At 40.5% G+C, this 72,089-nt stretch overlaps 1 protein-coding gene across 1 annotated transcript; it reads left to right on the top strand.

Moving 5' to 3' along the window:
- The first annotated feature begins 40,271 nt into the window (after positions 1-40,271).
- On the top strand, positions 40,272-69,194 carry LOC129145541 (G-protein coupled receptor 176-like). Its single transcript, XM_054693907.1, has 3 exons — positions 40,272-40,279; positions 42,052-42,069; positions 68,830-69,194. Exons 1-3 carry the CDS (start codon positions 40,272-40,274, stop codon positions 69,170-69,172), a joined length of 369 nt encoding a protein of 122 aa, XP_054549882.1. The 3' UTR covers positions 69,173-69,194.
- The last annotated feature ends 2,895 nt before the right edge of the window (positions 69,195-72,089 follow it).

Genomic DNA, 72,089 nt, shown 5'->3' with positions numbered 1-72,089 from the left:
TGACACCAAACAATTTTATTCTGCACCAATTCTCAATTGTGTGAAGGTAAGAAAACCCATGTAGTTCAGAACTTTCCCTCTTTTTGATATAGGGAAGGTTGAGGGGCACCCCAAGACCCTAAACCTGCCTGCTCTATGCCTGCTCTTAGTAGGTTCTGCAACCCACTGCTTTACGACAAAACATGCTCTAGTGTGTATGAGAAAACACACTAGTCCTTTAATGGAAAGGGACTTTAATATAATTAGTGTGAGATATAGAGAAGAGAAGGCAAAGCATATAGTTTCCAAATCAAGCACCCAAAATTCCCCATCCCCTTGTTGGTAAATATGCAGCCAAACAAGTTTGGCCCAAAGCAAGGCCATTGAGTCCCAATACCTTCTGACAAATCTAAGGCACCTTCTGGTTGTGACATATAGGAAAGGTACAGATTGGCCAGGCAAGTTTGGGATGAAAGGAGCAAAATTGAAATCAAGATGTAATTTTTCATGGTCAGACTCTCCGTGGGTCTCCCAACCACCTTTGTTCTAATTGTCTTCATCCATGTCCCTCAAGTTCCTGATCCCATTTCAAGGCGGAGAAGCTAGCACAGCTTCCTCAGGTATCTGTCTTCCATTGAACACTCTAAAGGCTGTGTCCACTAACTGGGAAATAGACATTTCCATGGCATCATCAAATTTTTATTATTTTATTTTATATATTTTTACATCATTTTTCATTTTTTGTACAATGTATGCATTTACATCTTGGTTATATCCCCCATACAATTCCCACCACCCTTATTTTGACCCTACTCCTCTCCCTCTACCCCATTGTGTGTCTCTGGTTTATAGTTGTATATTGATTTTGATTTTTACTTTATTATAATTAGTCTTTTTCTCCTTATATAGCAGGAGCACAAAATAGCATAAAAACACATTAACCATTCTAGAATTCTCCATAATTTCAGGATATCTATCTGGGACTGCAAGATGACTGCATTATTCTTTCTAATAATTCTGAAGGATCTTCATTGGCCCTTTGTTGAATCTCCACGATCTTCATGAAAATTTTCTGTTTGGGGATCCCTTGCCTCCATGTTATACTACAAATGCAAAATCTACTTCCTCAGGTCCTGCAAGCCAGGAAACTTGACATGTCTAGCATTCTAGCTTTTCTAATAAGTGCCTGGATGATGTTAGTGCTTCAGATCCTGTCTGTGGGCTACTGTTTGAATAGTAAAGATACCAGAACTGAGCTGCCTCTGTGGCGGGAGCCAGGAACAACAATGGTGTTCTCTCCTTCTGCTCTACCACAAGCCAGTTGTGGCTGTGGCTCCTCAGAGCCCAGCAACTGCCCTTTTATGTGTACTTCCTGAATTGTGGACTGGACCAATCATGTGTGATCTATTATCTGATTGTTGCAAAATGGGTCAATCAGACACAGGTTTGAAAAATTATCCAATCAGTCTTGTGGATATAAGCCTTGGTTGGAGGGAGCTGAGAAACAGGCTGTTTTAGCATCCAATGAAAGAAGGTGAAGACTCTGTTCCTGGCCTCTAAAGAAAGAAGGACCACAAAATGAAAGAAGAAAGAAGAAAAGGAGCATCCAGCAGCCAACCTCCAAGGAGGGAAGAGAAGCCAAAGACGTCTGTCAGAGCCAGGACCTCTGATCCTGCATCTCCATTATCTGAAAGGAGCACCAAGGCCCTGGTCCTGGTATCTCAAAGAGTTGTTTGTGGTTGGTGTAGCCCAACAACTCACATAGAGCTGTTAACACTTGGTGTCTCTGACATAATCTCTGGGGAACCAGTAGTGACCATCGCTATTAGCCAGTGCTGTCCAGCACTCTGGTGACCTGTGGTGAGCATCACTACTGGCCAGTGGTGATCATCACTATTGGCTGGTGTTTTCCAGCTCTGTTGATAGGTGGCCAGTACTGTGCTTTTACTTCTGGTGGATTCTATCTGGGTGAGAGAAGCAGCTACTTGTGGCTGCAACAAGCTCTTTGTTTTCCCTCTTTGTAAAATAAATCCCATGGCTGTTTGCTCCTGGAGCCTGAGGTCTCTTGCAATTGTGTGCACTGGTGAGAACCCACAAACAGTAATCTATCCTTTTATTGGGCACTGTCCTTTGATTAGCTATTGTACGGGTATTTTATTGCTATAGCCCTTGGCTTTTGTTTTTGGCCGTTTGGCCTTTTGGGGCTTTTTGGCAGCCTCATGTCTTGAATTTGGGCAGGTGGGTGGCATTCTGTCCTCTCCCACCTGCCCAAACATCCATGTTTGTTTACCCTGTTACAAACCCCAGAAGGTAGTGCTTCCCCTTGTGATACCACAAAGCATGTTCCTGGGGTACCCATAAGTGTACCCTCTGATCCTGAGGTGAAAAGACAGTTTGAGCCTTCAATTTACTAAGGACATCATGGCATAAGAGTGGAATAGGACAATCCACCATATAAAGGAATCTATGTTGCAAGTTTTGGTGTCCAATTGGCACCTAATGGTTATAGCAAGGCTTTTTTTGGGTGACTTTCTCATAACTCCAATGATGGGTACAATTTCCTTAATGACCCAAGCTAATTTTAAATTTAGAACTGAATAGGTTGCTCAGGTATCAACCAAAAAAAAAATCTATGAAATGATCCCCACATTAAGTGTCACCCAGTTCTCCAAGGGGGTTATTGCAATTGACCTTCTTCGCATTAAGGGAAACCTCCTTTTCTCATTTGAACCATCCTTCATTTTGCCCTTTCTCTTCCTTCCGTGGTCCTTCACTTCTATTTTGCCTACTTTCCATTTACAGTTTTTATATGATTCTCCATTCTGTGCTTTCTTGGAACTCTTTTCCTTTCTATATTTTCGTATTTCTTCCCTTTGCTTTTTCTAACAAAGAACATATGTTTTTCCAATGGTCTTCTCTTTACAATATGCACATTAATCTCTCTTTAGAGGTTCTCTTATTGTCCCTTATCTTTTTCTTCAGAACCCTGTCCTGTACTCTCATCCCACAAATACCTTTGCAGGCCTAAGCCTAGGTCTCCTTTCCTCTCTTCAATTGTAGACTTTGAAAGCTATGCCCACTAACTGGGAAGTAGTCATTTCTACAGCACCTCCAATCTTATTTAACTTCCTCCTTATATCTGGAGTACTCTGGGCAATAAATGTTGTATTACCATTCTACCATTTTTTGAAGTATCATTTTTTACATCTGTATATCTGCTGTACACCTGCATAATTTGTTCTGAAACCTCAGGGGGAACTTCATTCACCTTTTGATTTACCTCTAGGATTTTACCAAAGCTTTTGTTTTGGGATTCCCTGCCTTAGCCCTACTAACAGCCACTTCTGGTAGTGCTTCAACATTTCATGTCTCCATTATTAGGATCACAGTTAGGTCTACCAAACTAGGTGGACCAATTAGGTTTACCAGCCTCCTTCAATTCTGGGTTACCTATATCCTCTGAGTAGAGGCAACCTGCTACTTGCCTAGTCTTCCCAAGACCCTCCTTCATTCATTACATGTAAGTATTGTGTTTAACATATTGTATGTCTGCCCAACCTGGCCAACAAGAGTCAAAAATTGAGGCAAACAAATCTGTCATCTTTAGGCGGTTCTGGTGGTATGAAGGGACAGAGTTTTTCAAATTGAAGAGATCCTCTGGGGTAAAAGGGTTTAAGTCCAATAATATCCAGATGGCTGACCATATTCATTGAATTCCCCCATTGGGAATTAATGAAGAGGGAACTGTCCTACCCCAGACCAAATTGGGTACCTCTCCTAGCATAAGAAAGAGCAATACTTTCCTAGTATTGCTGGGAGTGGGGGCAGTGAGGCTTGTGGAGTTTTCACAGCCTCCTCAGGAGGTGCACTGTCCACAAGGGAAGGAGTTTTCACTGGTGGAGTCAAGGTTTCCATTGAGTGGTTGTTCTCTTCTTTCTGTAACTCTCTACTACTATTATCAGGAAAGGATTGCCCCCTTTCATCTAGCCATCAAATGGACTTCCACTTTCCCCAAATCCGGTTTCTGGAGGGCAACCTGTATATTCTCTTGCAATTTCTATGTCTGTTCTTGCATTTTTGAAAAAGAATATTCACCTTCTTTTGCACAAAATAGCATTTGCACTACCATACCTGAGAGGAACTCCAGAAACAAAAATCCAAAATTCATACTTGTAACTGAGCTCCAACTATACACATATGAACTCCAATAGTATAAGTGATACTTTGTTGAGACTGGCCTTATATCTTGTCAGGTGTGTTGCAATTTTTTTGTGCTTTAATATGACCAATGCTAGGAGAGGACCCCTGGGATCATCAACCATGGGTGTCTTAATCCTTTCGTGGTCACCAACTGAAAGAGGGGCAGTCAGGTGGGAGAATGGGATATGCCAGAATGGCCACCTGCCTGCTCTGGCTCAAAGATACAAGAGTCACCAAAAACCACAGAAGGCCTAAAGGTCAAAAACCAAAACCAAGGCTATTGCAACAAAATACCCATACAATAGGGGCCTGTGGGATATTGCCTATCAAAGAACAATGCCTGATAAGAAGACAGGTCACTGTCAGTGGATTTTCATCCTCCCACATGATTTCAAGAAACCTCAGGTTCTAAGAACAAAAGCCATGGGGTTTATTTTACTAACAGGGCAAACAAAGAGCTTGCTGTAGCCACAAGTTGCTGCTTCTTGGCCCAGATAGTGTCCACCAGAAGAGCAAGCAGAGTACTGGTCACCTGTCAACAGGGCTGGATGACACTGGCCGGTAGTGATGGTCACCAGCAGTCACCAGGAGAGATGAACAGCACTGACCAGTAGTGATGATCACCACTAGTCACCTAGTGACTGGACAGCACTGTCAACCATAATAGTCACTACTGCAGAGGTGGTGTCAGAGACACCAAGTGTTAACAGCTCTTTGTGAGTTGTTGGACTCTACCAATAACAAACAGCTCTTTAAGACACCAGGCCCAGAAACTTTGGTGCTCCTTTCAGGTGATGTCAGAAATAGGACAGAAGGGCCTCCCCAGTGGCACAGCAGTTAAGCGCTGGGTTGCAAAGCTGCCGGCAGCCTCTGCAGCGTCAGTTCGCTCCCTGGCCTCTGGGCGAGGGTCCCACATGGTGTGCAGACCTCTCCTGCCGCCCGCTGCTCCACTCAGCAGTGTGCTTCCTCAGTCTGCCTGTTCTGCTCCCTGCTCTTGCTCTGGTGAATTCTCTCACCCTCCCATGCTTCTGACTATACACAGTACTTGTATAAATAAATAAATATTTAAAAGAAAAAAAATGCTTGAAAGAAATAGGACAGAAGGTCCAGTTTCTGATAGTGGTCTTGGCTTCTCTTCCTCCCTCAGAGGTCTGCTCCTGGATGTTTCTTCTTTCAGCGTTGGTTTTTGTTCCTTCTTCTTTCTTCTATCTTTGGAGGCCAGGAATGGAGTTTTCCCCTTCTTTCTCCAGATGCTGGAACAGCCTGTCTCTCAGCTCCTTCTGACCCTGGCTTATATCCTCTTTCAGGGTGCCACAGCCATACGTCTGATTGGACAATTTTTCAATCCTTTGGCTGATTAGATCATTTAGCACCAATCAGCTATTAACTCTCACCTGATTGGTCCTCTCCACCATCAGGAAATTACACATCAAAGGGCAGTTTCTGGTCTCTGGGCACCCACAGCCACAACTCAGTGGTGTTGGAGCAGAGGAGTGAGACCATCACTGCTGCTGCCAGCTCCTGTCGCTCAGGCGGCTCGGTTTAGGTATCTGTAAGACTGCATTCCTGTGTTAGATTCACCTACTTTGCACACAAGAACTGGTTTACAGGCCAGAAGTGTAGAGTGGGGAAAGGAACAGGCAGATCTACTGAAATACACTGCTGAGGGGAGCAGCGGGCCAGACAGGAGAGGTCTACTGCACCATGTGTGTCACCTCCCTGGCCAGTGATAGAACTCGTGTTGCACTGACTGTGGATAGCTTCATAGTGCTGCATCTTAACCCCTTGAGCCACTAGGAAGGCCCATTTTGCATGTAATTTTGAAAGAATAATGTACTCACTCATAGTGGCTGTGATAAATTCTTTATTTCCTTAGATTAACAGTCTTTGAGAGATAAAGATAGAATCTTTTTGAAAAAAAAATCAACTGTATCAGGCAGAATAAGGGCCCCCTGATTATGTGCACACCCCAACACCAAGAAATTTTGAATATTATTTTTATAGTAATGGAGGATCAAGCATATGAAATAAAATTGCTAATCTTAAAACAAGAAGATAAGAACATTCCAGATAAGCACAGAACCATCCCAGCAGTGTGGATTTTCTCTAGGTGACCATTAATGGTTTCTAGAGGAAAGATTTCCATCCAAAGGAAGTGATGACAAGAAATATGAGGCATATTGAAGTGTGGGAGACTTGGTAACTGAGAAAGAACGGGGAAGCTGTTCAGCATTAGGCCCAAGGCATGCCCAGGCATGTTCAGCCATGCTCAGTCACATCATATTCTGGACACCAGCCAAAACAAAGTTTGGCTGGATTGAAACTCAGGCAATCATTGATCAATTAACTATCTTGGTGTTGTTGGATGAGATGTTGGGTTATATGAGGGAGGTCCTTGGGTTACCTTTGGAAAAGTTTCATCAGAGTTCCCCTTTCAGCAGCCCATGGTGAGTTTACACAGGAAATGAAGAAGTTTTCACAGACACAGGCAGGCAAACATTTTAAATGGACAGGTTTATTAGGAAAATTGTTACTGGAAAATAAGGGGTACTAAAACTGGCCAAGGACAGTGTTCAAATCAGCCACTATTTGAGTTCTTCAACCCTAGGCACAATTACAAGACCACTCAGCAATCATGAGGTTTATTTAACAAACAGGAGGAAATAGAGTCACTATAGCCACAAACGGCTGATTTTCTCACCACAAATAATGTCCATGGTTCAGAAGTCCTAAACAAAATGGTGTTTAAGATGGCTCTCCAGATCTTGAACTTGTTTGCATAAAAATGTTTATAGTAATCTCTGATTATCCTTTGAGTTTCTGATGTATTATAATTTCTCCTCTTTTATTTATGATCCTATTGATTTGAGTTTTCTCCCTTTTTTATCTTTGTCTCACCAAAAGTTGTATATTTTGTTTCTGATTTCACTGATTTTTGGATTGTCTTATTTCTATTTAATTTATTTCTCATTGAATTTTTATAATATCCTTTCTTCTATTGTTTTTTTTTGTTGTTGTTGTTGTTGTTGTTCAATATTGGAGATTAGGTTGACTTTTTGTGTACTATCTTGTTTCTTGACGTGGGTCTGTATTGGTGCATACTCTTAATACTGCTTTTCCTGTGTCCCAAACATTCTGGAAAGTTGCATCCTCATTGTCATTCATCTCAAGGCATTTATAAATTTCTTCTTTGATTTCCTCATTAATCCAGTGGTCTTTCAGTAGCGTGTTCTACAATGTTCATATAATGGGGGGGGATGTTCATTGCTATCTTTTCATAGTTGATTTCTAGTTTGATACCTTTATGGTCAGAGAAGATAGTATAATTTTGATCTTCATGTATTTGTTGATATTTGTCTTGGGTCCCAGTATGTGGTCTACCTTGGAGAATGCTACCTGTGCACTTGAGAAAATGTGTATTCATATTTTTTGGGGTGCAGTGTCTTAAAGATGGCTGTTTGGCCCATGTGGTCTAGATCTTTTCTTAGGGCTATTGTATCCTTGCTTATTTTTGTCTTGTGTGTGGGTGTAGTTACAAGGCTCTTTTCAAGTTAGACAAAAGCCGGATGCTTGATTGTCCTGGGGCAATAGTTGTTCAATCTGAGGTATGGCTGGGAATGCCCAGGAGGGCATTGATTGATATGCTTTGTGCCCTAGGGGATGATCAGAGGAACACCTTGTTAGTAAGATTGTTGTCATCAGTGGGGATTGGAGTATAACAGCCCGAAAGCCCAAAATTCACTATTTGACCCACCCCTTTCTCTGTCAATAAAAAGGCCAGGACCTTGCTCTTGAGCAGCATCTTGCATCCTACAGCCTGTTCAACCACTGCTGTTTCTTTTCCTTATCAGTGCTGTGTTGCTAATGCAATACTTGTTGATCTGACACTTGGTGAGAGGTGGGTGTTGAGTCTCCTACTTCACATGTATTTTCTCTAATGTCTGTTTTCAGAGGTGATAGTAAATGTCTAATATATTTTGGTGCTCCTTCATTTGGTGATTATATGTTAATGAGTTATGTCTTCCTGGAGTATTTTCCCCTTGATTATTATGTAGTATCCATCAGTGTCTCTTGTCACCTTTGTTAGTGTGAAGTCAATTTTTTTTATTCATTTAATTTATATATTTTTACATTGTTGTTCATTTTTGCACAGTGTTTGATTTCTCCTCTCAGGTGTTGTCCCCATAAAATTACCACTACCAAGACACTGTGAACCATCTCCATAGATTCTTGTGCTCTTCACTCCTGTTTTGATCTCTCTCTCTTCCCCTCCTTGCTGAATGTCTCTGATTTTTAGTTTGGCTGCTTGGTTTGTCTTTTTCTTCTGATCCCTTTGTGGTTCCCATGTTCCTCCTACAAATGTAACCATATAATATTTTAAATTTTCCTTCTGACTTATTTCACTGAGCACATCCCCTTCCACTTTCATCCGTGTTACTACAAATAGCATGGTTTTACTTTTTTTTTTAAGATTTATTTATTTATTTATTTATTTATTTATTTATTTATTTATTTATTTATGCAAGCACTGGGTACAGTCAGAAGCACTGGAGGATGAGAGAATTCACCAGAGCCAGAGCGGGGAACAGAACAGGCAGATCCACTGAAATACACTGCTGAGGGGAGCAGAGGCATGGCAGGAGCAGTCTGTGTGCCATGCGGGACCCTTGCCAGCGACCGGGGATCAACCTGGTGCTGCAGAGGCTGCGGGCAGCTTTGCAGCCCAGCACTCAACCGCTGTGCCACCGATTTTATCTTTTTAATTGCTAAATGCTATTCCATTGTGTATATATACCACATTTTGTTGAGCCACCCATCTGTTTTGGGCTATTTAGGTCAGCCTTCAATGGGAAAGCTGACATCAGAAATACACCTCTGTACATACATATATGAATGTGTTTGTCTGTTTGAAAAAAAAATGTATTCAAAACATATATATGCATACAACTTTTGCACTTAAATGTCTTCTATGTCTTTTATTTATTTATTACTTCTGTTATTTTTTTATTGATGCAACATCTGTTTATAACGTTCTGCATATGTTTCAGAGGCATACGTTCACATTTATTCATATATATGTAGCCATACCACACCCCCATCAAGGTTCCCATAGTTCTATACCATATTCCATTGGGTAGCATCCCCTATTTGCTACCCACACCCACTCTCCCTCTCTAGCTATTTCTAGGTTTTGTTTTGGTTTAGATTTGTTTCTTTGTTTTCTTTCTGTACATTCCACAAATGTGTAAAATCATCTGTTATTTGTCTTTCACCTTTTGACTTATTTCAATTCACATAATCTCATTCAATGCCATCTGTTTTTTTCCCACATATATCAAAATGTCATCATTTATTGTAACTAAGTAGTATTCCGTTGAGTATTATACCACATCTTCTTTATCCTCTCATCTGTCATTGGGCATATATTGTTTCTCATTATTTGGCTATTGGAAATAGTGCTGCAATGAACATAAATATGCATATATCCCTTCAAATTAGTGTTTTAAAATTCTTTGTGTAAGCACCTAGGAGTGGAATTGTTGGATCATATGGTAGAGTCACTTAAAATATTTTGAGAACTCTCCATATTGTTTTCTACAGGGGCTGGCCGGTCTACTTTCCAACCAACAGGGATGACACTTTTCTCCCCACATCCTTGCATCTCTGGCATAAACCCCACTTGGTCATGATATATGAACATTTTAATTTATAATTTGTTTTGTTAACATTTATTTATTGAGGATTTTTTTAAGATTTATTTATTTATTTGTTTGTTTATTTATTTATTTATTTATACAAGCACTGGGTATAGTCAGAAGCACGGGAGGGTAAGAGAATTCACCAGAGCTAGAGCGGGGAGCAGAGCAGGCAGAAGGACCGAAGTACAGTGCTGAGGGGAGCAGCGGGCGGCAGGAGAGGTCTGCACGCCATGTGGGACCCTCCTCTCATGGCCGGGGAGCAGCCAGGGATTGAACCGGCACTGCAGAGGCTGCGGGCAGCTTCACAACCCAGCGCTCAACCGCTGTGCCACCAGGGAGGCCCTTATTGAGGATTTTAATTCCATTTTCATTGGTCTAAATACATTTTTATCTTCTGATGTGTGTTCATTCATTCAGTATAACTGTTTGTCATTCATCCAAGTTGTGCAAATAATTCACTCCATTGTATTGCTGATTCGGGATGTCCTGAAATTTGTTTATCATTTGATATATTGATGTTTGTGTGGGCTGTTTCCAGTTTCTTAATGTTATAATTATTGAGGTTATATTGATTTATATCACTGTATATGTCTTTGGATTTCAGATGACACCTCTAAAATTGCAAGATATTTCACCATCCTCATTACCAAAGCCCCAGGAATACTCCCTTATACCTCCATCTCCCCTTTGCTCCCACCCAACAACATACCCCTTCTGGTAGCCTCACTCAGTCCAATGTGCTCTTCCTTCTTCTATTTTTCCCCACCCCACTGTCCCTCTCCTATTCTTCTGGCTAACTCAGATCTATGGTCAACTTTCAAAGTTTGTAATTGTCTGACCTTATGTTTAGTTTTTCTGTATTCCACATATAAGAGAAACCACCTGGTATTTATCTTTCTCCTTTCAACTTATTTCGATCAATATAATCCATTCCAGTTCCATCCATGGAGCTGGATGCAAAAATCATGTGTTTACCTTTTTTGATCACTGTGTAGTATGGTGTGGTGTGTGTGTGTGTGTTGGGTAAATGGTTTTCAGGCTTTTCTGCCCTCCCACCATTAGGATTGCCCTGACTGATGGGGCACCTGCTGCAGTTGTTACATTGTTATAAGCTGTGTTGTTTACCTCTGTGGGCCTTGGCTCAGTATTGAGATATTCAGCAAAAGAAGTAGAGGCAGAAGAGGCAGGAGAGAAGCGGAAGTGGCAGGAGAGAGGAGAAGGGGAGAAAGAATGCCAGAAAAGCCTAGAGTAAAGACTTTCCAGGGGCTGGGAGGCCTTTTGGCCTCCTGGCACCCCATCACCCCTGCCTGCTGTGTAACTTGTTGCTGCACTAAATGTAAGAGCTCAATAAAAGCCTGAGAAAGCCACTGAGGGCTCCAGGACTCTCCTTTACCCGGGTCTGCTCGGATCAGAGAAAGCCTGCTCTGTCCCTGTCGTGCCCCTACAGTGTATGTGTGTGTGTGTGTATGTCATTTGGGTATTGTGTGTGTACAGTGTATGTGTGAAAAAAAGGGGTGATAAATTTATTTTTCATGATCTCACTGACTTGATATTTACAGAAAAATGAGCAAATCAAGATCTCTATGAACATATGCAGACAGGTAAAGGAGTGTCCAGGAGCCCTTGGTGGCTTTTTCGGGTTTTATTGGCATTTTATCAGTCAGGTACATGGCAGGCAGGGTGCCGGGTGGGCCAGGAGGCTGGCAGGCCTCCCAGCCCCCGGCGAATCTTCACTCTTTCTGGTCTCTCCAGAGTTCTCCCATAGTCTCTGCTTCTCTGCTGGTTCTGCTCTCATTCTGTTGCTCGCTTCTGCTCTTTCTCTCTGCTGGTTCTCTTCCTCTGGTGTCCTGTGATGCCCTACTTACAGGCCCAGTTTACAACAGAAAAATATACAAGATACATGAGAAATAAAAACATTCTATGTATTATTAAAAACAAAATTTTTAGAATCAGAAAAATGAGGTTTGGATTTTTTAATAGTTATTTATGCATATAAGAACTGGGGTACAGGCCATAGATGTGGGAAGTGAGAGGATTCACCAGAGACAGAGTGGGGAACAGAACAGGCAAATGGACTGAAATACACTGCTGAGGGGACCAGCGGGCAAGACAGGAGATGTGTGCTGTGCCATGTGGGTAGCTCCCTGATGGGCTGGGGATTGAACTTGTGCTGCAGAGGCTGCAGATAGCTCACAGTGCTGTCCTTAACTCCTTGCACCACCAGGGAGGTCCTCTCTGCAATATTTTCTTTGGATTCAACACAGTATATTTAACATTTCACTTATTCCTCACAACATCCATATTAAGTATGGTTTATTATTCTAAATTAGCTTCAAAAATAAGGAAATAATTCTCAGGTGGATTACATTTTTTTTTAAATTGGATAGCAAAGATCAGCATTATTATGTATCTTACTGAGTTATATACAGACAGAATCATGCATATTTACTTTTAATTTTTATGGCTGCTTTAATTTAGAAAATTGTATATTTTACATATATATGGCTTATTGTATATTACCATGCTCCAGTAAATAGGTTAGAAACACAATTTTAGTGTGCATGACACAGGTCAAGAGCACACATAGCTGAGTCATATAACTGTTATTATGGAAGAAAACAAAGTGCCATGTGTGGTAGAGGAAGAGTGAGATTAAATTATGGAAACTCACTTGTGCTAAACTCATAGTTTTTAAACTATTTCATCCTACATGTATAAATAGAGTAAAATGACATTAATTTTTATAGAGAGTACATTGCTTACAGCATCTCACATCATCAATGAGCTATCAAAATTCAGTTTAGACCTCAGACTTGTAACTATCTAAACAAAGCTCACAACAGTTCCCAACACACATTCCCATTCAATAATAAGATCATTGGTTGATTCAGGAAAGCTCATTATGCAACAATAACTAACTGATACTCTAGCCAAACAGCATTAACAGCAATTGTAATGGTCTGTTGCCTTTTATTTTTCTCCTGTGCTCTTGTTAGCAGGGAGGTTGACACCCTGGGACCCCTAAACCTGCCTTCTCTAAATGGGTTCAGCTATCTGCTGCATGAAAAAAAAAAGTACTGTTAATGTTTGAGACCTTCAATAGAAAAAAAAAAAAAGCTTTAATAAAAGTAGTATGCAGTAGAGAGGAGAAAAGATATAATTAAAATAGTATCCCCATGAAACACAAAGTTACCCATCCTCTTGTGACTAAATGTTCAGCCAAACTGGGTTGGCCCAAAGCGGGGCCACTGAGGCCTGAACTCCTGCCACAATTCTCAGTCATCTCCTGGTGGGGACCCATAGGAGAGGGGCAGATGCAGGCAGTCAAGTCTGGTAGGAACAGAGAAAAATCAAAAAATGTCAAGATAAAGGCTGCCACTGTCAGCCTCCCCAAGGTTTTCTCACCCACACCTCTCCTCTATTTCTCCTTCCATTTCCCTATTATAGGAACAGTGCTAAGAAGCAAGCACAACTTCTACTTCACACATCTCTCTGATCCATGTGCCTCTTCCAGGTCTTTTCTCCTTCTTTCCTTCTTCTTGCAGCTCATTTCCTCCCTTCCTGGGGCGGGGCAAGGAACCTGCAGCCTACCTTTTCTATGGAGATCACACTATTAACATTTTGATTCTGGAGACATCATTGATAATTATTCTTTCATTGAAGTACTTTAGGTATCTGTGTGAACAAGTGGCTCTACTGACTTTCCATTCCATAATCTTGGGGAGAATGAAACGAAATGACTGCTTCTGCAGAAACAAAGGTGCTCTTTATTACAGGATGGACAGGGATCAGCTCTCTTCCATCACTTCAGATGATGAAGACTGGACAGCTTCCTGAGCATGGAGAAGGTAAGTAGGGGTGACCTCTGTATTGTTTTTTGCTGCCTTTTAAGTGGTTATCATAAAATTTAGACATGAGTATGTCTTTTGTTTAGAGAAGTAAAACTCACAATTTTAGTCAGAATGTAATTTTTCAAACAAAAATGGAATATGATTCAGAAAAATACACCAATCATCATTTATTCTAATGTATACATATCTGCCCCACCCCATTTCACAACAAACGAGTTTTTATATTTCAGTAAACAGAGGTCCAGCATAATAACACAGTAATAAAATATGTGATTTATAATTTTGTTTCATCAAATTTAAGCCTATTTCTGACTTTGGACCATATTAGGTCAATCTTTTTACTCAAATTTTCTTTCCATGTAAATTCTACTGGGTGATATATTTTTGGGAATCAATGTTTGCCAGTTATTATGGTTGTTGTGTAGAAACAAACAGCAGACCAGCTATAAAACACAGCTGCAGGTTAGAGTCTACATTCTCAATAAGATTAGTTAAAGTTCTGAAGTTGAAAAGAGACTTGGGATAAAACTGTGGCTTCTGATTTTTCTTTGCAATACAGTCATATGCATAACCTTAATTGCCAAGTATAGTTTATTAAATATTTGTAATACAGATGATAACATTTTTAAAAAAGGAAATCTGAAGAAAATTATTTGGAATAATATGTAATCTGATTATCAATCATTCCTAAGAAAGCTGTGTTGTCCCATGAAAAAAAAAATGGGTAATTCTAAATACTTCTGAACCAAGATGGGAAAAACCTTAAGAAAGTAGGAAAATGGGCAAAAGAGAAAGTGTCTATGTATCAGAAGCCATGATAACATCAGATATTTATTGTATAGAGAAATTGAGATCAATGAAATTAACACTGTGGAAATTAATAGAAGATTAAGTACTGCTTCCACAATATAATCAAAGAATAACAATTTTAGACTCAAAATTTCAGCCCTACATTCTTGGCCATGTTAAACCCAGAAAATGGACCCTTTCATAGCTATTACCCCAAAGAATCTCTTCAGAGCTCCCTTTATGCCTTTGTTCCTCAAGCTATAGATGAAGGTGTTCAGCATGGGTGTGACCATGGTGTACAACACTGAGGATATTGCATTTGAGTGTGAAATCTGGGGATCAGGAGTTCTAAGGTAAACTCCCACAACTGTGCAATGAAACAAGGAGACAATGGAGAGTTGAGATGCACAGGTGGAAAAATGAGGGGATCCCACATTTGGAGGAAACTATCTTAGAGTAAGAGTAAAGGATCACATTGAGGGTTATATCACCCAGCAGCACCAATGAAATATATATCAATATGTCATTAAAAAAGGTGTCATTGTGTGCACTGGGGATGGGGGCGAGAGAAGAGGAGGGATTACGGTCAAAATAAGGGGGATGGGAATTGTATGTGGAATATAACCAAGATGAAAATGCATACATTGTGCAAAAATAAAAAATGATGTAAAATATATATAAAATAAAAATAAAACAAAAATAAATTTAAAAAAAAATAAAAATAAAAAAGGTGTCAGAACATGCATGGTGTATATCACCTGATTGTGTTCACAGAAAAAATTGGGGAATCTCCATGTTTGTGCAGAAGGATAGTCACATCACCATCAAGTCATGCAACAAGGGACCCAAAATGCCAGGGACCCAGCATACCAGAGCCAGGATCCCACAGAGCAGGTGGTTCATCATGACTGTGTAGTGCAGTGGGTAGTGGATGGGATGAGGTGGTCATAGTCCATTGCAGGCAGAATGAAGTCATCCAGATATGTAAAGTGCAGGAAAAAATAAACCTGTGTGAGGCAGCCAGCATAGACAATGACTTTGCTCTGCATCTGAATGTTCCACAGCATCTTGGGGATGGTGGTGGAGATGAAGCAGATGTCCACAAAGTATAGATTCAAGAGGAAGAAGTATATGGCCGTGTGTAGGTGGGGGTCAGAGCAGATGACCAGGATGATAAGAAGGTTTCCCAACAAAGTGGTCAAGTACATGAAAAGGAAAAGCACGAATGTGAGCAGCTGCAACTCTGCTTCCTCTGACAATCCCAGAAGGAGAAATCCTGGAATATGTGGATAATTGCTTGTACCATGTGTTGGTGGTGATGGCTAGAAATGAAAAGAGAAAACAATTTTCACATATCGTACTTTACTAAGAGAGTGAAATGGTACAATTTATATTTTGCAGTCAAGAAATGTGTTTCTTATAAAATCTTTTATTCATTCTATGACCCCTTACATCTCTGATGAAGACTCCTGTCCCACATTCAGTTTTTACCAAGAGATCATGTTTGACAATTTTCATGTCTTTATGTCTTTGAAGAATATATGTGAGTACTGACCATCTTCAAGGCAGAGATTACAGGGTGCTGAGGAAAAACATCCTTGTAACATTAAATGGTGAAAGAATACAATAAAAATATATAAAGATTTTTATACCATGTCAGATAGTGATAGGTGCTACCATAGTTTAAAAAAAAACAACAACAAAGAAAGGTATAAGAAAAATGGAGGGTGTGTTGTTTTTACTGGAGGTTCAGGTGTAATCAAGGTGATGTTTGAACAGAGACCTGAAGAAACACTGAGCAAGAGTCAGGAGGTTACCAAGGGAAGAGATGTGTTTTCCCTGAAAGGGATAATGTCAGTGCTAAGTCCCTAAAAAGATCACTTGTTTCATTTCTAAAGATCTCAAAGAAAGTCAGGGGAATGAAAAAGGAAGAGTGATGAGAACTCATGTCAGAGAATGTGGAGGATTCTGGCAGCACCACTATTCTACTGACATGAAGGCCCAGGGGTTCCCTCATTTGCTGTTGAAACTTTTGCTTTATTAATTTTGCTCCAAGGTATTCTTTGAATAGAGCTGGAGCCTCATCAGTATTACTGTATAAAATATGAATATTTAACACCTGTATTTTATGGGTCACAGTTTGGCGTGGGACTCATGCCCCCCAAATATACACACATATACCCATATACACACACCCCCACACACAAATATACCCATATCAACACACACACACACACTTACCCATACAAAAACAAATATACATGTATACACACCCACTCATACACATATACCCATACACACCCACGTACACCCACATACAGAAATACACATATACTTCTTATACATGTACACACCCATACACATACACAAAAAATACACACACAGATGCACACATACACACACATACCCATATACACACATGCACCCACACCCACACAAACACATACACACATACACCTACTTATATACATACACACTTATTCTCACATACACACACAGACAGAAACACACACGTACACATTCATATACATATACATAACCATACACACAATACCCATATATACACACATACACACAAATACACCCACTCATACACATACACACACATTCCCACATGCACACACATAGAAACACACATATATGCCCATATACATATGCATACCCATGCACACAATACCCATATATATACATACATGCACACAAATACACACATGCACATCAACAAACAACCCCATACACACAGACATACACATACACCACAAACAAGGCATACTATAAAGACATCCTGTTACTAGCATGGTTTTCTCACCCTCTTACACATTTGTTTTGAAAGGAATAATAGAAGGCAATGTCAATATCAAAGTATTTTCACCCTAAAGAATATACAAATGGAACCCAAATTTCAGTTGTTGAGCCACCATGGACATGAAAAATTGGGGTTCCACTTTAATGTAACCATTTGTGTGTTGTATTTATAGAAAAAAACTGCATACATAGAAACTGAAGGAAAAAAAAATACATAGCAGTGGGGGTGGGAGGGCAGAAGAGCTAATCAGCTCAGATGGTCCCTAGAGACTGTGATGAGGAGAAATCTTCCAGTGCCAGTTGCAGCCCCTGATCCCAAGTCACTAACAATCAGCAAAACCAGGTATTCCCAAGGAAAAGGACAATATTTTTACAATGTCAAGATATCTTAGTTTGAACATCCCATATGAAAACTAACTAAATTTGGTGAATAAACACTAAAGTTATAACACACCATACTTGCTCAAATGTGTAATATACCTTACAGAAAGATTGTGAACTGTGAAATGATAAAACACTTTTCTAAATGATTTTTTTTGTAAGCAACTCCATTTATTTGAGCAAATGGCTTGTAAAAAAAAATCATTGGTGAACAATACAAAAGTCAATACATTTTAAGGCCATTTTAGAATAGGGACGTTCTCCTCAACAAAGACTGCTTGAAACTGGGAGAGGGCTGCCCCCACAGCCAGAGGTGATCTTGGAAGACCCCCCCATGCCAGGCCCCTTCTGGCCTGCAGTCGGAGCTCAGAGGGGGAGCGGCAGCCACAGCTGGGACAGACCACTAGTGCAGGAAAGCGCACTTCTTAATGGCCATTTTTGAATAGGGACCTTTGCATCAATAGAAACTGCTTGAACCTGGGAGAGGGCTGCACCAGCAGCCAGAGGTGAGCTGAAGGCCCCCACAAGCCAGTTTCCACTGGCAAGGAGTTGGAGCCCATAGGAGGATCCAGAAATTTGGAGCCCAGTGAGAAATCTAGCCACCTAACCTCCAGGGAAGTCTGTGGGACTTCAAGACACACCTTTGGAATTAAACTAACACAAAAGGAGGAGATACTCTGTGACAGCGACTATTAACATATTCATAGTACCATTGCCCTACGGGACCCCTGGCATAACAGTATTTGACTCGATTGGACCACCAGTTTCCAACATCCCAGAAAGAGCACACCAAAAAGATGCTGGCCAGTACTAGCAACATAATGTCTCAACTCATAGGACAAATTAGAAAGCAAGCAGCAGGGAGAAGAAATACTAAAAGCAACCAAGAAATCCCCAGGGAGAAGACATACCACAAAATAAAAATCATCCACCAGACTGCAACTACAATGACTTGGAAGAACTTCTGAGCCTTCCAGAAAAAAATTTATAATTGCCATGATTAAAAAACTGACTAAGGAAAAAAACAATAAGGGAAAAATAATCAATGATCAGAAGAATGAAATGAGTCCCTAAAGAGAGAAATAAAAGAAATGCAGGAGATCAAAGAATTAATGGAGGCACTAAAGAACTCTGGGAAAAGCAGTGAAAGCAGAATAGATGAAAAATAGATGAAATGGAAGAATGAATAAGTACTCTCAAAGACACAGAAAAAAAAAAAAGAACCAAAACAGAATAGGAAAGAGAGGTACCAAAAAAAAAAGAATGAAGAAAGACTTTGGGAACTATCTGACTCCATGAAGAAAGGAAATATAAGAGTGATAGGAATTCCAGAAGGAGAGGAGAGAGACATAGGGACAGAGAAAATATTCAAGGAAATATTTGAAGAGAACTTCCCAAACATGAAGAAGGAGCTGAAAATAGACATACAAGAAGCAAGAAGAACACAAAATTTCCATGATGAAAGGAAAAATACAGCAAAACACATAATAGTAAAGCTCCCAAGAACACAAGACAAGGTAAAAATAATGAAGATGGCAAAAGGGAAGAAACAGATAACATACGAAGGAAAACCAATCAGGCTGACATCAGACTTTTCCAAAGAAACACTATGGAGAAGGAGAGAGTAGAGGGACATAATCAACAGACTCCATGACAACAAATGCCAACCAAGAATACTCTATCCTGCAACATTTTCCTTTCTCTCTATGAAGAAAGAATAAGGACCATGCCAGATAAACAGAAAATCGAGAATTTCATTAAGACTAAACCCCCACTTCAAAAAATACCACATGGAGTCCTAAAGCCAGAATTAACAGAGGGATGAATAAGAATGAAAACGAGACAAAAAAAATTACTAAAAAAAAATAAATAAATAAAACCAGAGAAAAGTCAAACAAAATGGCAAATATAGACACTAACACATCAATATTGACCCTAAATATAAAGGGACTAAACTCTTCAATAAAAAGACACAGAGTTGCAGGCTGAATTAAGAAACAAAACCCTTTTGCTGTCTCCAGGAAACTCACCTAACCACAAAAGATAAAAATATACTGAAAGTAAAAGGATGGAAAACAATCATACAAGGAAATGGAACAAAAAAGAAGGCAAGAACAGCTGTACTTATATCAGATAAAATAGATTTCAAAATGAGAAAGGTAAAAAGAGACCCAGCAGTCACTACACTATGATCAAGGGGACAATACTTCAAGAAGAAATGACACTCATTAACATATACTCACCAAATGAAGGAGCACCAAATTATATCAGACAACTATTATCATCTCTGAAAACAGACATCAGAGAAAACACATATGTAGTAGGAGACTTCAACACACCACTAGCAACAATGGATAGATAAATGAGAAAAAAAATGAGCAAGGACACTAAAGCTCTAAATAAGGATCTAGATCTCATGGGCTTAACAGCCAATTATAGAACACTAAACCCAAAAAATCTGAGTACACATTTTTCTCAAGCACACACGGATCATCCTCCAGGATCGATCACATACTGGGACACAAGACAAATATCAACAGATACACCAAGATTAATCATACCAACCATCTTCTCTGACCATGAAGGAATCAAACTAGAAATAAACCATAAAAAGAAGGCAAGGAAGTCTCCTACCTCACGGACATTGGAACTCACACTACTAGAAGACCACTGGATTAAAGAGGAAAACAAAGAAGAAATTAAAAAATACTTTGGGTTGAATAACAAGGAGGACACCAATTTCCTAAATGTATCGGGCAGAGCAAAAGCAGTAATAAGAGGAAAATAAATAGCAATAGAGTCTCACATCAAGAAACAAGAAAGAACTCAAAGAAACAACCTAATTTCAAAATTCAAAGAACTAGAAAAAGCACAACAACAAAACCCCAAAACCAGTAGAAAAAAAGAAATAATAAAAATCAAAGGGTTGGAAAACAACCCTGCAAATAAATGAACCAAAAGAGATTGCAAGAACAGCTATACTTATATCAGGTGTAGACTTCAAATTAAAAAAAGATAAAAAGAGACAGAGACGGACACTACATTATGATCAATGGGACAATACATCAGGAAGATATACCATTCATCAACATATACTCACCAAATGAAAGGGCACTAAAATATATTAGACAATTATTATCAGCTTTGAAAACAGACATTAAAGAAAATACATATATAGTGGGAGATTTCAACACCCCACTCTCGCCAATGAACAGATCAATGAGACAAAAAACAACAAAGATACTAGAACCCTAAATAAAGGCATAGAACCCATGGACTTAACAGATATCTCTAGGACACTACACCCCAAAAATTCCAAGTACACATGCATGGATCATTCTCCAGAATCGATCACATACTGGGCCAAAAGACAAACATCAACAGATACATGAAGATCAAAATCATTCTAACTATCTTCTTCAACCATAAAGGCATCAAGCTAGAAATAAATCATGAAAAGAAAACAAGGAATCCTCCCATTTCATGGAGATTGAAATCCACACTCCTGGAAGACCACTGCACTAATGAGGCGATCAAAGAAGAAATTAAAAAATATTTGAGTTGAACAACAATGAGGGCACCACTTTCCAGAATGTATGGGATGTAGCAAAAGCAGTAATAAGAGGAAAATATTAGCAATACAGGCTCACATCAACAAACAAGAAATAACTCAAAGAAACAACATAATCTCACATCTCAAAGAGCTAGAAAAAGAACAACAAAAATATCCCTAAAGCCAGTAGAAGAAAGGAAATAATAAAAATCAAAGCAGAAATAAACAAATTGGAAATTAAAAAACACGATCCAAAAGATCAATGAAACCAAAAGTTGGTTCTTTGAAAAAAATAAACAAAGTAGACAAACCTCTATCCAGGTTCACAAAGAAAAAAATGGAGAAAACACATATCTATAGGATTACAAATGAAAGAGGAGAAATCACAACTGACTCAGTAGAAATCAAAAGCATAATCAGAGATTGCTATGAACACTTACATACAAACAAATTCAGCAATCAGCAACCTAGAAGAGATAGACAAATTCATAGAATGATATAATCATCCAAAGCTGGACAAAGAAGAAATAGAACAATTAAACAGACCAATTACAAGCAGCAAAATTGAGGCAGTAATCAAAGCACCCCCAAAAAACAAAAGCCCAGACAGCTTCACAAATGATTTCTGCCAAACACTCAATAGTGAATTAGTTCTTATCCAACACAAATCTTTCAAAAAATTGAAAAAGAAGGAATACTACCAAATATGTTCTACGAAGCCAACATTACAGTAATACCAAAACCAAAGACAGCACAGAAAAAGAAAATTACAGGCCAATCTCCCTAATGAACACTGATGCAAAAATCCTCAACAAAATCCTTGCCAACAGAATTCAACAATGCATCAAAGGGAGAATAAACCATGATCAAGTGGGATTCATTCCAGGGGCACAGGGATGGTTCAACATACAAAAATTGATAAGTATAATACAACACATTAACAAAAATATAAAAACCATATGATCATATCAAAAGATGCTGAAGAAGCATTTGACAAAGTCCAACATCCATTTATGATGAAGACCTTTTAAATTCTAGGGATAGAAGGAACTTAACTTAACATGATAAAAGCCAAATACGACAAAACCACTGCTAACATTATTATCAATGGAGAAAAGCTGAAGGCCTTTCCTTTAAGATCAGGAACAAGACAAGGATGTCCTCCTCCCTCACCACTGCTCTTCTATAGAATACTGGAGATCCTAGCCAGGGCAATAAGACAAGAGAAAGACATACAAGGAATCCAGATAGGGAAAGAAGAAGTAAAACTATCACTATTTGCAGACAATATGATAATGTACAAAGAGAACCCTAAAAACTCCACAGAAAAACTACTCAAAATAATCAACCAGTTCAGTAAAGTAGCAGAATACATAATCAAAATCCAAAAATCAGTAGCCTTCTTATACACAAACAGTCGATCGGAAGAAGTAATCAAAAAAAAAAAAAAAAGAAGAAGAAGAAGAAGAAACATCCCTTTCATAATTGAAAACAAAAAAATCAAATACTTGGGAATAAACCTAACAAAGGAGGTGAAAGACCTATACAAAGAAAATTATAAAACACTGTTAAAAAAATTGAAGAAGACACAAAGAAATGGAAAACATCCCCTGCTCATGGATTGGATGAATCAACATTATTAAAATGGCCATTCTCCCAAAAGCAATATACAGATTCAATGCTATTCCAATAAAAACAAAGAGGAAATGACAGTCTTCAAAGAAATAGAACAAATACTGATGAAATACATATGGAACCACAAAAAACTATGAATAGCCAAAGTGCCTACTTATGAAAACAAAGAAGAAAGAAGGTATCATACTTCCAAACTTCAAATTCTACTACAAAGCCATAATAATTAAAACAGTTTGGTATTGGAACAAAAACAGGCACTGGCCAATGCAACCAAATAGAGAGCCCAGATATAAAACTGCATTTATATGAACAACTAATCTTTGACAAAGGAGCAAAGAATATGCAATGGAACATGGACAGTTTGTTCAATAAATGGTGCTGGGAAAACTGGACCTTCACAAGCAAAAAAAATGAAACTAGACCACTACCTCTCATCATGTACAAAAATCAACTCAAAATGGATAAAAGAACTGGACATAAACCTGAAACCATAAAATATATAGAAGAAAATATAGCGAAAACACTACAAGACATACATCTCAAAAACATCTTTAAAGACTCATTACCCAATGCAGCGATAGTGAAAGCAAAGATAAACACCTGGGATTAGATTAAACTGAAAAGCTTCTGCACAGAAAAAGAGACATTAACCAAAACTGAGAGACACCCCACTTATTGGGAAAAAATCGTTGCACTCCATCCGACTGATAAGGGACTGATCACAATGATATACAAAGAACACACACAGCTTAACAAAAACAAAATAAACAATCCAAGTCAAGAAATGGACAGAAGAACTCAAAAGACATTTCTCCAAAGAGAAAATGCAAATTGCCAACGGGCATATGAAAAAATGTTCAACATCCCTTATAATCAGGGAAATGCAAATCAAAACCACACTGAGATACCTTACACCAGTAAGAATGGCACATATCAAAAATCAGGCTACAACAAATGTTGGTGAGGATGCAGTGAAAAAGGAACTCTTTTACATTGCTAGTGGGAGTGCAAACTGGTCCAACCATTGTGGAAAGCTGTCTGGAGGTTCCTCAGTCTACTAAAAATGGAGCAACCATATGATCTGGCAATTGTACTACTAGGGATCACAAAAACAGTGATTCAAAAGAGGACCTGTGGGATGGGAGGCGGAGCAACATGGCGGCGAGGAGACACTGCGAGTAAGATCTCCCATTAAAAAAAAAGTTAATAGGGAGGAAAAGTGGCAGGTCCCAGTGAGAACTGGGACACGGAAGATAAACGGACGACTCCAGCAAACTACCCAAAGAAGAAAGTTGCCATAAAAGAGGACTAGAAGGGAGGAAAGCACAGAACCCTGCTCCCCTCCCCCACCCACAAAGTGGGCACTCTCCGACCAACAGAAAGGAAGAAAAAAAACAAACTAAAACGACCATCAAGAACAAACTACTCATGAAGCGGGACTGTGAGTGGAAAGGAACTATATCAGCCACCACACCCCATGAACTGGAGGTGTGGAGAACCCTGCAGGATTCGCCACGGCAGTGAGCGAAAGGCTCCAGGCTCCATTAGACAACAGCAGAGACTCTGGATACCCGCACACAGCCCCGGGCCGGCCGGTAAACTTGCACGGAAAAGCTGCGCGCTGGAAAAGCAAACACGGATCAGGATCGCGGCTGCCCAGGTCCCCACGCCTGTGACCTAGGCTTGGGGGGAGACGCGCGGGGACCCTCACTGAGGTGAAAGCCCCTCACTGAGTAATCAGGAACCAGGCACCCAGGCACGGGAGCTGGGTGCAAAAGACTCCATTTTTGCGGTCACTGAACTGGGCTACAGCCTGCGTCCTGGACCTGACGGCTTTGGAACTGAGACCCGGGGCACGAAATTTGGGGTGTGGGTTCTCCACGACGGTGGGGCACAAGGCAGACACAGCACCCCAAAGCCATTGAGGTTTACCCTACCATTCCTGCTCTGTTCCCTGTCCCACTGGGTGGAAAAATCAGCTCCCCAAGGGCTCTAGGAGAGATCTCTGGCGCCACCTACCGACTTGAAAGCAGCAGGAGCCAGTGTATAGCTGGGAAGTTAGCCCACACCAGGCCCCTTCCCACCAGTAGTCTAAGCCCACAGGGGGAGCAGGCACCCATGGCCAGGGCAGACCAGGCACGCAGAAGAGTGTGCCTAAGACCAGATATGCAGGGAGTGCGCCCCGCATCACCATTATAGAACAGGGACATTTCTTCAGTAAAGACTGCCAGCAGAAGGCTCCTTCAGGAGCCAGAGATGAGCAGGGAAGCTTGCCCATGCCAGGCCCCTTCTGGCCTGCAGTCCAAACCCAGAGGGGGAGCGGGAACCCACCGCTGGGGCAGACCAAGCACACAGGGGAGTGTGTCCCCACATCGGCATTTTAGAACAGGGACCTTTCTTCAGTAAAGTCTGCTTGAAACAGACAGATGGCTCCTGGAGGAGCCAGAGGGGAGCGGAGAAGCTCACCCAAGATGCCGGCCAGTCCCAGCAACACAGTGTCCCAATGTATACTAAATTAGAAAACAGACAGTAGGGAGTAGAAGAAACACACGCAACCTAACAACTCCTAGGAAAAAAGCACACCACAAAAAGAAAACCACCCCCCAGATTGCAACGACAGTAACTTGGAAGAACTTCTGAGCCTTCCAGAAAGAGAATTTAAAATTGCCGTGATTAAAAAAATGACAGAACTCATAAAGGAAAACAATGATCAGAAGAAGAAAATTGAGTCCCTAAAGAGGGAAAACAATGGTCAGAAGAATGAAATTGAGTCCCTAAAGAGGGACGCAAAAGAAACGCAGGAGATCAAAGAATTAATGGAGGAACTAAAGAACTCTGGGAAAAGCAATAAAAGCAGAATAGATGAAATGGAAGAACGAATAAGTACTCTTGAAGACACAGAAATAAAAAGAACCAAAACAGAAAAGGAAAGAGAAGTACGAAGGAAAAAAAAACGAAGAAAGATGTTGGGAACTATCTGACTCCATGAGGAAAAGAAATATAAGAGTTATAGGAATACCAGAAGGAGAGGAGAGAGATGTAGGAACAGAGAAAATATTCAAAGAGATAATTGAAGAGAACTTCCCAAATGTGAAGAAGGAGCTGAAAATTGATATACAAGAAGAAAGAAGAACACCAAACTTCCACGACAATGGGAAAAATACAGCAAGACACATAATAGTGAAGCTCCCAAGAATCCAGGACAAGGGAAAAATAATGAAGCTGACAAGAGGGAAGAAACAGGTAACATTCAAAGGAAAACCAATCAGACTGACATCAGACTTCTCTGAAGAAACACTACGGGCAAGGAGAGAGTGGAGGGACATAGTCAACAGACTCAAAGAAAACAGATACCAACCAAGAATACTCTATCCCTCAAAGCTCTCCTTCCTCTATGAAGAAAGAATAAGGACCTTCCCAGACAAACAGAAACTCTGGAATTTCATGACGACTAAACCCCCACTCCAAAAAATACTACAAGGAATCCTAAAGCCAGAACCTAAGAGGGATGAATAACAACGAAAGAAGGCCAAAAAAAAAAAAGTTATTAAAAGAAAAAATAAATTAATTCAAAGGAAAGACAAACACAATGGCAAATACAGATGCTAAGATATCAATATTAACTCTAAATGTAAATGGACTAAACTCTTCAATAAAAAGACACAGAGTTGCAGCCTGGATTAAGAAACAAAACCCAACCTTTTGCTGTCTCCAGGAAACACATTTAGCTACAAAAGATAAAAATCGACTCAAAGTTAAAGGTTGGAAAACAATCCTACAGGCAAATGGACCAAAAAAGAAAGCAGGAACAGCTATACTTATATCAGATAAAACAGATTTCAAACTCAAAAATATAAAAAGAGACCCCAACGGTCACTACATTATGATCAAGGGGACAATACTTCAAGAAGAAATAATACTCATTAACATATACTCACCAAACGAAGGAGCACCAAAATATATCAGACCAGGAAAATGAATAAGTATAAGAAAGTGAAAATCAAAATCAACAAAAAACTATGAACCAGAGACACTCTTGGGGGGGTGGCTGGAGGGAGGGGAGGGATTGGGGTCAAAATGGGGGGGTTGAAATTGTATGGGCATATAAAAATAAAATTTATTATAAAAAAATATATATCAGACAACTGTTGTCATCTCTGAAATCAGACATCAGAGAAAACACATACGTAGTGGGAGACTTCAACACACCACTATCAACAATGGATAGATCAACAAGACAAAAAATAAGCAAAGAAACTAAAGCTCTAAACAAGGACCTAGAGCATTTGGGCTTAACAGACATCTATAGAACACTAAACCCCCCAAAAACGGAGTACATATTTTTCTCAAGCACACACGGATCATTCTCCAGGATCAATCACATACTGGGGCACAAGACAAACATCAACAGATACACCAAGATTGAAATCATACCAACCATCTTTTCTGACCATGAAGGCATCAAACTAGAAATAAACCATAAAAAGAAGGCAAGGAACTTTCCTACCTCATGGAGATTAAAAACCACACTACTGGAAGACCACTGGACTAATGTGGAGATCAAAAAAGAAATTAAAAATTCTTTGAATTGAATGACAAGGAGGACACCATTATCCTAAATGTATGGGATGCAGCAAAAGCAGTAATCAGAGGAAAATATATAGCAATAGAAGCTCACATCAAAAAACAAGAAAGAACTCAAAGAAACAACGTAATCTTGAAGCTCAAAGATCTAGAAAAAGAACAACAAAAAAATACCCAAAACCAGTAGAAGAAAAGAAATAATAAAAACCAAAGCAGAAATAAATGAAATTGAAACTAAAAAAACAATCCAAAAGATTAATGAAACCAAGAGCTGGTTCTTCGAAAAAATCAACAAAATAGACAAACCCCTAGCCAGGCTCACAAAGGAAAAAAGGGAGAAAGCACAAATAAACAGGATCATAAATGAAACAGGAGAAATCACAGCGGACACAGCAGAAATCAAAAGAATAATAAGTAACTACTATAAACAGTTATATGGAAACAAGTTCAACAATCTAGAGGAGATGGACAAATTTCTACAACTCTAAAATCACCCAAAGCTAGATAAAGAAGAAATAGAACACCTAAACAGACCAATTACAAGCAACGAAATTGAAATGGTAATCAAAAACCTCCCCAAAAACAAAAGCCCAGGACCTGATGGATTTACAAATGAATTCTACCAAACATTCAGAGACGAATTAGTGCCTATCCTTCACAAACTCTTCCAAAAAATTGAGAAGGAAGGGACAATACCAAACACGTTCTATGAAGCCAACATTACACTAATACCAAAACCGAACAAGGACAACACAAAAAGGAAAACTACAGGCCAATCTCCCTAATGAACACTGATGCAAAAATCCTCAACAAAATTTTAGCTATCAGAATCCAACAATGTATCCATAAGACAATTCACCACGACCAAGTAGGATTCATTCCAGGGTCACAAGGATGGTTTAACATCCGAAAATCAATCAACGTTATCCAACACATCAACAAAAAGAAATATAAAAACCATATGATAATATCAATAGATGCTGAGAAAGCTTTCGACAAATTGCAACACCCATTCATGAACCAGAGACACTTTTTGGGGGGTGGGGGGTGGAGGGTGGGAGGGGAGGGATTGGGGTCAAAATGGGGGGGTTGCAATTGTATGGGGAATATAAAAATAAAATCTATCATTTAAAAAAAAGAAGAATGTCATTGAGATTTTTATTGGAATAGCGTTGAATCTGTATATTGTTTTTGTTAGAATGGACATTTTAATAGTGTTAATTTTTTCAATCAAAGAGCAAGGGATGTCTTTCCATTTCTTTGTGTCTTATTCTGTTTCTTTTAACAGCATTTTTAAATTTTCTTTGCATAGGTCTTTCACCACTTTTGTTAGGTTTATTCCTAAGTATTTGACTTTTTTGGTTTCAATTATAAAAGGAATATTTTTCTTGATTTCTTCTTCTTCATATTGATTGTTTATATAAGGAAGGTTACTAATTTTTGCGTGTGATTTTGTATCCTGGTACTTTACTGAACTGGTTGATTATTTTGAGTAGCTTTTCTATGGAGTTCTTGGAGTTCTCTATGTGTATTATCATATCGTCTGCAAATAGTGATAGTTTTACTTCTTCTTTCCCTATCTGGGTTCCTTGTATGTCTTTCTCTTGTCCTATTGCCCTGGCTAGGACCTCCAGCATTATATTGAAGAACAGTGGTAAGAGAGGAAATCCTTGTCTTGTTTCTGATCTTAAAGGAAAGGCCTTCAGCTTTTTGCCATTGAGAATAATATTGGCTGTGGGTTTGTTGTATATGGTTTTATCATATTAAGGTATGTTCCTTCTATCCTGAGAATTTCAAGGGCCTTCATCATAAATGGATGTTGGACTTTGCTGAATGCTTTCTCAGCATCTATTGATATGGTCATATGGTTTTTATTTTTCTTTTTGTTGATGCTTTGGATTACACTGATTGATTTCGTATGTTGAACCATTCTTGGACCCCTGGGATGAATCCCACTTCATCGTGGTGTATTATCCCTTTGATGCATTGTTGGATTCTGTTTGCAAGGATTTTGTTGAGGAGAATCATTACTTTAAACATTGTTTTACCGGAGTCTTAATTTTAGATTTCAAATCCCTAGTCTATTATTATGTATTTCAGTGTTTATTGTGTAAAAGCAGATGGGAGGTGAATGTAAGTTTGATATAGAAGGAACTGGGAATAAGACACTGTTAATTGAACCAAATGCCTATCACCTTTCATTCTTGCTACCGTCTCTTGATTAGCTCACACCCTAGCAGTTCACTGTAATGAAGAAACAATGATATTATATTGCTAGTTATTCAGACTTAATTGGATTTTAATGGTTTTTTAAATAGAAAACAAATTCCTTAGTGATATTTCCAGTCATTTACATATATTTAGCAGTCATTTATTGCCACACTTTTCTGAGTTTCAAAATCTTGAAAACTAAGAGACTGTATTTACTTTATATGAAATTATTAGTCTAATTATACTTTTCAAAAACATTTGGCATAATTATCACCTTTTCCCAGAAGAGAAAGCCTTTGGAATCTTCAGTTTAACAACATTATAATTAGCACAGTATTTTCACTGCATGTGCAACAAAAATAAATATGAATGCAAGAGTTCAATTTGACTACATAGAACTGATTTTTTTAAGTCTCATAGTTTCAATATTACAGCATAGCAGCATGTTATAAGATGGTGTGAAACTTTATATCTGTTCAATTCTGAGATTATTTTTTCATGTTATTACTAAACTTTGGGTATCCTTCTTAATTAAAAATATAAAGTTAAAAAAAATTATTTGAATAAATCATTCCATCATCTTGAATTTTAAGTGATAGAGGCTTATTAGGAAAACAAATATTCTGCTGTTTACCTCCATGATACTTTTTGTTACCATGAAAGTAAAAAGGCTTTGAAAATTGCCCGGTAGATGCAGCATTTAGTTAAAATATGGACTTTGAAAACATCTTATTTGCACTTGAACATTGAACACACATCTAAAAAGATACCCAAACCTACTTTTTGCTTTTCTTCTCATTTTTCCCCTTTAAACAGAGAGAAAAATTCTTAGGATGAGTATTTCTCTTTGTCTCTCCTAAGTAATTCACTTAATTTCTTTTTTAAAGGACTTTGGGCTTGTGGCTGTTGAATGTTCAATCTGCTTTCCATCCTGCTAAACACAAAATAGATCCTATTTTCCATCTAACATTACAAATAGCCAATAGAAAAAAATAACCACAGTGATAATGTTCAGTTGTGTAGTTTTATTTACAAATACTAAGCACAAATGAAGCCTTGACGTCAAGAGAAAGATGAAAACCATATTACATTGACTTTCACCACATTTGACTTTATAATCCAGTAATAATAACCTCAAATTTACGGAGGTTTTTGAAGTGGGCAATTTTGCACTTGCTAGAGATTTCAGAAATTTTTAAAAAGTCTGTTTCACATTGTTTTTGAGGCATCAGTTTTATGTTTTCCTAGAGAAATACTGTGAAAATCATTTACTATACCAGGAGTTTTTCCTTAGTATTTAGTACTTATATGATGGAGAGAGAATACATTGTTCTCTGAGACAAATATACCTAGTGACAGGAGTGTTTGTTGTCAGTGTTTTTGACAGAGATTATTCTTTTTTAATACAAAGTTATAAACTAAGTATTAGTAAAAACAATTTGACACACAATTAGAAAATAATATAAATGATCCAATGGGATTTATTCTAGGAATTGCAAGTCTGGTTAGGTGACCCATTATTATCATACATCACAGTGTATCAATTTTCTATGACTGAAAACAAATTTGGTGACTTAAAACAACAGAAATTTATTCTGTCACAGTTCTCACAGTCCAAAAGTCCAAACTCAAGGTGCTAACAAATTGCTCCCAGTGCAGCCTGGGGTGGCAGAATCTAATTTGTTCCTTTTCTAGGTTCTAGTGTCTGTCATATTCTTTCACATTCTTGGATTTGTGACTATTTCACTCCAATTTCTGCCTCCATCTTCACATTACCTGCTCCTCTATGTGTATCTAAACTTGTGCTCTCTTTTATTGAGTTAATATTGATTTACAACACAGTATCTATTTTAGGGGGGTAGGGTATAGCCTCATACCTGTTCAAATGTATGTAACCCTACCATGGCCACCACCAGACTCTAAATAGAGTTTAATGTGACCACATAGAACTGATTTTTTTAAAGGTCTCATAGTTTTTTAAAAGTCCCACCATAGTCCATTCGAGTCCATTGGGCCCCTCCCTTTGGCACCCTTCCCTCTACCTTCCTCCTCTGCAGTTAGATTTCTAGGGTTTGTTTTGGTTTAGTTTTATGTTTCTTTGTTTTGTATCTTTGTATTCTATATATGAGTGAAGTCATCCTGTATTTTTCTTTCTCCTGACTTTCTTTTGCTTTTATAATCCTCTCCAGTTTCATCCATGTTGTCACAAAAGACAAAATTTCATCTTTTTTGACTACAATGGAGTAGTCTTCCATTATATGTATATACCACCTCTTTTGTTTTCTTTTTCATTTTTATTTATTTCATTTTTCTTTTTTTAATTTCATTTTTCTTACATCATTATTCATTTTTGTACAATAATTGATTTCTCCCCTCGAGTGAAGTCTCCATAATCCTTCCACTATCACAGCAAACCATGAACTGTCACCATAGTCCCTTGTGCTCTCCCCGCCCATTTTCATCCCTCTCCCTTCTCTTTCCCTGCTGTGTGCCTCGGCTCTATTATACCACTTCTTACTTCACTTATCTGTTGTTGAATGTTGAGGTTATTTCATAATTCGGCTATGGTAAATAGTATTGCAGTGAATATAGGAGTGCAAATATCTCTCCAAAGTAATGTTTTTGCATTCTTTGGATTGATATCTAAGAATGGAACTGCTGTATCATGATATTTCTATTTTTAATATTTTGAGAAGCCTCCATACTGCTTTCCATGGGATTAGTATATATTCCTACCAGTGCTCTGTGAGGGTTCCATTTTCTCCACACAGTTTCCTGTACTTGTTTCTAGTTTTTTAAATAAGGGCATTCCCATGGTGTGAGGTAATATCTCATTGTGGTTTTGATTTGCATTTCCCTGATGATTAGTGATGAGCATTTTTTTCATTTGCCTGTCAACCACGGACACTTGCAGAAGTGGCTGTCTGAGATTTCTGCCCATTTTTTAACGTATTGTTTCCTTGTTGTTGAGTTTCTATGAGTTCTCTATAGATATTAACCTCATGTAGGATGTATGATATGCAAATATTTTCCCATTCAGTGGTGTGTCTGTTTTACTGATAGTCAGAAAGACATTTGTGATGGCACTTAGGACCCACAGGATAACCCATGATAATCTCCTTGTCTCTAAATCTTTAATCATACCATCAATAAATCCTCTTGGAAATAATGTGTTACTCACAGGTCCAGACCTTAGGGCTTATCTTGGGGAGACATTACCAGCCCCCCATTATTCACCCACTGGTACTCAAGGAGTCAGATCCAGACTATATGCAAAGTACTATTCCTCCCATCCCCCGATCCTCAGAGGTCATGACAGCAGCTACCTAGTCCAAAATGTCATTATTTCAAAAATTACAAATCGCATCATCTAAATTATCCACATTAGGTATATATAATGAGTTTATAAGACCCGGGGGACTAACTACTCTGGGACAGAATTGCTTTCCATCTGTGGATCTGTGAAGCTATAAATCAAGTTATGTGCTTTTAAACTTCAGTGATAGGCTTAGAACAATAATTGTAGAGATTTCTGTTATAAACTGAAGAAGACAGAAGGAAGAAAGTGGTTACCCATAGAAAATAATTTCAAAGTATAACAGGGTGGATTCCACTAGGTTTGAAGACAATAATCTGGCAGTAATCCCATAAGGGTTATTTATTTATTCGTGTGTTTATTTATTTATTTATTTATTTATTTTGCCTTTGTCACTTTTTCCTCCTGTACTTCTAGCTCGGAATTTATAAGTGAATATAAACACAAAACAGTGCTATCTTAACCAGATGTCTCAAAATCTGTGAATACTCTAAATACTTTTCTGTCCAATTCAGTTGTGTATTTCTGCTCTTGGGTGTAAAGGTGAACTATTCCAGGAAAATATGGTGTTGCTTTCTGCTCTGATTGTAGAAGAGTGAGAGAGGAAAATCCAGGGTGCCATAAGCACAGTTAAAGATGTTTGGTTTTTAACTTCCATAAGGCTTTCAGCATTGCTTAGCAATCCTTTTGCATTCTCTGAAGTAGCTGTTCCAAGTTATCAGCATGTATTACTATTTCATCTTCCATGCTCTCCCCCAAATCCTTCATTCTGTCAGTGTAACTGGTCAAGAGAAAATGTATAGACTGTGTGGGAGCCCTTCCATGTTCTTTCCTTCTGTCTTTAAACTGTGCTCTAATTGTGCTCACCTCCACCCCACATCCCTCTTCCTTTAGGGGGAAGATATTCTTCTCCAAGTACCTGGAATCTGTATCCTTTGTGCGTTCTCTGTTTTCCTCCTTCTTCCACCCCCTTACTTGCATTGCTGAACCCTCTTCCTGGTTTTGTCTGCTTTCTCTATCTTGGTTAATGATTTCCTCATTCACCCATTCTTTGTGTTGATTAATTTTATGTGTCAGTTTCCCTAGATCATGGGATAACTAGATGCCTTGTTCAGCATTATTCCTGGGTGTGTGTCTGAGGGTGTTTCTGGAAGAGACTAGCATTTGAATTGGTAGCAGAGTGCATTACCCTTCCCAGTGTGGGTGGCATCATCCCATTTGCTGAGTAATTGGACAAAATGATGGAAGAAGAGAGAACTTGCCCTCTATCTGACTGCCTGAGTTGTGATGTCCATGTCATCCAGACCTCAGTATAACTTAAATTTTCTTATTAATTCTAATTATCTTTAGTTATTTGCTTTGAGTCTTGTTAGTTTATGATCCCCTGGAAATAGTTAATTTTTGTGTCCTTTTCAATATTATTCCTATTCTGAAAATTATAAGGACTTAATGTTAAAATTTATTGAACACATGATTAAGTTATCATAACGCTTTTTTTAGTGACAAATTTATTAACTCTTAAAATGAATATATTTAAATTCTAAATGAATTATTACTGGGCCAATCTATCTTGGTTATGGAAGGTTGTTCTTGTAACTTAGTACCAAATTTGATTTGTTGAATTTATTCAGAATTTTTCCATATGTATTTATAAGTGTTTGTGTGTGATTGTGTATGTGAATGTGTATGCATGTTAATGGTGTTGGGGGTTGAAGTGGGGTTGGGATGTATATGTGTATATGCTTTGTCAGGCTATGTTAACTTAAGAAAATGAATGAGGCTGGCTATTGATTTATTTCTATCCTTTGAAACACTTTCTACAACTTGGGAATTATCTGTTCCCTAAAATTTTCAAAGATTTCACTGGAAAAAACATCTGGTTTAAATAATTTCTCTACCTTTCCTCAGCTTCTGTGATATTTGCTTCTCTATTTCAGTTTGCTAGTTCTTCTGGAGTCAATTTTGAGAATAAATCCACGCCACTGAGATTTTCAAGTATCTATTTCACTGAGATTTGAAATTTTACTCATAAGCCTTTATACAGTATTAAAAAAATAGTTCTCATTGTATATGCATCCCATTTCTTTCTAACTTTCTTCATATTTTCCTTTTCTCTTTTCAATCTTTTGCTAGGTTTTCACTTTAGCAGTTTTAGATTTACAGAAAAATTATGAAGTTAGTATAGATATTTACCATATAGTAGCTACCAGTTTTCCCTGTTATTATACCATCTTACATTAGTATGAAATGTTATTATTAATCAAATCCATACTTTTTATTAAAACTTTCAATTTTTGCGGTAATGTCTTTTTAAAAAAAGATTGGTTTATTTATGGGGTGCAAGTCAGAAATGCAGGGATGAGAGGATTCACCAGAGACAGAGTGGGGAGTAGAACAGGCAGATGTACTAAAATACACTGCTGTGGGGAGCAGCAGGCAAGACAGGAGAGGTCTGTTGTGCCATGTGGGTCAGCCTCCTGGCCAGGGATCGAATTTGCACTGCAGAGGCTGCAGATAGCTTCATAGTACTGCGTCTTAACCCCTTGCACCACCAGCGAGGCCCCATAATGTCTTTTTTCTGTTTTAGAGTCCTATCCAGAATTCCGTGTTGCATTTATTTATTTATTTAAAATATATTTTTATTTACGCGTACAAGAACTGAGGTGTAGGACCAAGGTACAGGGGGTGAGAGGATTCACCAGAGACAGAATGGGGAGCAGAACAGGTGGATCTACTGAAATACACTGCTGAGAGGAGCAGGAGAGGTCTGCTGTGCCATGTGCCTTAGCTTCCTGGCGGGGATTGAACTCATGCTGCAGTGGCTGGCAATAGCTTGATAGCACTGGGAGAAACCCATGTGCCACTATGGAGGCCCTCTATGTTGCATTTAGTCCTCAGGTCCCTTTAGGTTACTCTTGGCTGTGTATTTTTTTTTCTATTTTATATATTTTTTACATTATTTTTCATTTTTGTACAATGTATGCATTTTCTTCTGGCTGTGTACTTTCCATGCACTTTTTAAGACTACTTGTTTTCAATGACTGTGGCAATTTTGAGGTGTGTTGGTCAGGTATTTTGCAGGATTTTCTGCAATTGGGATTTATGTTCAATTTTTCTCACCATAGACTGTAGTTCTTTATTATTCTTGGAATGAAGACCAACCATGCAATTAAAATATCATTTCTATTACATCACATCTTACTATCAGTATAACTTATCACTACTGGTGTTCACTTTTATCACTTCACTGAGGACATGTGTGTAAAGTTTCTCCATTGTACAATTTCCCTAATCCCCTCCCCTCCTTCTGTACTGCCCTGTTTGGAAGGAAATTACAGCCCATACTGAAGGAGTGGGGAATTCCACCTCATCTCTTTGAAGGTGGAGCACTTACATAAAATATTTTGAATTATTTTGCATGGGACACTTGTCTATTCTCCCTTTCTATTTTTTATTCAATCACTTATGTTAGTATATACTCATGGATACTTATTTTATACTTTGGGTTAAAATTTGATGCCACTTATTTTGTTGCTCAAATTTTTCAACTTTGACCGTTGGGAGCTCTTTCAGCTGACTCGTGTATCTTTCATTCTGATGAGTTTTGTCATTGGTGGTGAGCACTTCCTTACTTTCTGGGACTACAGGACGCTTCAGGCTCATCTTCTGATTTCCTACCTGAGTCCCATTTATATTTTTCCAAGGATCCTTCGGTTCCTCTTTTTGCCAAATGGTGTTAGAACCCAACATCTGTATACTAGTTGTGCTTGTTGCTACTTGGGGAGTCATTGATTCTAGGCCCTCCAAGAAAGGAAATATTTGCGTATATATACAAACCCATTAAACAAACACATATCTGCATATATGTCTATGTGTAATCATTTGTGTTTATGTTAAGCTAACCACGACCTCATCTGATGTCTCTGATTTTATTACCACACGATCATTTTAGTCTTTCCCCTTTGCCAATCTGTAACTTCCAGTGCAACAGTGAGAAACTTGATTCTCACCATCTGCCATCTATTTACTTAATTGTTTAGTTCTACTGTATGTGTAAAGTGATATCAAATTGTTAACCGGTACCCCACAGGAAATAACTCACTGGCATAGAATGTCACATGCAGGTTCTATTGCTTTAAACTTGCAGACGCCACTCATTTCCAGTTACTTAAGGTGAGCATATTTCTCCTCCATCCCCTTCAGTGAGATTGTTTCATCCATTTCTCATATATTTGGATTGGTTTGTCACTTTTACATTCCATCCTGGGATAACCTGACATTCTAAATAGTCTTTTGAAAATTTGAATATATTTAGGTTGTTCTCTATCCTACAAGGTTACAGATTTTCAGAAATCAACGTGTCATGTGAATACCATTATGTCATATAGAATAGTTTGATCACCGTAAACATTCCTTTTGTGAATTCCCAATCATTCTCCTCTCCCTAAACCCCTAGACCCACTGATCTTTTTACTGTATCTATATTTTGCCTTTTCTAGAATGTTATGTAATTGTAGTCATAGAGCAATGTAGCCTTTGCTACAATTGTGTCATTTCATGTAAGATTCATTCATGGGCCTCCCCGGTGGCACAGCAGTTGAGCGCTGGGTTGCGAGGCTGCCCGCAGCCTCTGCAATGCCGGTTTGATCCCTGACTGCTCTCCGGCCACCTGCAAGGGTCCCACATGGCCCACAGACCTCTCCTGCCGCCCGCTGCTCCCCTCAGCAGTGTACTTCGGTCATTCTGCCTGCTCTGCTCCTCGCTCTGGCTCTGGTGAATTCTCTTACCCTCCCGCACTTCTGACTGTACCCAGTGCTTATATAAATAAATAAATAAATAAACAAATAAATAAATAAATAAATAAATCTTAAAGAAAAAAAGATTCATTCATGTCTTTCTGTGATTTGATAGGTGATTTCTTTTCAATTTTTTCATTAAGATTCAATTTCTCTTCTATTCTTGAATAAACCAAGCACATCCAGGTATATATCTCTTGATTTTACAAAGTGACACACTAAATGAGTTAAGGAAAGCTAAGAATTAACTTTTTTTTATTTTTTCTTTATTTCTTGACCCCAATGATTTTACTTTTCCATGAAAACTTATTCCAATGACATGTTACCTTTTTTCAGATCACAAAATGAGATTGAAAATTTCCCAATTTGTTTTACAAAATAGTAAAATGCTCACTTCTTAAACTAGATTTAAATAGCATACTGTGTGACCAATGCCATTTGTAAGTTTAGAATTTGAAGTTTAATTTTTTTTAAAGATTGATTTATTTTTATACATAGAAGAACTGGGGTACAGACCAGAGGAAGGGGGTAAATTCACCAGAGACAGAGTGAGGAACAGAACGGGCAGAGTGACTGATATACATTTCTGTGGGGAGCAGCAGGCAAGACGGGAGAGGTCTGCTGCACCATGTGGGTAGTTCCCTGGCCGGCCGGGGATCAAACTCATGCTGCAGAGGCTGCAGACAGCTTCATAGTACTGTGCTATAACCCCTTACGCCAACAGGGAGGCCCTTGAAGTTTAATATTGTATTAATATGAGTATTTAAAATACCAAAGAGGAAAAGGAAATCTCCAAGTCATCCTTATAGACCAGGAACACAAAACGATGTCATGCACTCATTCTGCCAGAGTCACATGATGTTCCACTACTTAGAACGATGGCTTCTCTCTTCAGATACAGAGTGAAACTCTGACCTCACAGGGATCAAGAGAATGAAACGAGCAAACCTGTGGTTTGGCTCAGTTGGTGGGACCTCACCTTTATGCTTAGGACTGCAGAACAGGACCCAAAAGCAAACGCAGGGTGAGACAATAACAGGACTTATTGACACAAGAAGAAAGACTGATAATTCACTGATTGGCACATGGTCTGATGCTGCCTGTCCTTCCCCAGATAGCATCCTCTGATCAGAGACCAAGGTTTAAGTAAAGCTGTACATGGCAAGTGAGCTTTTCCACAGACACTTCTCCCCACCAGTGATTTAACCGTCAAAGCCCCAGCTGTATAACTGGTAAAGGGCCAGTAGTTTAACTGCCAAATGCCCAACAGTTTAACTGCCAGAAGCTTGGCAGTTTATCTGTCCCAAACTCCAGCAGATTAATTACCGAAAAGCCCAGCAGTTTTAAGTACCAAAAGCCCAGCAGTTTTAAGTACCCAAAGTTCAGCAGTTTTAACTACCCACAGCTCAGTAGTTTTAACTACTCAAAGTCTAGCAGTTTATCTGGTCAGAAGCCTTAGCTGTTTAACTGGCCAAGAGCTTCAGCAGCATAACTGCACCCAGAATGCCAGCAGTTTAACTGCCAAAAGCCTCAGCTCTGCTCCTAATTCCCATCAGCCCCTGCTCAGAACACGGGGTTTGAAAAGCTCTCCCTTCTACCATCGGTTTGGCTATGCGCATTGGCTCAGAAAGTTGGTCCTCACTGTTCTTCTTACAAGAAGTTGCTGGCTATGGCTCTGAAACAGGACCTGGCTGTGGCCCGCTCACTGACTCTGCACCTCTACTGGCACTGGCTGCATCTCTGGCTTGGGATCTCTCTTCCTCATCTCTCAAAACCTTTTCATATCAGAGAGGAAAGACACTGGGGACAGTATCATTGATCTTGGCCAAAAACTCCAGCACTTTCATCTTGCTGGTTTTAGTGTGGGCCCTGAGGTCTCACAGGAACTCATAACGTGCAGGATCACTGTTGGACACTTGCTGGTTCTCCAGGTACTGTTCCTCTACCCAGTTGCTCTTGGTAATGAGCTTCCTGGGTTCCCCATAGATGAAGTGCTCCATCCCAGCATACATGCCCGTCACATTCAGCACTTCCCAGATGTCTTCCTCAGGGGCACTGTTGCCATCCATGAAGCTCACACCCAGGGTATTTATCTAGAGGCCTGTCTTGGGCATGATCTGCTCATCTCATTGAGGGTGAGATCCAAGGTGTTTCTAGGATCTAAGAGTGGCCGCTGGGGTCTACTTCATGTCAGTGTCAAGCAGTAGCTGCCTGCACTCAGAGGCTTGGCTGAAGATCACAGGAAAGTGGTCCTGATAATTTTTGATGATACCATTCAGCATTTCTGCCTTTGCGGGCGACTCCTTTGTGTGAAACTTGAGGAGCAGAAACTCCACCATGTCACCCACCTTCTCATTGATGGCATTGCTAAACAAGCACTCAGTGTCTGGCAGGGCCTGTGAAGTACTTGGCCCTTCCTCTTCTCGGATGCTGAAGCACTGATCTGATTTGATTGGTGAAGTGGCAGCCGCTATGATGGGGTGAAGCAGACTTTCTGAGGACTTGGGAGAGGACTTGATGACTTGGCAGCAACAGAAACCTCCTCTGCAGTGCTTTGACTCCTGGCTGACTCTGGGCTTACTCTGATCTGTGCCCTGAGGACTTGCGCCTGACCAAGGCCTTCACCTCCTGGCTCCTGGTACCCCCGAGGCCTGGCACCCCTGCTGCACCTCCTGACGCTTGGCAGTATTTCTGTTTACCGGAAACCGCCCTCACCAAAGGACAGTCTCGTCTTAGTGAGGGCATACCACAGCATGCAGCCACATGCTTCGTGTGCTCATCTGACTTGACTCCCGGCAGGACCTCTGCCTTGCCTCCGCGGACGCAAAGCTGGGCTCCTCTTTCTGATTTCCTTCTGTTGCTAAGTAGTATTTCATTCTGTGGGTGTACCACAGTGTTATACCTTCACCTATTGAAGATAACTTCAATTATAGTCTTTGGTGATTAGAAATAAAATCACTTTAAACAGTTATATGCAGCTTATTTGTGGATATAAAATTTCAATTTCTTTAGGTAAATAGCAGAATTGCTAGATTGTATGGTGAGAGTGTTTAACTTTGTGACAACTGCTTGTATCATTTTACATTCCTTCCAGTAGAGAATGAAGCTTCCTGATCATTCGCATCCTTACCAACTGTTGGATTTTTTAAGTTTTAGTCATTCTCACAGGTCTATCATGGTTCCATATTGTTATTTTAATATGCGTGTGCATTTTTCTGAAGACAAATGGTGTGGAGTATCTTTTCAGATACTCACTTTACAGTTAGTGTATATTTTTTGTGTAGATCATTTGTCCATTTTAAACATTGTACTTTTGATGTTAAGGATATTTTGGACACAAGTCCTTGATCCAGTATGTGTTTTTCAATTATTTTCTCCCAGTCTGCATCTTTCCCCCGCCCCCATTCTCTTAGTGATGTCCTTGCAGATAGAAATTTTTAATTTGAGTAAACTTCAGTTTATCAATTTTTTCTTTCTTCGATCATGTTTTGGTGTTATATACAAAAACTGGTCACCAGGGCCTCCCCTGGTGGCGCAGTGGTTGAGCGCTGGCCTGTGAAGCTGAGCGCAGCCTCTGCAGTGCCAGTTTGGTCCCCGGCCGCCGGCGAGGGTCCCACATGGCATGACAGACCTCTCCTGCCGAGCCTGCTGCTCCCCTCAGCAGTGTATTTCTTCACTCTGCCTGTTCTGTTCCCTGCTCTGGCTCTGGTGAATTCTCTCACCCTCCCACATTTCTGACTGTAACCAGTGCTTATATAAATAAATAAATAAATAAATCTTAAAAAAAAAAAAAAAAAAAAACTGGTCACCAAAACCAAGGTCTAGTAGAATTTTTTTCTCCTATGTTTGCCTTTAGGGTTTTATAGGTGCATATTTTTTTATATTTAAAAAGTAGGTTTATTAGGAAAAAGCTAGAAAAGTATACTTGCATAGACACAAGTGGGCAGGAAGAGCTGCTATAGGTTTCCATTTAACATTTAGGTTTAAAACACAGTGTCAGCTCATTTTTTTGAGGTTTAGTAGTGCTAGATTTTTTTATTCTGCAAGCAGTACAATATAGCACTTTTGTTCCTTGTCTTCCAGGTCTACCTAAAAGATGGGTTCATTTCCCCTCCTAACATTCTCTCTCAGAAAGAGCAGCAAGTTAATGTTTATTAGAAGGCCCAGAAATCAACACAAAATATAGAACAAGAGGGATGCATTGAAGAACAAACATGATCTGAGGAAATACGTATACCTGGAAATAATACAGAACATTGTCTACATTCCAGTAAGGAAAACTTCTTTTTCTTTCTGAGAAACCCCACTTGAAAATTTGTGAACAAAAGAAATGACTATGATTTAACATTTCATTTGCATTTTCAGTGTATCATACTGTCTGAAGATAAGGATGCTTCTTTATACACTCAACAACACAATTAACCCTGTTGCTCTTATTATGCCTTCAGAGCCCCCACTGAAGAAATCCTAAATCTATTCAGAGTGATGGGAGAGTGTGTCTAACAATCATTTATTAATGAGTGTCAGGACTTCACTGCTTTCTTTTTTATTTTCTCAAGCAGTTTTTTTTTTTAAATATTAAATTTTATTTTTATATTCCCCCATACAATTGCAAACGCCCCATTCTGACCCCAATCCTTCCCTCCCGCCCCCCCCCCCAAAAAGTGTCTCTGGTTCATAGTTTTTGTTGATTTTGATTTTCACTTTCTTATATTCATTTTCCTGGTCCCTTATTTAAGTTTTCTAGATTCCTGCTATGAGTGAGACCATCCGGTATTTTTCTTTTTCTTTTTGGCTTATTTCGCTGAGCATGATCCCTTCCAGTGCCATCCATGTTGCTGCAAATTGCATGTGTTTATCTTTTTTGAATGCTGAGTAATATTCCATGGTATATATGTACCACATCTTCTTGATCCAGTCATCTATTTTTGGGCATTTGGGTTGTTTCCAAAGCTTAGCTATTGTAAACAGTGCTGCTATAAACATAGGAGTGCAGGTGCTCTTTGGAATTGATGTTTCTGTGTCCTTTGGGTAAATACCTAGGAGTGGAATTGCTGGATCATATGGAAGCTCTATGTTTAGTAGGTCCAGAAATCTCCACACAGCTCTCCATAGTGGTTGGACCAGTTTGCACTCCCACCAACAGTGCAGGAGAGTTCCTTTTTCTCCACACCCTCGCCAACATTTGTTGTTGCTAGTTTTTTTAATATGTGCCATTCTCACTGGTGTGAGATGGTATCTCATGGTAGTTTTGATTTGCATTTCCCTGATTACAAGTGATGTTGAACATTTTTTCATATGTCTGTTGGCCATTTGCATTTCCTCTTCAGAGAAGTTTCTTTTTAGCTCTTCTGCCCATTTTTTGACTGGATTATTTTCTTTGTTGTTGCTGAGTCTCATCAGCTCTTTGCAGATTTTTGTGATCAGTCCTTTATCATTAGTGTTGGGTGCAAAAATGTTCTCCCAGTTGGTGGGGTTTCTCTTTGTTTTTGTTATTGTCTCTTTTGCTGTGCAGAAGCTCTTTAATTTGATGTAGTCCCAGCTGTTTATCTTTCTCTCCACTATCACTGCTTTGGGTGATGTGTCTGTAAAGATGTCTTTGATGTGCAAATCACGTAGTGTTTCGCCTATATTTCCTTCTATGTATTTTATGGTTTCAGGTCTTATGTCTAGTTCTTTAATCCATTTTGAGTTGATTTTTGTGTATGGTGTGAGGTAGTGGTCAAGCTTCATTCTTTTGCATGTAGCGACCCAGTTTTCCCAGCACCATTTATTGAACAAACTTTCTTTGCTCCAATGCATAGTCTTTGCTCCTTTGTCAAATATTAGTTGACCATAAATCTGTGGGTTTATTTCTGGATTTTCTATTCAATTCCATTGGTCTGTATGTCTGTTCTTGTTCCAATACCATGCAGTTTTGATGATTATGGCTTTGTAGTATAGTTTGAAGTCTGGGAGTGTGATGCCTCCATTTCCTTCTTTTTTTTTCAGTAGAGCTTTGGCTATTCGGGGTTTTTGGTGATTCCATATGAATTTCATCAATAATTGTTCTATTTCTTTGAAGAATGCCATTGAGATTTTGATTGGAATGGCATTGAATCTGTATATTGCTTTTGGTAGGATGGCCATTTTAATGATGTTTATTCTTCCAATCCATGAGCAGGGGATGTCTTTCCATTTCTTTGTGTCTTCTTCTATTTCTTTTAACAGTGTTTTATAGTTTTCTTTGTATAGGTCCTTTACCTCTTTTGTTAGATTTATTCCCAAATATTCGATTTTTTTTGTTTTGATAATAAAAGGGATGGTTTTTTTGATTTCTTCTTCTTCAGATTTATTGTTTGTGTATAGGAAGGCTACTGACTTTTGCGTGTTGATTTTGTATCCTGCCACTTTACTGAATTGATTGATGAGTTGAATTAGTTTTTCTGTGGAGTTTTTGGGGTTCTCTATGTATATTATCATATCATCTGCAAATAGTGATAGTTTGACTTCTTCTTTACCTATTTGGATTCCTTGGATGTCTTTCTCTTGTCTTATTGCTCTGGCTAGGACTTCCAGTATTATATTGAAAAGCAGTGGTGAGAGTGGACATCCTTGTCTTGTTCCAGATCTTAATGGAATTGCTTTCAGCTTTTCACCATTGAGAATGATACTGGCTGTTGGCTTGTCATAGATGGCCTTTATGATGTTGAGGTATGTTCCTTGTATCCCAAGAATTTCAAGGGCTTTTATCAAGCAGTTTTTTTAATATATTTTTACATCATTTTTCATTTTTGCGCAATGTATGTATTTTCATCTTGGTTATGTTCCCCATACAGTCCCCAACCCCCTTATTTTAACCCTAAACCATCCTCCCCTCCTCCCCCCACTCCTGTAGTGTATCTCTGGTTTATAGTTGCTTGTTTCTTGTTGATTTAGATTTTTACTTTATTATAATTAGTCTTTTTCCTGTTCCCTTATTTAGGTTTCTAAATTCCTGCTCTGAGTGAGACCATCCGGTATTTTTCTTTTCCTTTCTAGCTTATTTCACTGAGCATGATCCCTTCCAGCTCCATCCATGTTGCTGCTAATTGCATGAGTTTATCATTTTGGATTGATGAGTAATATTCCATTGTGTATATGTTCCACATCTTCTTGATCCAGTCATCTATTTTTGGGCATTTGGGTTGTTTCCATACCTTACAATTGTAAATAGTACTACTGTAAACATAGGGGTGTAGGTGCCCTTTTGAATTAATGATCTGTGTTCTCTGAGTAAATACCTAGGAGTGGAATTGATGGATCACATGGAAGCACTGCTTCCACAGGTTGAGGAATCTTTACACAGCTTTCCATAGTGGTTGGACTCACACCAGCAGTGCAGGAGAGTTCCTTTTTCTCCACATCCTCTCCAACATTTGTTGTATCTAGTTTTTTACTATGTGCCATTCTCACTGGTATAAGATGGTATCTCATTGTAGTTTTGATTTGCATTTCCCTGATTACAAGTGATGCTGAAATTTTTTTCATGTGCCTGTTGGCCATTTGTATTTATTTCCTCTTTAGAGAAGTTCCTTTTTTTAGCTCTTCAGCCCATTTTTTTGACTGAATTATTTACTTTGTTTTTGTTGAGTCTCTTCAGATCTTTGTAGATTTTTGTAATCAGTCCTTCATCATTAGCGTTGTGTGCAAAAATTTTCTTCCAGTCAGTGGGGTGTCTGTTTGTTTTGGTTACTGTCTCTTTTGCTGTACAGGAGCTCTTTAATTTGGTGTAGTCCTAGCGGTTTATCATTGCCTTCACTATCACTACTTTGGGTGATGAGTCTTTAAAGATGTTGCTGAGGTGTATGGCATGTAGTGTTTTGCCTATATTTCCTTCTTTATAGTTTATGGTTGCAGGTCTTAAGTCTTGTTCTTTAATCCATTTTGAGTTGGTTTTTGTGCATGGTATGAGGTAGTAGTCAAGCTTCTTTCTTTTGCATGTAGTGACCCAGTTTTTTCAGCATCATTTATTGAACATACTTTCTTTGCTCCATTGCATATTCTTTGCTCCTTTGTCAAAAATTAGTTGTCTGTATAAGTGTGGTTTTATTTCTGGGCTCTCTATTTGGCTCCATTTGTCTGTGTGTCTGTTTTTATGCCAATACCAAGCTGTTTTCATTCTTAGGGCTTTGTAGTATAGCTTGAAGTTTGGAAGTGTGATACCTCCTTCCTCCATTGTTTTCATCAGTAGGGTTTTGGCTAGTTGTGGGTTTTTGTGGTTCCATACAAATTTCATCAGTATTTGTTCTATTTCTTTGAAGAATGTCATTGAGATATTTATTGGAATAGCATTGAATCTGTATATTGCTTTCAGTAGGATGGCCATTTTAATAATGTTAATTCTTCCAATCCATGAGCAGGGGATGTCTTTTCATTTCTTTGTGTCATCTTCTATTTCTTTTAACAGTGTTTTATAATTTTCTTTGTATAGGTCTTTCACCTCTTTTGTTAGGTTTATTCCCAATTATTTGTTTTTTTTTGTTTGTTTCAGCTATAAAAGGGATGGTTTTCTTGATTTCTTCTTCTTCATATTGATTGTGTATAGGAAGGCTACTGATTTTTGCGTGTTGATTTGGAATACTACTACTTTACTGAACTGGATGATTATTTTGAGTAGTTTTTCTGTGGAGTTTTTAGTTTTCTCTATGTATATTATCATATTGTCTGCTAATAGTGACAGTTTTACTTCTTCTTTTCCTATCTGGACTCCTTGTATGTTTACACATACATATCATTATTTTTAAAGATTTATTTATTTATTTATACAAGCACTTGGTACAGTCAGAAGCACGGGAGGGTGAGAGAATTCACCAGAGTCAGAGCAGGGAACAAAACAGACAGACCAATGAAATACACTGCTGAGGGGAGCAGCAGGCATGGCAGGAGAGGTCTGCGTGCCATGTGGGACCCTTGCTGGTGCAGGATGGAACCGGCGCTGCAGAGGCTGTGGCAGCTTCGCAGACCAGCGCTCAACCGCTGTGCCACCAGGGGAGGCCCTGTTTAGACACACATATTGACACTGATTTGGACTGTGAGGCAATTCTAAAATTAAGCCAACAGGTTAAAATATAGCAAAAAAAAAAACTCAATGTGGCTGATGATATAAACCTTCATGACATCGTACATTACATTTGTCATTTGAAGCACTTTGAAATATCATTTAAAACAAAGTTTCCCTAGTCAAAACTGTTTGAATCTATTTCCCGATGGAGAGTGAAAAAATGTTCACATGTAAAAAGGCAAGGGGACATTACAAATGTACTGTTCTTTAGAATGTTCTTGTTTTAGGACTCTTTTGGATCAGTCAACAGCATTCTTTCTATAAACAAAACTGTCTCAGGAGCTGAAGACACAGGTGGGAATTCCATTGTAGCATGAAATTCTGAAAACGTATGAGTATGTTTTAGTGCAGGTGATACTGCGAAGGGAGGAAAGAATGTGGTTGAGGACAAAATGTGCAGCCCCCGCCTGCAAGGCGGTAAGAAGTGACATGTGGGTTGGAGCAAAGCAAGGTCAGAAAGCTGGTAGGGGCAGACATGGGGGGAGGGATTCTGCCAGAACAAAAACAAAGGCCCTAGGTGGCAACAGGATGTGGCAGAAAGAAGGGCACCCAAATGCCCCAAAATAGATGACTGGATCAAGAAGATTTTGGTGCATATACACAATGGAATATTACTCAGCAATCAAAACAGATACTCATGCAATTTGCAGCAATAAGGATGGAGCTGGAAGGGATCATTCTCAGCAAAATAAGCCAAAAATAAAAACAAAAATACTGGATGGTCTCACTCAGAGCAGGAATTTCGAAAACCTAAATAAGGGACCAGGAAAAGACTAATTATAATAAAGTAAAAATCAAAATCAACAAGCACCTATAAACCAGAGACACACTACAAAGAGGGGGATGAGGGAGTAGAATCAAAACAAGGGGGGTGGGGACTGTATGGGGAATATAACCAAGATGAAAATGTATACAATGTGCAAAAATGAAAAATGATGTAAAAAAATATATTAAAAAAAAAGAAAGAAAGAAAGGCAGCTCAACCAGGAGGGCTGGATACAGGGAGAGGAGGCAGGGGTGGGCAGGGCTGAGACCAGCGAGAGCAGTGAAGGCTGTAAAAAGGAGTTTTTGTGAAGTTTCAAGCACAGTAAGACCACGGGAAGTCTTGAGGCAACCGAACGAATGATCTGATTTATACTCTCACTCTTCAATTGGTTGCGGGATGGCAGATGTTTAAGGAAGGTGGGAGTAACCAGTGAGGGAGCATCAGTCATGGCCCAGTGACTTGCAGCCATCCCAGGCTGGTAGGTGCATTGTCAGTTCTCAAAGAGGAAAGAGAATGTGGAGACTTTCGTGGATTTTTGCAGTCCCTTAAGGCTGAGACGGGTCATGGACACAGGCAGGCTACAGAGCACGAGACTTCCCCTCTGAGAGATGCAGAACAGCAGCCCCACTCCGGCCAGAGTAGCTGGGGTGGGTGGACATCTATGGCTATGAAGTAGCCATGGAAGTCTGAGAGAAAAAATGGAAAGGGCATTGGAGTCAGCAATTGAAACGGAAGTGGCCCTGACCTGCTCTGAGCAGCAACTCAGGAGCAGCAACAGTTGGCAGGAGGGAGCAGCACAATGTCTCACACCCTGAGACAAATGAGTCACTGGAGCAATATCAGAACCGACACCCCTGAGCCAACGCATCTGAGGTTCAGGGCTCTGGCTGCGCTCCAGGCTGCTCAGGTGAGACTTGGTCCTCCGCTGATACTGTACATGAATGATCAGGGTAGGCCTTGGGGGCAGGGAGGGTGGAGGGGGTGAAAGGAACCTGCAGCCTGAGCAGCAGCAGACCCCCATTGTTCACACGAACCCACCATTTCCAGAAGCCAGGCAATTCCTGCCAAGGCTCAGGGTCACAGCATCTGGACCTGTCCTTTGCAAACCACTGCTCCCCAACCCCAAGTTTGAGCAACAAGCAGATTTTTCTTTTGTTTTTGTTTTTTTTAAAGATTTAATTATATGTGAACTGAGGTACATGCCAGAGGTGCAGGAGGGTGAGAGGATTCATCAGCGACAGAGTGGAGAGCAGAAGAGGCAGACTGACTGAAATACACTGCTGAGGGGAGCAGCGGGCGAGACTGGAGAGGTCTTCGACGCTATGTGGGCATCTCTCCGGCAGGCTGGGAATCAAACTGGCATTGCAGAGGCTGCAGACAGCTCAACAGTGTTGGGCTCAACCCACTGTGTCAATGGGGAGGCCCAGAAGCAGATATTTCTAAACCAGAAATCTCGGTGGGAGCTGACCAGCCCCAGCTACTCCTAGCCCCTTCTGAGTAGGTCAGAGGGTGTCCCCACAGCACGGGATGACAGACAAACACCCCGTGCCATGCTGCTGGTGACACTCTTGACAGCGAGGGAAGGGGCTCTGCACTCACCCCAGCAGGCAAGACAGAAGAGCAGCAGATACGGGGAAGGAGGGAACCTACAGGCCGGAGCTTTACACCATCTGCCGACCTGCCAAAGCCGCCCCGGCCTCTAGCCTGCGAGGTTGACAATGGGATCACTCGGCTCATTGGCACAAATCGGGGAGAACCAAGTCCCAGAGAGTTTTCAATGTTAGGATGTGAAGAACGGATTTTGTTGCATCTCATGAGGCCAACATTATGTTGTTTATTATGTCAGTTGATGGTGTCGTGTCATGTGGAGACGCCATCAGAGTTTGAGGGAGTGACTGTATGGAGAGACCTTTAAAAGCCAAAACCTAGGACAGGTTTTCTCACTACAAAGGAAACGGCCTCACAAGCATCCTATGGGTTTTTTGAACTGGGTAAATTTTAGTCTCTAGTAAGTCCTATCAGCACACCTCTTGGTGGTTGCTTTTTCGTGAAGGCTGAAAAGCCACTGGGGTGCCCCTCTGCCGAGGGCTGTGGCCTCTGGCTCTGACTCCATAAAGAGCCACTGTGATGTCACCAGCAGAGCCTACACAAGCCCTGTCCAGAGTGAGGCTGTGTCCTTAGGAGACAGGAAGCATTGGGATAGTGACCTGTGGACTCCGACGGAGAGAGCATGTGTTGGTTTACTGGGTTTTCTTTTGGTTTATTTTCTTATTATTTACTTATTTATTTTAGTTATTTATTTTAGTTATTTTTTTTCTTATTTTCCTTTAGTTTTTTATTATTTGCTAATTTTTATGTTATTTTTTATTTTAATTTTTTTATTTGAGTTTATAATTTTTTAATTTTTCTTTTTTTTGATTTCCCCCATTTTCCCTTGTGTTATTTTTTTGTGTGTTGTTTTTTCACCTTTGTCGTTTGTCTATTTTTTTATTTTAGTTGTTAGTTTGTAATTGTTGTTTGTTCCCTTGTGGTTTGTTCTTTTTGTCTTTGTTGTTGTTCTATGTTTTATTCTTAATTTTAGTGCTTAGTTTGTTATTGGTTTGTTTTTATCATATTTTTATAGTTTTATCTCGTTGGTAGTTTTTTTGGTTGTGTATTTTCATTAATTTTTTTAGTGTAGTTAGTATTAGTTAGGTTAGCATAGTTAGTATTGCTGGTAGAGTTAAGTTAGCACTCTTAGCATTTAATTAGCTTAGCGCGTCCTTTTCGAGTGCTGTTAACACTAGGTTAACAGTGCATTTGTTAATATACTAGCAGAGCTAGTGCTGTGAGGGCTCTAGACAGTCAGGGCCTGTGAGAGTAGAGAGCGGGTCCACACTCACTATACCGAGGCACCTGTCAGCCAAGGGAATGACACTGACAAACTACGTGATGCTCCGGACGCTGGGGGACTGCACCCACACCAAGGTGAAGCTGGCGCTGCACGTGCCCATGGGCAAGGAGGTGGCCATAAAGGTCATCACCAGGTCCGGCAAGCCCGAGAAGTACCTGGCCCGCGAGGTGGGGTGCAGGGGGGCGACCTGGAGTACTACCTGTGACAGCGCGGGCTCCTGGGGGAGACCGAGGCCCACGGGATCTTCCCGCAGATCCTCTCAGCCATCAGCCACTGCCACGCGCGCGGCATCGCGCACCGGGACCTGAAGCCGGAGAGCCTGCTCCTGGACGCGCGCGGGAACATCAAGCTGGCGGACTTCTTCAGTCTCAGCGCCCGGTGCTCCGGGGCTTCGCTGCTGAAGACCTACTGCGGCACCCCGGAATTCGCGGCCCCGGAGCTCTTCCTTTGCCAGGACTACAGAGGCCCCACGGCAGACCTCTGAAGCCTGGGGGTGATCCTCTACAACATGGTGACCGGGGAGCTGCCCTTCGCGGGGACCAGCCCCTCGGAGCTGCGGGCGATGGTGCTGAGCGGTTTCTACCCCGAGCCTGACTACCTCTCGGAGCAGTGCCGGGACCTGCTAAGGCAGATGATGGCTTGGGACCCCCAGACACGGAGCACCCTGGAAAGTGTCACCCAGCACCCCTGGGTGGGACTGGAGAACGGACCCCTGCCCTGCAGCGAGCCGTCCCACGGCCACCACGACGAGGCCACGACGGAAGTCATGGTCGGCCTGGGATTCCAAAGAGGAGACATTGACAGGGCGGTTTCGGAGGGAAAATATGATGAGGTTATGGGGACCTCCCGGATACTGCGCTCCAGGCGGCAGGAGGCGGGGGAGCAGGGCCGGGGCCCCGCCTTCCTCAAGGCCTTCGGTCCCGTTGGGGCCCATGGTGGCCTGGCTTTGGAGGACACCCAGGAACCCAGCACCACCTCTGGGTCAGGTCCCCTGATGGAGAATGCCTGGGGGCGGAGCACCGCCACCTTGCCAGGCCGCCTTCTGGAGACCATCAGAGAGCACAGCACCACCTCGGTGACAACCCCCCAGCTGGAGGGCCCCAAGAAACACATCACTACCGCCTTGCCAGGCCCGCACCTGGAGGGGGATCAGGAATACAGGCGCAAAACCAGCCCAGCCCCCAAGCCCTCCAGAACCCACCTAAGACCTGCGGGAAGAAGAGGCTGGCGCCTCCTGTTCAGCAATGCAGTGGCCCCTGCAGAAAGACTGGGCCATGAACACAATGCTGCAATTCAGATTCCACCCATAATTCAGGCCAAGGTGGCAAGGCGAGAGCTAAAAGAATAATCAGCACCATTTTAAAATTTTGCTTTTTCTGTGTTCCGGGGCAGCGCTGCTGAGGACCTACTGTGGCACCCAGGAATTCGCAGCCCCCAAGCTCTTCCTTGGAAGAGGTCTTTCTTGGAATTTCCATGTAAAACACCACCACAGAGTTCATACAACTGGAGACTAAGACTATTACCACCACACTCCGCAGAATTCACCACCCCCCACCCCAAACACACACACACACACACACACACACACACACAGTGGCCATGGTGAACAGGAGCACACCAGAGGAGGCTGAGGCTCTGGAGAGGGGTCAGGGACTGGGCCCAGCCAGAGGGGCCAGGAGAAGCATGAGACACATAGACATGGAGCACGGATGTCCGGGAGCACAGAAGTCCAAGGAGCAGAGCTGGTGAAGGGTCAGGAGGGCAACGGAACTGGTGAAGCACCTGGAGGGGAGCAGAGCAAGTGAAGGGGGGGATAGGAGGGGTTTGGGCAGCTGAGCAGGTGCAGGGCCCTGGGATGGGAGTGGAGCTGTGTGGGTGGAGCCTCCAGAGGCTCCAGGGCCAGAGGCTGGAACCTCAGGGCCTCGCTTCCCCATCTTAGGCTCTATCCCATGAGTGCCACCCAGCCCCTTGCTGAGAGAGCCCTGCTGATGGCTCCTGGGCACACAGATGGCGCAGACAATGCAGGAGCTCTTCAAACTGAGTGGCGCTGTCAGGGACTGACATCCACCGTAGCAAGTCCCCCTGGATTGGGCCCCTTTTAAAAACGGAGTTTCCAAGTTGGAGAATCGCTTACCTGCCAGCTAGTGGCAGCTCGGTAGGGCCTCATGGTTTCCATCTGACAAAAGAGCCTCTAACCAGGTAACTCTGTGCTGGGGCTTTATTGGCTCTTCTCTTCCAATGCAGGAGCCAGATGGCCCGAGGAGGCAGCCACCATGGACACACTGGCTCCCCACTGCAGGGGGCACCTGCAGGTGACCTGCTCTGCCTGCAGGGGCATGGAGGCATCTGAATGCTCTTTCTCTGCCTGAAGGAGACAGTCTGATGAATTGTTTAGTTAAAATGTCTATCCCATGACACATCAAATTGGTATTTGAAACCAACTGTGTTTGCTTCACATTTATGAATGCGCCCACACTTCCAACACATCGGTCATCAGATACCTAAATTTCCTTTAAAATTCTTTTTTAAAATTTTTATACAAGAGCTGAGGTACAGGCCAGAGTGGTGGGAGGGTGAGAGGATTCACCAGACAGAGCAGGGAGCAGAACGGGCAGATGGACTGAAGGCACTGCTGAGGGGAGCAGCAGGTGAGACAGGAGAGGTCACCATGTGGGATTCTCCCTAGCTGGCTGGGAATTGAACCAGCGCTGCGGAGGCTGTGGACAGCTTCACAGAGTGGCACTCAACCCGCTGAGCCACCGGGGAGGCCCCTCCTTTAAAATTCTTGTAATCAGCAGTGAAAATATTAGAAAATTTAGAAAATTTTAGAAAAGTCACAGTGGTCACATGGTGATAATACAGTGAAATAGGAGAGTGAAGCAGAGCTACCAATAAGTATGTAATTAGGTATTTGCACTATTTTTTTAGGTGTATGTGCATGTCTTGCACTGTGTCTGTGCAAGTGTGTGTATGTGAGTCTGTCCATGAGTGTGCATGTGTATGCCTCTATAGGTATGAAGTGTTCATGTACCTTCTACAATCAGAAAGACACTCAGAGCTGTAGATAATTGGTACAATGTCTTCAAAAGTGGGGCCTCCTGGGGGCTCCCCAGTGGCTCAGCGGGTTGAGGCCAGCGCTGTGAAGCTGTCTGCAGCCTCTGTAGCACCGCAGGCTTGATCCAGGCTGGCCAGGGAGCTACACACATGGCGCAGCAGACCTCTCCTGACTTGCCCGCTGCTCCCCTCAGCAATGTATTTTGGTCCGTCTGCCTGTTCTGTTCCCCACTCTGTCTCTGGTGAATCCTCTTACCCTCTTGCACCTCAGGCCAGTACCCCAGCTCTTGTATAAACATAAATAAACAAATCTTTAAAAAAAAAAAAAAAGTGGGGCCTCCCTGGTGGCATGAGGAGTTAAGCACAGCACTGTGAAGCTATAGGCAGCCTCTGCAGCAGGATTTCCATCCCCAGACAACCAAGGAAGTGATCCACATGGGGCAGCAGACCATTCCTGACTCACCCGATGCTCCCTCAGCAGTGGCTTTCAATTAGTCTGCCTTTTCTGCTCCACCACTCTGTCTCTGGTGAATCCTCTCACCCCCTGCACCTCTGGACTGTGCCTGAGTTCTTGTGTGCATGAACAAATAAATCTTTAAAAGAAAGTTTATTTAAAAGTTTGGTAGAATTCACCCATCCAACCCTAGTTTATTCTGGCTTAGAATTGTATTATTCAGGGCCTTCCTGGTGGTGCAGGAGTTAAGTCTCTATGCTATGAAGCTATCACCAGCCACTAAGGCAAATGTGCAAGAGTTTGATCCTAAGCCAAGGAGCTGACCCTCTTGGGGCAGCAGACCTCTCCTATCTCCCCGCTGCTCCCCTCAGCAGTGCGTTTCAGTGGATCCACCTGTTCTGCTCCCCACTCTGTCTCTGTTGAGTCCTCTCACCCCCTGCAACTCTGGCCTGTATTCCAGTTTTGTATGCAAAAACAGATAAATCTTTTTTAAAAGGGCATTCCTCAATTTGGCAGTGATTTTAATGCTCAATATTCAAAACAGGATATCCTTACTTTGAAATGGAACATCTGTTTTTGTATCCTGTTTTTGAACATTTCACAGGAGCAACATGACCTTGGACTATTTTTTAACTTAGTCCAACAAATGCTTACGTAATTAGAAAAATGCTTTCAGGTAATTAGAAAAAATTAGCGTAAACAATGTGTTCTGATACTAAGTCATAAGGTGCTTACTTGAAAATCTTTCTTCAATATAAGATGGAAATTGTTATACATTTTTCCTAATCCATTGAAGATTTATTTGTTGGTAAGTTAGCATATTTTAAAATGTACTGTTTACAAACAGTATGAAATATATACTATATTTTTTGAAGACCTCCTAACTGATTTATAACAGGCAATATTACACACTGTTAAAATTAATGATATTATTTATTACATCATATATAAAATATAATAATATTTCTATTTCCCACATTTTTCCATATACTACCATATAACTTGGTATAAACCATTTAATGTGTTCTTATACCATGTACTGTCTATTATCTGTGTACACCTATGTATCCTATTATGTAAGTGATAGTGAGGGTTTATTTTTATTTGAATCAAAATGATGTTTTAGAAAGGAATTGTGTATAATAATTTACAATACTAGAATTAGATTAAATGAAACTTGGATATAAAAATGAAAAAACAGATATGCAGATAATTTTAAATTACTGTTTCCTGTGATTATACAGAATAACTTTTAAATACTGACCAAAATTTATTTATTTCCATTTAGTCAGTCTTGAGCATATTGCTGTTATTTTTCATGTTGGATCATTTAAAGATACACTTCAATAAAAATGATTTGAATAGTTGTTAGATTTACATTACAGGATGCTCATTTAAGGGCATTAGCTTTTACTGTACTTGCCTTGATTTTTAAGCAAACTTTTATGTCATAGCACATTAATTTCTATTGTCTATGCTTGTACTTTTTCATTAACACACTTTCTTTATTACAATAAACAAAACTAAAGATGGTGTTAGTTGTTTGGCTCTAGGCTGCAGTAATTTCACCAAATATCCGAAAGACAAATGAATGGAACAGACTATTGTAGTCATACTTAGCGATTTGAGTGTTTTAAGTTCTTACTTATTTGGAACAATAATGTATTTGTGAGTATAAATTGATGAATGGATTATAATCTTAATGATGAAATAGTGGAAGTTACAGCTATCTAAGTAATGTGGCTTCTCACAAATTACTTCAATTACAGATGCCAAGCGTTCTCAATTCCCCACTTATCGAGAAGTGGTTTGCCAAGAAGTTCTTTTATCATTAGCTTGTCTCTATACTGACCCAGATGTTGGAAATGTAAATACCCATGTCCAACGTATCTCATCCCAAAACACAATCTCCAAATACACAGTGTGTCTACACAATTATTCCAGATGTGAAGTGGTATATGATCTGATATCTTTCCAGTAACAACAGTTGAAAAAGTTAGCTTGTATTTATACTTAATTGCATAATGTTTACCATGTTTTTGAATAGTAGATATAGCCTGCAATTAGAATATTAAAATACTTTAGGATTTTAATGTGTAAAGTTAGGCAGGTTAAAATCTGTTCTTTCCTTACAGTCACTTTCTGTTATTTTAAAATTTACACATTACTTTAAAATGGGTCCTACCTGGTGGCACAGGGGTTAAAGACAGGGCTATCAAGATGGAAATTGGAGACTGGAGTTGAAAGGAGAAACCTGTTTGGAACATGAATGTGGGAGTGATTTCCATGAAATGCTTCCATGGGAGCATTTCCATGAAAAGCCACTGAATGGATAATGTAATGGAGAGAAAGACTGTGGAGAGAGGTTGGAGGAGGGCCTGCAAGCCTAGGAATAGCAAGAGGGGGAGAATTGGGAGGAGGGAGAAAAAGCAGCACACTGTGGGCTTTGGGAAGCCACAAGAGGCTACCGATCAAAGACCACTTCATGTATCAATGCTGCTGAAAAATCTAGAATTGTATAATCTAGATCATGCTGTAGCTTCAGCTTGGTTGGAATTGGTGATATTTGTATTGAAATTGGTAGATGGTTTAGTGTTGATAACTGCAATTAGGGCTTTTGGATACAGTGTGAAGACATTTCTGGAAGAACAGGGTACGATTCTGTGGTTATTTAACAGAGGATTATATAGACCAGTTAGCTCTGATCAGATAATATAGAATTCCTTGGATGACTTATTTCCAACGTTTTATGATGACTGTTGTTTTCTCTTTCCATTCTCTTTCAAAAGGATGTTCATTTGGAAATAAATCTTGTATCTTAGCTGCTGTCATCATATGTAATTTGCTCCAATCTATTGAAGTGTAAAAGATCTCATTCATCAACAGCTTCCTGCCTTTCCCTTTGGCTTCTAGCATTTCATGATTACAGTGGGTATAATAATACATTTATTTTATGAGAAATAAGTGACTTATATGGAAAATGAAGAAACAAAGCAAGCAAACAAAAACAACAAAAACAAACTCTTAGATTATAAGTCAAAAGGGTGATTCCCAGAGAGGAAAGGAAGGAGTTTGAGTAAGTCAGCTAAAAGGCGTTATTTGCATGGTAGTGCACAGAAACCAGACTTTTGGTGGTGATGATAATGTGGTATAAGCAAATGTTGAATTACAGTCTGAACACCTGAAACCTACATATGTTATAAACCAAGGTTTCTTCAATAAAAATTAAAGTAAAAAATATATTTTAGAGGGTCCTCCCTGGTGGCACAAGTGGTTATGCACCACACTATGAAGCAGTCTACAGCCTCTGCAGCATGAGTTTGGTCCCTGGCTGGCCAGGGAGCAACACACACGGCAAAGCAGACCTCTCCTGTCTCACCCACTGCTCCCCTCAGCAGTCTATTTACATCCCCACTCTGTCTCTGGTGAATCTTCTCACCCTCCCACATCTCTGGCCTGTCTTCTCATCCTCCCCAGCTCTTGTATGCATAAATAAACAACAACAAATATATATATATATATATATATATATATTAGAAAAAGAAATAAGCAAGCAAGGATTTTGTGTCCATGAGTACTTTTGATTTCAATATTTACAGAGAGGAAAAGTTGCTCAGGGGAACGCTCTGTCTATTCTGACTTATACCCTATAGTAAATTTTACTACATTTTTGAAAAATTGGCATTTTTAAACTCTGTCCATTCAAGACATGAAGTCATGGATTGCAGAATCCATCAGTGAAGCTGCTTCAGCCTCTCAGTCTAGTGCCCTGATTTCATCAGCAGCACAGTGTCATTGATATGAGGATTATTTGCCTGAAGAGCACACGTAGCCCCCCAGCACAGTAGGAGAAACTGTTGATATAGTGGTTGGCAGAGGGAACTCTGGAACCAGAAGTCTGACTTTAGGTTCTACTTACTTGGCCAAAGTGACATCCTTTCTGAGCCTCAAATTTCTCAGAAGAATTAAATGAATCATTTATGACGTGCTTGGATAGGCCACATTAAAGTTTATCTCTCATTCTCTAGGCTTCCCTTCTGACTGGCACATTCTTTCTTAAATATATTGTCTGAAATCATTTTGCCCTCAGATCTTGCCAGAGTCACTCCAGCTCTTTGGAAATTTCTTCCTAGAAACTCAGTATCCACAGGGAGAGATGACAAAGTCAAAAAACACTGGCCATTTGGGTACACAAGGGTCATGCTGAGGGATGACCTGAGGGTCATCCCTCAGCAGTTACAATTAATAGTTGCCTTGTGTGTATTTAGGCAGGACTTTCTATTTTCTATTTTCTTTTTTTTATTTTTCTATTTTTTATATCACTTCATTTTTATACCCTAATTTGCTTGCCCCCACCCCTCAGGTGTAGTCCCCATAGAATCTTCCTCCCCAGTGCACCAGTGCACCATCACCTCAGTCCCCTGGGTTCCTCCCTCCCTCCTTCTGATCCCTCTCCCTCCTCCTCCCCTTAGGCAGGACTTTCTATTCTCTTGAAAGAGAAATCCGGTATCTAGAATTTGATCGCTTTTTAATGTTGACAAATTTTCATTTAAAAAATTTTATGTGGGCCACTCAAATCTCTCAGCAAGCTGAATATGCACCACACCACGCCAGTTTGCTAAACCTGCTTTACAATGACAGTGCATGTGTTCTGTGCCCAACAAGAGATCTTTGAATATCTGGGAAGTGCCACTGCACAGCACTGGACTTCAACAGTGAGAACCCAGAGAAGTATCCCTCCATCCCAGCGGGTGTCATGCTGTGTCCATGGCAGATGTCCTTCCACGAAGGAGTACTACCTGCTCCATGAGGCCTTAACAATTTGGTCCAAATGATGGACTATTCTCTCTGGGAAATGTTTTTTTTTTAATAGAATTTTATTGAGATAGAGTTTATGTATCATAAAATGCACCCGATTTAATTAGTACATTTTAGTATATTTATTGAGCTGTGCAACCATCACTGTGTCAAACTTTCAGACTTTTCCGTCACGCTGCAAGGAAACCTTGTGCTCATAGACAGTCGCTTCTCATTTCCACTCCCAAACCCAGGCTACCACACGCCTGCTCTCTGCCTCTGTGTGCTTCCTTTGGAGTGTCTCCTGTCAGTGGCCCACACAGCATGTATTCTTCTTTGCTTGGCTTCTTTTACTCAGCAGAATGTTTTCAAGGCCCATCCATGTTGGGGCACGTATCAGTACTTGTTCCCTTTTGTTGCTGTCATATTCCACTATATGGAGATATCAACCTTTTTGATCCTTTCATCAGTGGATAGTCTTTTGAGTTGTTTTCACTGTGCTTATTTGCTTGTTTCTTTGTTTTGCTATTGTGAATAATATTGCTATGAATCTTGTAAGACTTTTAAGAATAGGATTGGGAGGGGTGGAGCAACATGGCGGCGAGGAGACGCTGCGAGTAAGATCTCCCATTAAAAAAAGTTAATAGGGAGGAAAAGCGGCAGGTCCCAGTGAGAACCGGGACACGGAAGATAAACGGGTGACGCCAGCAAACTGCCCGAAGAAGAAAGTTGCCATAAAAGAGGACCAGAAGGGAGGGAAGCGCAGAACCCTGCTCCCCTCCCCCGCCCACAGAGGCGGCACTCTCCGACCCGCAGAGAGGAGGAAAACAACAAACCAAAACTGCCAACAAGAACAAAGGACGCAGCAAGCGGGACTGTGAGTGGAAAGGAACTATTGCAGCCACCACACCCCGTGAACGGGAGCTGTGGAGAACCCTGCAGGATCCGCCATGGCGGTGAGCTCCAGGCGCCATTAAAGAGAGCCCCGCCCCCCAGGAGGAGACCAGCACCAGCACACAGCCCCAGGCCGCCCGGTAAGCCTGCACGGAAAGCGGCGCGCTGGAAAAGCAGGCGCGGAGCGGGATTGCGCGGAAAGCGGCGCGGATCGCGCTGAAAAGCAGTGCGGTTGAAAAGCAAATGCGGATCCTGATCGGATCGCAGCTGCCCAGGTCCCCGCGCCTGTGACCTAGGCTTGCGGGGAGACGCGCGGAGGACTTCCCTGAGTGAGCAGGAACCAGGCGCCCAGGCAGGGGAGTGGGATTCAAAAGGCGCCATTCCCACGCCACTGATCTGGGCTACAGCCCGCGTCCTGGAACTGAGGGCTTTGGAACTGAGACCAGGGGCACGAAATTAGGGGCGTGGGTTCCCCACGACGGTGGGGCACAAGGCAGACACAGCACCCCAAAGCCGTTGAGGTGTACCCTACAATCCCCGCTCTGTTCCCTGTCCCACGGGGTGGAAAATCAGCTCCCCAAGGACTCTAGGAGAGATCTCTGGCGCCACCTAGCGACTTGAAGCCAGCACAGGCTCCTGAAGGAGCTAGTGGCCAGCTGGGGAGTTAGCCCACACCGGGCCCCTTCCGAACAAGTAGTCTGAGCACACAGGGAGAGCGAGCACCCACAGCCGGGGCAGACCAAGCGCGCAGAAGAGTGTGCCTGAGACCGGACGCGCAGGGAGTGTGTCCCACATCACCATTATAGAATAGGGACATTTCTTCAGTAAAGACTACCTGCAGAAGGCTTCCTCAGGAGCCAGAGGTGAGCGGGTGAAGTTCGCCCACGCCAGACCCCCTCTGGCCTGCAGTCCAAGCCCAGAGGGGGAGCAGGAACCCACCGCCGGGGCAGACCAGGCGCACAGGGGAGTGTGTCCCCACATCGGCATTTTAGAACAGGGACCTTTCTCCAGTAAAGACTGCTTGAAACTGACAGATGACTCCTGGAGGAACCAGAGGGGAGCAGAGAAGCCCACCCAAGATGCCGGCCAGTCCCAAAAACACAGTGTCCCAACGCATACGGCAAATTAGAAAACAGACAGTAGGGAGGAGAAGAACCACACGCAACCTAGCAACTCTCCAGAGAAAAAGCAAACCACAAAAAGAAAACCAGCCCCCAGATTGCAACGACAGTAACTTGGAAGAATTTCTGAGACTTCCAGAAAGAGAATTTAAAATTGTCGTGATTAAAAAACTGACAGAAGTCATAAAGGAAAACAATGATAAGGGAAAAATAATCAACGATCAGAAGAATGAAATTGAGTCCCTAAAGAGGGAAGTAAAAGAAATGCAGGAGATCAAAGAATTAATGGAAGAACTAAAGAATTCTGGGAAAAGGAATGAAAGCAGAATTGATGAAATGGAAGAACGAATAAGTACTCTTGAAGACACAGAAATAAAAAGAACCAAAACAGAAAAGGAAAGAGAAGTACGAAGGAAAAAGAATGAAAAAAGACTTCGGGAACTATCTGACTCCATGAGGAAAGGAAATATAAAAGTTATAGGAATACCAGAAGGAGAGGAGAGAGAAGTAGGAACAGAGAAAATATTCAAAGAGATAATTGAAGAGAACTTCCCAAATGTGAAGAAGGAGCTGAAAATTGATATACAAGAAGCAAGAAGAACACCAAACTTCCACGACGAAAGGAAAAATACAGCAAGACACATAATAGTAAAGCTCCCAAGAATCCAGGACAAGGAAAAAATAATGAAGCTGGCAAGAGGGAAGAAACAGATAACATTCAAAGGAAAGCCAATCAGGCTGACATCAGACTTCTCCGAAGAAACACTACGGGCAAGGAGAGAGTGGAGGGACATAGACAACAGACTCCAAGAAAACAGATGCCAACCAAGGATACTCTATCCCGCAAAGCTCTCCTTCCTCTTTGAAGAAAGAATATGGACCTTCCCAGAAAACAGAAACTCCAGAATTTCATTGCAACTAAACCCCTACTCCAAAAAATACTACAAGGAGTCCTAAAACCAGAACCTCAGAGGGACGAATAACAATGAAAGAAGGCCAAAAAAAAAAAGTTATTAAAAGAATAAATAAATAAAATCAAAGGAAAGACAAACACAATGGCAAATACAGATGTTAACATATCAATATTAACTCTAAATGTAAATGGACTAAACTCTTCAATAAAAAGACACAGAGTTGCAGCCTGGATTAAGAAACAAAACCCAACCTTTTGCTGTCTCCAGGAAACACATTTAGCTACAAAAGATAAAAATAGGCTCAAAGTTAAAGGATGGAAAACAATCCTACAAGCAAATGGACCAAAAAAGAAAGCAGGAACAGCTATACTTATATCAGATAAAACAGATTTCAAACTCAAAAAGATAAAAAGAGACCCCAATGGTCACTACATTATGATCAAGGGGAAAATACTTCAAGAAGAAATAACACTCATTAACATATACTCACCAAACGAAGGAGCACCAAAATATATCAGACAACTGTTGTCTTCTCTGAAAACAGACATCAGAGAAAACACATACGTAGTGGGAGACTTCAACACACCACTATCAACAATGGATAGATCAACAAGACAAAAAATAAGTAAAGAAACCAAAGCTCTAAATAAGGACCTAGAGCAATTGGGCTTAACAGACATCTATAGAACACTAAACCCCAAAAAAACGGAGTACACATTTTTCTCAAGTGCACACGGATCATTCTCCAGGATCGATCACATACTGGAGCACAAGACAAACATCAACAGATACACCAAGATTGAAATCATATCAACCATCTTTTCTGACCATGAAGGCATCAAACTAGAAATAAACCATAAAAAGAAGGCAAGGAACTTCCCTACCTCATGGAGATTAAAAACCACACTACTGGAAGACCACTGGACTAATGAGGAGATCAAAGAAGAAATTAAAAAATTTTTTGAATTGAACGACAAGGAGGACACCAATATCCTAAATGCATGGGATGCAGCAAAAGCAGTAATAAGAGGAAAATATATAGCAACAGAAGCTCACATCAAGAAACAAGAAAGAACTCAAAGAAACAACCTAATCTCGAAGCTCAAAGATCTAGAAAAAGAACAACAAAAAAACCCCAAAACCAGTAGAAGAAAAGAAATAATAAAAACCGAAGTAGAAATAAATGAAATTGAAACTAAAAAAACAATCCAAAAGATCAATGAAACCAAGAGCTGGTTCTTTGAAAAAATCAATAAAATAGCAAACCCCTAGCCAGGCTCACAAAGGAAAAAAGGGAGAAAGCACAAATAAACAGGATCATCAATGAAAGAGGAGAAATCACAACAGACACAGCAGAAATCAAAAGAATAATCAGTAACTACTATGAACAGTTATATGGAAACAAGTTTAACAATCTAGAGGAGATGGACAAATTCCTACAACTCTACAATCACCCAAAGCTAGATAAAGAAGAAAGAGAGCACCTAAACAGACCAATTACAACTAGCGAAATTGAAATGGTAATCAAAAACCTCCCCAAAAACAAAAGCCCAGGACCTGATGGATTTACAAATGAATTCTACCAAACATTCAGAGACGAATTAGTGCCTATCCTTCACAAACTCTTCCAAAATATTGAGAAGGAAGGGACAATACCAAACACGTTCTATGAAGCCAACATTACACTAATACCAAAACCGAACCAGGACAACACAAAAAAGGAAAACTACAGGCCAATCTCCCTAATGAACACTGATGCGAAAATCCTCAATAAAATTCTAGCCGTCAGAATCCAACAATGTATCCATAAGATAATTCACCACGACCAAGTAGGATTCATTCCAGGGACACAAGGATGGTTTAACATCCGAAAATCAATCAACGTTATCCAACACATCAACAAAAAGAAATATAAAAACCATATGATAATATCAATAGATGCTGAGAAAGCTTTCGACAAAGTGCAACACCCATTCATGATAAAAGCCCTTGAAGTTCTTGGGATACAAGGAACATACCTCAACATCATAAAGGCCATCTATGACAAGCCAACAGCCAGTATCATTCTCAATGGTGAAAAGCTGAAAGCAATTCCATTAAGATCTGGAACAAGACAAGGATGTCCACTCTCACCACTGCTTTTCAATATAATACTGGAAGTCCTAGCCAGGGCAATAAGACAAGAGAAAGACATCCAAGGAATCCAAATAGGAAAAGAAGAAGTCAAACTATCACTATTTGCAGACGATATGATATTATACATAGAGAACCCCAAAAACTCCACAGAAAAACTAATTCAACTCATCAATCAGTTCAGTAAAGTGGCAGGATACAAAATCAACACGCAAAAGTCAGTAGCCTTCCTATACACAAACAATAAATCTGAAGAAGAAGAAATCAAAAAAACCATCCCTTTTGTTATTGAAACAAAAAAAATCAAATATTTGGGAATAAATCTAACAAAAGAGGTAAAGGATCTATACAAAGAAAACTATAAAACACTGTTAAAAGAAATAGAAGAAGACACAAAGAAATGGAGAGACATCCCCTGCTCATGGATTGGAAGAATAAACATTATTAAAATGGCCATCCTTCCAAAAGCAATATACAGATTCAATGCTATTCCAATCAAAATTTCAATGTCATTCTTCAAAGAAATAGAACAATTATTGATGAAATTCATATGGAATCACAAAAAAACCCGAATAGCCAAAGCTCTCCTGAAAAAAAAAGAAGGGAATGGAGGCATCACACTCCCAGACTTCAAACTCTACTACAAAGCCATAATCATCAAAACTGCATGGTATTGGAACAAGAACAGACATACAGACCAATGGAATCGAATAGAAAATCCAGAAATAAACCCACAGATTTATGGTCAACTAATCTTTGACAAAGGAGCAAAGACTATGCATTGGAGCAAAGAAAGATTGTTCAATAAATGGTGCTGGGAAAACTGGGTCGCTACATGCAAAAGAATGAAGCTTGACCACTACCTCACACCATACACAAAAATCAACTCAAAATGGATTAAAGAACTAGACATAAGACCTGAAACCATAAAATATATAGAAGGAAATATAGGCGAAACACTACGTGATTTGCACATCAAAGACATCTTTACAGACACATCACCCAAAGCAGTGATAGTGAAGGCGAAGATAAATAGATGGGACTACATCAAATTAAAGAGCTTCTGCACAGCAAAAGAGACAATAACAAAAACAAAGAGAAACCCCACCAACTGGGAGAACATTTTTGCACCCAACACTAATGATAAAGGACTGATCACTAAAATCTGCAAAGAGCTGATGAGACTCAACAACAACAAAGAAAATAATCCAGTCAAAAAATGGGCAGAAGAGCTAAAAAGAAACTTCTCAGAAGAGGAAATGCAAATGGCCAACAGGCATATGAAAAAATGTTCAACATCACTTGTCATCAGGGAAATGCAAATCAAAACTACCATGAGATACCATCTTACACCAGTGAGAATGGCACATATTAAAAAAACTAGCAACAACAAATGTTGGCGAGGGTGTGGAGAAAAAGGAACTCTTCTGCACTGTTGGTGGGAGTGCAAACTGGTCCAACCACTGTGGAAAGCTGTGTGGAGATTTCTGGACCTACTAAACATAGAGCTTCCATATGATCCAGCAATTCCACTCCTAGGAATTTACCCAAAGGACACAGAAACATCAATTCCAAAGAACACCTGCACCCATATGTTTATAGCAGCACTGTTTACAATAGCTAAGCTTTGGAAACAACCCAAATGCCCAAAAATAGATGACTGGATCAAGAAGATGTGGTACATATATACCATGGAATATTACTCAGCATTCAAAAAAGATAAACATATGCAATTTGCAGCAACATGGATGGCACTGGAAGGGATCATGCTCAGTGAAATAAGCCAAAAAGAAAAAGAAAAATACCGGATGGTCTCACTCATAGCAGGAATCTAGAAAACTTAAATAAGGGACCAGGAAAATGAATAACTATAAGAAAGTGAAAATCAAAATCAGCAAAAAACTATGAACCAGAGACACTTTTAGGGGGCGGGGGCAGGAGGGGAGGGATTGGGGTCAGAATGGGGGGGCTGCAATTGTATGGGGAATAACAATAAAATTTATTATCTAATAAAAAAAAAAGAATAGGATTGGACAAGAGTAGGAACACATTATTCTGAACAGTTTGCTGGTATACCTAGAAGCACTGCAGTAATCCCTGTGGTTATTTCTGGGCCCTTGGCCTTAGGCAAAGAAACATATAAATAATGAGAATTTTTTTTAATAACAGCCTATCTATTATATTTTTGCCTTTATTAAAAAATCAGGCCAGCAGTCCTTTTAGCAGAAAAACGAGGCTGCTAAATTCCTATTTTATTCCTTGCAAGTGGAAGTGTGATGTGCCTGAAGATGAAGAGAAGTCAATCTTTTCTCTTGCTTCTTTCTCAGATAGTTGCTTCATGGCACCAAGACTGCAAGTTAATTGGGAGGCCACCTACACTGCCTGCATCATTTTCTAGAGATCTACATGCTAACAAAATTATTTACAATGAGCTGTGTGCTTTTATTGCAGTCTATTTTCCAGAAATGAGTGAAGCCTTGGCTTGTTACCTGCCAGTCAGCCAACGGGGATTGGAGGCACTGGACTCGTGGGCATGGATTCACATGTGGGTGTGGGGCCATCACACTGGAATTATAGAGTTGTGATTAGAAATGTCGAACTGCATTCAGAGGAAAAATAAAAAGACATTCTGCATAACTTACACATTTCTTTCTCTTTTCTTCCCCTCCCAGTGAGAGATCTAGAACACATTGCATCCTGCTCCATCCATCTCTGATCAGCCATGGTCATGTTGTGTTTGCATCATATCTTCCTCAGCCTGGAACATTCTCCCCCAGCTTGTCCCCTGCCAGACTCCGCCATAGTGCTGTCTTCCTTGGCGATCTCCCAGGTTCTCCCCTTCCTGTACCCTCTTTGTGTGTAACTCCCAGTAGAGGCCCGTAGAACTCCTTGTTCCTCACTGCTTGTTTCCATATATCTTTTCCGCTGAGTTGGTAAACATTCACGTGTGTTTCTTCATCTTTCATGTGTTTTGTCATCTTTGTAACTGGTGCCTGACTTGGTACCTGGCTGTGACATTGTGATTCGAAAGACATAAATGATTTGGTCACCTAGGTGACCAAGAAATCTATTTCTTGTACATATTTTATCTTCACAGTTTCTAGCTCACAGTCTGCCCCAAACCTTGAAATTTACCAAGTGTTGCGAATATTTAAGTGTCTCTTCTTATGTTACAAAGGTAACTTTTGGAAAAGACCTGCCATGGGTGCTGCTGGGCAGGGAAAGCAATGTGAATAGAGGGATCCTGCCCCTGACTTGCAGGGGCTAGAGGTCAAGTGCAATCACCAGGGACCAATGATTTAATCACTATGCCTTGTGTAATGAAGCCCATACAATCCCCAAAGGGAAAGAAGGGGGAGCTCCAAGAGCTTCCAGGCTGGGGAAATAGAGCACTTACAGGTGCTACGTGGCAGACCCCAAACTCCAAAAGGATGGAAGCTCTCTTGTTTAGGATCTTGTTGTAGGTTTCTCTTCACCTGGCTGTGGATTTGTATCCTCTGTAATACGTTGGTGATATGGTAGGTAAATGGGTCTCCAGAGTTCTGTGTGCCATTCTAGCAAATTAATGGAACCCAAGAAGGGTGGGTTGTGGGAACCCCCAATTTATAGGAAGTCAGTGAGAAGCAAGGGCTACAGCTTGCACTTGCAACTGGCCCTTGAGGTCTGAGGAGGGAGTTGCAGAAGCCTTCCATCTGTAATCAAGCTGTTACCTGCACTTGCGGCCTGCCTCTGAAGAGGAGGGCAGTCTTGGAAGATTGAGCCCTTTCCCTGTGGAACTGATGCTACCCCCAGCTAGATTGTGTGAGAATTAAGTTGAAAAGAATTGAATTTTCAGACACCCTTGGCCTCCGAGAATTACTCGCTGGGTGGGGAAACATTTGCACACTCACATGGGAATTGGGTTCGTGTACCCTACATATACGGGGTATATACGGGGTGCTTAGAAATCCTCGTGGCAGGAAGGCATGCTTGCTTACCTGGCCCTGTGAGGGGATGGATGGCAATAGGGTGGTAAGGTGAATTACAGCAGTTGCCAACTGCCAAGACGTGGGCACAGCTTTTGTGAAGAAATTCACCCTATCACCAATGGCTACTGGCAGCCCTTTTGTGACAGGTGTGATTTTGGGATCTGAAAAATTATTCAGTTTCCCTAAATCATTGATGATCTTAAAACAAGGTGCTTTTGGAATTCCAACTAGGTAGTTACAGAATAATCAAGTGAAAGCTTGAAGGGAAAAAAAGTCTCATTTGATTTGAACACAAATCTAATAATGCAGTCATTTTAGATCTACTCGGTGCTATTCATGTTGCTGAGCGAGTGTCATGGGGACAGTGGAAACTGAGCAGGCATGCTTATGTCAGCTGAAGTGATTTTGTAGAAGGACCTTGTCAGAGCCCATCTTCACACTTATGCCTTGAGTGGCTGAAAGTGCCAGTGACCACCATGAATACACTGTGCACCAGCCTGCTTTGATATGTGTGAGGACAAATTTCTTTCTGTGGCTTTGAAATTTTCCCTAAAGCTTCTCTAACCTACGTAATTTTTTTTTTTACAAAGTTTGCTTTATCCTTAAATTGAGCAATCACTGTCCGGTGGTGATATAATAATTATAAAACTAGTCATGATTTGCTATCAATTACTTGTTTTCCTGACTGAGGACATCTTGAGAGTCCCATGAAGAGGGGACTTTTCTCTGCTCATTTGGGAAGCCACCTTTTTCTGGCTGGTGATCCCTCTCACATTCTAAATTCCTCAGAACTTGAAGTATGGTTTCCTAATTTCCCTAATGGCCCCTCTGTCTTAGGCAGAATAACAGAAGTTAATCCTTTCCCACTCTTGCTTCTACTTTTGCTAATATAGAGTCCCCTAATTTACAGAGTATCTGCCCCTGTGAAATTAATTTGGCCTGTGCATTTTGCAGGTACTACTCAGTCCTCTATCCCCTGGAGAGAAAACTATCAGATGCCAAGTCCCGTGAACTGGTGTTGTACATCTGGGCCCATGCAGTGGTGGCCAGCATCCCTGTGTTTGTTGTGACCAATGTGGCCGATATCTATGCCATGTTGACCTGCACCGAAGTCTGGAGCAACTCCCTGGGCCACCTGGTATACGTCCTGGTCTATAACATCACAACGGTCATTGTGCCTGTGGCTGTAGTGTTCCTCTTCTTGATACTGATCCGACGGGCCCTGAGTGCCAGCCAGAAAAAGAAGGTCATCATTGCAGAGCTCCGGACCCCACAGCACACCATCTCCAGAAATTAATTCAGAACTCATAATATTTTGGGTAAATATAGACATATATAATATTGAATTTAATAACTGTATCCTTGAATTTATGTATTTAGAATTTATATTTACATCTACTTAAAAAATCCAAAGTGGGCTTCCCTGGTGCTGCAAGGGGTTAAGTCTCAGCACTACGAAGCAGTCCGCAGCCTCTGCATCAGAGTTCAATCTCTGGGCTGGCTAGAGAGCAACCCACATGCCTCAGCAGACCTCTCCTGTCTCACCTGCTGCTCCCCTCAGCAATGTGTTTAGTTCAGTCTGCCTGTTCTGTTCCCCACTCTGTCTCTGGTGAATCTCTCACTCTACACCCCCCCACACACACACACACACTTCTGGCCTGTACCCCAGCTCTTGTATGCATAAATAAACAAATATTTTAAAAATAAATCCAAAGAGATGCAATATAAATACTTATGCATTAACTAGTTCAAATAACTAGAATACTATTTAGAGGGGCCTCCCTGTTGGCACAGGGCTTAAAGTCTCAGCTCTGTCAAGCGTTCTCCAGCCACTGCAGCAAGAGCTGGATCTGCAGCCAGGGAGCTAACCCACATGGCTCAGCAGACCTTTCCTGTCTTTCCCGCTGCTCCCCTCAGCAGTGCATTCAGTAGATCTACCTGTTTTGCTCCCCATTGTGTCTCTGGTGAATCCTCTCACCCTCCTCACCTCCCAACTATCATACCTCTGGCCTGGACCCCAGTTCTTGTATGCTTCAATAAATAAATCTTTTTAAAAAAGAATATTATTTAGAGAATCTTATTTTTTTTATAATATGCTCCCTTAAAATTTATTCCCTTGGTTAGCATTTAGCTTCTAGTTGTGGGCTTTATTTTTATATATGATGTTTCACTGGAGGATATTAAAGCACAGCCCACAGATTTTCTGTAGGAAATGATATGATCCTTATTTTGCAGATGGGGAATGGAGAGGCACAGATGGCCACATCATAGCCCTAAGAAACGAAGCAAGTTAGAGACAGCTAAAAACAGCAGAGAAGGCATTAAGCCCCAATTCTTCCACTGTACCCTCCAGTGTACTGATCATTATCATCTATTGTTATTAGGACTATTTTTTGAATACCCACTTGGCACATATTTTTTTTTGTCATTCAGCCATATGACCTTAATTATTTTTTAATTAAAATTTTATTTTTATATTCCCCATACAATTAAAACACCCTTATTTTGACCCCAAGCCTTACTTTCCCCGCCCACCACCCCCCATAGAGTGTCTCTGGTTCATAGTTGTTCGTTGATTTTGATATTTTCTTTCTTTTAGTTATTCTTTTTCCTGGTCCCTTATTTAAGCTTTCTGAATTCCTGCTGTGAGTGAGACCATCCGGTATTTTTCTTTTTCTTTCTGGCTTATTTTGCTGAGCATGATCCCTTCCAGCTACATCCATGTTGCTGAAAGTTGCATGTGTTTGTCTTTTTTGAATGCTGAGTAATATTCCATGGTGTATATGTACCACATCTTCTTGATCCAGTCATCTATTTTTGGGCATTTGGGTTGTTTCTAAAGCTTAGCTATTGTAATTAGAGCTGCTATAAACATAGGGATGCAGGTGCTCTTTGGAATTGATGTTTCTATGTCCTTTGGGTAAATACCTAGGAGTGGAATTGCTGGATCATATGGAAACTCTGTTTAGTAGGTCCAGAAATCTCCACACAGCTCTCCACTGTGGTTGGACCAGTTTGCACTCCCACCAACAGTGCAGGAGAGTTCCTTTTTCTCCACAATCTCACCAACATTTGTTGTTGCTAGTTTTTTTAATATGTGCCATTCTCACTGGTGTAAGATGGTACCTCATTGTAGTTTTGATTTGCATTTCCCTGATTCCAAGTGATGTTGAACATTTTTTCATATGCCTGTTGGCCATTTGCATTTCCTCTTCAGAGAAGTTTCTTTTTAGCCCTTCTGCCCATTTTTTGACTGGATTATTTTCTTTCTTTGTGTTGAGTCGCAACAGCTCTTTGTAGATTTTTGTGATCAGTCCTTTATCATTGGTGTTGTACGCAAAAATGTTCTCCCAGATGGTGGGTTTCTCTTTGTTTTTGTTATTTGTCTCTTTGCTGTGTAGAAGCTCTTTAATTTGATGTGGTCCCAGATATTTATCTTTGCCTTCACTATCACAGCTTTGGGTGATGTGTATGTAAAGATGTCTTTGATGTGCATATCATGGAGTGTTTCGCCTGTATTTCCTTCTGTGTATTTTATGGTTTCTGGTCTTAAGTCTAGTTCTTTAATCCATTTTGAGTTGGTTTTTGTGCATGATGTTAGGTAGTAGTCAAGCTTCATTCTTTTGCATGTAGCGACCCAGTTTTCCCAGCACCATTTATTGAACAAACTTTCTTTGCTCTAGTGCACATTCTTTGCTCCTTTGTCAAAGAATGGTTAACCATAAATCTGTGGGCTTATTTCTCAATTTTCTATTCAATTCCATTGGTCTGTGTGTCTGTTCTTGTTCCAATACCATGCAGTTTTGATGATTATGGCTTTGTAGTATAGTTTGTAGTGTTCAATAACATTGATTGATTTTCAGATGTTGAAGCATCCTTGTGTTCCTGGAATGAATCCTACTTGGTCGTGGTGAATTATCTTATGGATACATTGTTGGATTCTGATAGCTAAAATTTTATTGAGGATTTTTGTATCAGTGTTCATTAGGGAGATTGGCCTGTAGTTTTCGTTTCTTGTGTTGTCCTTGTTTGGTTTTGGTATTAGTGTGATGTTGGCTTCATAGAACGTATTTGGTATTATCCCTTCCTTCTCAATTTTTTGGAAGAGTTTGTGAAGGATAGGCACTAATTCGTCTCTGAATGTTTGGTAGAATTCATTTGTAAATCCATCAGGTCCTGGGCTTTTGCTTTTGGGGAGGTTTTTGATTACCATT

Source organism: Talpa occidentalis, unplaced genomic scaffold, assembly GCF_014898055.3.
Source record: "Talpa occidentalis isolate TD23 unplaced genomic scaffold, MPIMG_talOcc4v2.1 talOcc4.12, whole genome shotgun sequence".
Taxonomy (NCBI): Eukaryota; Metazoa; Chordata; class Mammalia; order Eulipotyphla; family Talpidae; genus Talpa; species Talpa occidentalis.
This window is presented reverse-complemented; position numbering and strand designations above follow the sequence as displayed.